This window comes from Ischnura elegans, chromosome 2 (assembly GCF_921293095.1).
Source record: "Ischnura elegans chromosome 2, ioIscEleg1.1, whole genome shotgun sequence".
Classification (NCBI taxonomy): domain Eukaryota; kingdom Metazoa; phylum Arthropoda; class Insecta; order Odonata; family Coenagrionidae; genus Ischnura; species Ischnura elegans.
The window spans coordinates 54493731-54565819 of record NC_060247.1 but is presented as its reverse complement, the minus strand read 5'-3'; the positions used below and the strand labels follow the sequence as shown (position 1 = coordinate 54565819).

Genomic DNA, 72089 nt, shown 5'->3' with positions numbered 1-72089 from the left:
AATTTTCGATATTTTTATTCGTTCCTTTGGTGGAGAGCTCATTAATTGAAATTGGACAAAATAGCAGGAATAGCAGCGCCACAAATCGCCGCTTACTTTTAGGAGTGATTCTCCTCGGTGATCGCAATCACAGTTAAAAATCACCGTTACTGATGAGAAGCAGTCACCGGTAACGAAGTGATTGGAAAATCATAGTTCCACTCCCCACCAGTGCCTAGCAGTCGCCGAATATTTCGAAAGCCGCAAGCTACCGGGCCTGTTCCAAGGCTTGGTTTACACGTGCATTTGACATTCACAGTCATCAACTGCTCGTAAGTATGGACATTGATTGAAAAGCACTGATAAAGGAAGTAGTACTTAGCTGTCTCCGAATATTTCGAAAGTCTCAGGCTTGCTCCAAAGTTTTTTTTACACGTTCAGGTTGACATAAGCTCTTAAGTGTGGACATTGACACCGAAAAACTACATAAGGAGTAGTCCTTAGCTGTGTCGAGAGCACGGGGTGAGCGCGATAGTTGGATTCCATAGCATTTGACTAGTACGTTTAAACCCGCTTTAACAGATCTTTCATTTTCTATTCCGATAGCTAATATAACTAGGGTATGATTTGGCACTTGGAGGAGACCACCAACAGCATTGAACGACATTTGCCCTATTTGGAGGGGTGGAGAGAAATCTGACGTCATCAATAGTCTACTCTTAATGAAAGGCGCCAAAGGGACAACGGCCGAACATCTCATTCGACAGACTCAAGTATTATTGTGGTTGAAGTTCCCTCCACATAGCACTCAAGCTGGGATCGGACGTTGTATGAAAAATTTTTTGCATCGCCGGCATTTGAACCCGGACTTAGTGTAGGAACCCAACATTAGCCACCACACCAACCCCATCCCACAATAATAATCCATGGACTGCGATACTGATGAAGGGTATCAGAAAATCGAGCATTTGAGGTGTAAGTCGATGGTATTCGATTATCTATGGTCGGCGATTTTTGTTAATGATTAACAGGCTATATTTTAAGCCAGGCTTAAAGCTACGCTTATAAGTTGAAGTTTATTGCTGTAGTAGTATGAAGTTTTCAACTATCACGCTCGACTCGCGCTCGTGAAAAGTGGCATTGCAAGGAGAGAGCAAATCAATAGTGGATTTGAGCGATCTCAATTTGGTCTGTAAGAGAAATTGAAGTAAGTCAACCTCGATCGCACCCGCAATAGTCAAAAATTATAGTCGTCTTCTCTCATGGTCTACTAGGATGTTTACTCCAGGTTTATCTTTCACACTGTATTTTGATAGCTATCGATCTATCGACTGCGATATTAAAGAAGTGCATAAGAAAATCGAGCACTTGAATAGTCAATGGATCGTTAACCGTTTACGCCTCAAAACGTTAAAACGTAGCCTTCCATCGACCTCGGGAGTCGCATCGTAGATGACCAAAACAATGGATTGATCAATAACACAGGCCAACAATGAAAAAACTTTTTTACTGAAAATACCTCATTCTTATGTTTTTAAAGTTGCTGAATCCAAATATGATGGTTCTAAAGTTGTATCACCCACCATTTATTCACATTTTACAGTTAAATTTATGAAATCAAGCAATATTTTAAGAATTTAACAGCTTTTTTATAGTTATAATAAAATTGAAAAAGTAGGTCTAATGAACGAAGATAATGGGATTACTGTTGGTACTTCACCGAGAAGTTCAGCAAGCGATTCATCGCAGAAAAAGCTGCACAAGAAGCTTCAAGGAAAAAAGGGAAAGAAAATGTAGTCCAAATCAGTTGACAAGTGAACCCTGCATTATCACGCTGTTGTACATACAAACAATTTTATCACGATGTAGTGAACAGTAAATACAAACAATTTTATGATGTAACACAGTGTTTCATTGATTTCCCTATATACCGTATAGGGATATTAGACTAAATATTAAATACATATTGCTTGGAAACTATGGGTGATACAAAAATATAAGTCCAGGTTTGGATTTGGCACATAAATATCGATAATGATCAGCTATTAAAATAAAAAAGTTTTAAAACAATTTTTTTTGTTGGCCTGTGTAATCAATTGAAGCTTTAGCGCAGCATTGATTATTAATAATCATGTTTTTGGTTGATAGATCCTTTCACGGACCATTGATTATTAGTAAACTGTAATTGTTCCGCGCATTTTTGTGTTACTTACCCGCGGAAAACACCCAGAAACGAAGTTTATTTATAATCGATTGATCGAAAGATCGCACAATCGTTTGCGAGGTTGTTGGTAAACTCCCGCGCTCCCTCAAGCACAACACGCGGAACCCTCGAACCCGCCGAATTGTACACACGCAAGCCTTGAGAGCCGTGCGTTCGTTTGGTGCACGCATTATTATTATTTTCCTCTCCACCCCCACACACCACCGCTTCATATTTCTCAACTCTCCTCCCTAAAAAAAAAGGAAAATAAAAAATATATGTACGTGCGTCATTTTTTTCTTCCGTTCTTTTCATTTCATTCGCTTATCTCGTCGGGATATTTTTTTTCCCCTCCCTTTATATTTTTTTCATTCTCTCCCACCACCCGGCTTGTGTTCTCGTTGCAACCTTTCTTCCAAACCTCCCCTCCCCTTCACGTAACCCCAAACCACCAGCATTGTGCCTCCTTCCCCCACTCATCCATACCCTACCCCAACCCTGACTGCGAATAAAAAAAACAATTCACCCTTTTTTTTCTTCTCTCTTCCCCTCCTTTCTTTTCAATGCATTCGCTTTTCGCGTCGCATATTTTTTTCAAATTATTATTTTTCTCTCTTTCTCCACCCCCTCTCATTTCTCCACCCCTGTCTTCAGCGCCCCTTTCCCCCCCTGTCCCCCACCCCCTTACAACCAAGCCCTCCCCTCTCGGTGCACTCGCTCGGCCTGGTCCAAACCCTTCCCCAGCATCCATCGTCCACATTTTCCCTTCTCTTTTATTTTTTTTCCAATTCTCCGCATCTCTCCTTTCTCTCCGGTCCTCGCACTCAACAGCCGACTCCTGCCTCAACCTTCCCGACGTTCTCCTTTCCCGGTCAAATCGTTTCCACGCCATCCCTGGTCTTTCTCAACCCTTATATCGTTGGTCCTCTGATTCCTCCATCTGCGCTCGAATTTTTTTTGGTCGTGCGATAAGAAATTTTGGTGCTGCGGAAGATTGATGAGGATCAAATGGATCGACCAAGTAAGTAATGAGGAGAAAAGTGTAGGAAGAAAGAGAAGCCTCATGGAAAAGTTGAGAGCGAGAAGTGAAGTATCAGCAGGATATCCCAAGCAAAGAGAGCATTCCACCAAAGGAGAGACCTGCTCAAAGCGGGAAACTTATATACAAAAGTAAAGGAGCAAGTTTTAAGAACAAAATATTCTACAGTTGAAGTATGCTACTATACAGAAGTGAGGCATGGGCAATGTCAATAGTGGAGAAAGCAAGGAAAGAGGCCTTCGGAATGTGGATCTACAGAAGAATTGTGAGGAATAAATGTATCGACCTATGTAATGAGGAAGTCCTAAAGGCCACTATACACGGTGACTGATGATGCTGAATGATTATGCGAAAGAAATCATTCGCACTGCCATCATTCGTGGAATCATGTGAGAAAAAATTGAACATGTTCTAATTATCATTGAATGATCATGCGCCTGACGGTTTATTCACGAATTTTTCCGTTATACCTACTTGGCGAATGATTCCATTCGCATGATCATTCACCTTGCATAGGGGTCTTAAGAAGATTAGGAGAGAAGATAAGCCTGATAAATACTTGGCAAGAAGACGAAACAGCCTTATGGTCATATCTTGAGACATGATGTCCTGATGAAGACAATCGTCGAGGGACAAGTGGATGGTAAGAGCAGAAAAGGAAGACCTCGAATGAAATAAATGTATAGTAGGCTATAAAGAGAAGAAATGCATTGTTTTGAAAAGATTATCCGATCGGAGAATTGAGTGGAGAGCTGCGTCAAACCAATCTTAGGGTTGTTGATCAGTAATGATGATACTAATATGTTAGTGGAAGTGAGGAAGGGAAAACGACTACACAGAGGAAGCTCTGGTGCCGACATCCCCTTGAAGTCTTAATTATGTAACGCAACTCTAAAATCCGCAATTAATTCAATATTGAATGACCTGGTTTCGGCAGTACAGTGTTATTATCAAATTGTAAGTAGAAAATGGAGAACTATAAATAAGCACTAAGCTGTCATAATCCAGAACGGTAAACTCATGGAATATCGGATGATAAAAAAATTTGAATAACGCAGGAAGATTGATGAACTACACCAGATTTGCTGATAGCGTGGCTGTCTAAGTTACGATGAGTCCACAAGAAATAGTACAAGAATAGACGAAATGCAATAGTAGGGAAAGAGAATTAATGTTCGTACATCGCAGACAACCAAAAAATATGAAAAGAGCTAGCAAATGGAAAAAAGAATACCTAATTGATGATATTCGCAGGAGAGGAGAAAATTAGGTTAGGAACTTGCATAGGGTAAGAGAGGAATGACAGCAGCTCCTGAAAGATCATTGGAGGTTGAGATGATAAAGGAAAGAAATATAACGCAATTGATGGACGAGGTGTAGAGAGAGGAGACCAAGGAGTAGGCGAAGGAAAGAAATGAGCGGTGACAGAGACTAATAAGCTTACGGATAAGTTATATAATATCCGTTATATCGTGCCTGTCTTAAGATTTTTTAATGAGCAATATATTATTAAAGTAGGTGGTCAACTGATAACCAACGGAAAACCTCTTGTCTATAAAATATTCCTAGCTTGAGCATAAAATAATTAAGTAAAATATTCTCAGGTTTGGTAGTCGACCTAAGGCTGTTCGCGATGAGGGAGGGGTTACTCATTAATTCGCTGATCATAAAAATTATCACCCGCGTCCATAGCCAAGACGATTTTACTCACTTGTCCATAATTATTGGATTGTTAATTGCCAACCGTTTATCGATCCATAATGATTTTCGATGTGGATGAATTTTGACGACTGTGTTACGAACTGCATTCATACTTTGCGTTCGGAAGCACGTGTCGTGCATTGCCATGAGACCGTATCTTCTTCCTTAAGCTCAATCGTATGACACTCAGGTGATCATTCGTTACTCTTACTTAAATAGGAAAATGGAATGGATAAATTTAGAGAGTGGATAACTTAAATGGAATTTACAAATACCAAATGCTCCGAGAAAGCCAAAGATAATTCACGATTTAAGTGCTGCCATGAACTTTTTAAGACAAAAAAATTGATACAAGTGGAATCACATTGTCTCTAATCATGAAAAATTCGGTGAAGGCAACTTTAAAGTAAAATCAAATCCTTGACGATGCCTTGGATGCATCGCGATTTCTGGCAGTCAAAGCATTCGAAATCATGATTTGTCCAGAGGAGCCGGCAATAGGCCAAACTCACGGCCAATCAGAGCCATTAGCTCAAAGTTTCTGTAGTTTAAAAATGGTGCGTTTTTGACGTAAACATCATGAGTAATTTTGGTTCAGACTGGCATCACCTCGTTAGGGTTAAAATTTCATGGCACAATTTTCTCCACCCTGTATATCGCTTCCATTCCATCACGTCTACTTTGTTCTCCCTATTATATCAACCAACCTTAGCCACCATCTAATTCCCTCATGTAGCACCAGTGAGGTAACTTTGGGGGGATGAGGGGATAGATCCCCCCTAGAGCCTCAGAGAAATGAAAATAATATTTAAAACTATTGTCTAGTTTTAACATATAATAACTGTAGCTGCTTAAAGTTAATTTTTTTGTGCCAAACTGCTGTAAAATATATTTCTAGGCATGTCATTTTTCAAAAATTATCCCCGACCCCCGTTGTCTACAGGGGAAAGAAAGGGGTGGCCACCCGAGGCCATCCCATCCCCCCCAAAGTATATTCCTAGTTACGCCAATGTTTAGCACCATGATTCTTGGAATTGTCTAGCGTAGTGGTCTGCGCAATGACCCGGAAATCCAAAGGTCCGTAGTTCGATTCCCGGTACGGGGAAATTTTTTCTCACGGCAATTTCATATACATCTAATTCCCTGTTTTTCAACCATGTCTTGAGACGATGCTTACTTACCTTACGAGCCTGCTTTGCTATCTGTGTACTAACGTGTTTTGTAGTATCACGAACCGAACAAATCTATCCGGGATGCGTGCTTATTCGTCTAACGGGGGTGGGATGTGGTGCGGGAGGAAGAGTAGAAGAGACAAGCAAGGACGGATTGGGAGAAGGGAGAGGAGCGGGGAGGGTTTCGAACGATAGGGAGAAGTCGTGGCCGGGGAGTGGGGGGGGATTGGAGGGGTAAAAGGTGAAAAAAGGGATTCTCTGCCGCGGCGGTGCAGGGAGGGAAACTGCGGGTGGCGAGGGGAGAGGGGGCGGGCGGAGATGGAAGGATGGCGGATGGCAGGGGGTAAATGAATGGGAGTTTGTGGCGGTGGGGAAGGAGGCTGGGGAACGTTGGAGAAGGTTTGTCCGTTGCCGCTTGGAAGAAAAGGATTGAGGCAGGACGGAGTTCTCGAAAGAGTGTGCGTCACGAATGAAGGGGTTGTATGGGGGGTGGGGGAGGGAGGTTAGGGGAACTCGGGGGAGGGGGGGAGTGAGGAAGGAGAAGGGTCTTTATTTTGCAGGGGGGAGGAAAGGGTGAGAGGTGGGAGGGGCAGGTGACTTTGGGGGGATGGGGAAAGAGAGGGAGGGCTGGAACTAGGGATAGGCGAGGGGGAACGTTACGTGGTTACGAGAATCAGAAGGGTTGGAAAATGGGGTACGGATAGAGGGAGAGAGATTTCTAAGATCGGGGAGGGGGAAGGAGAAAATAGGGGTTTTGAGACGGAGGAAGGTAGGGGAGGGGCAAGTAGGTAAAGGATAATGGGAAATGCCTTTTGGAGCAGGGTTTGGAGTAATGGGATGGATATTTCGATTTGGAAGAGGAAAAAAGCTGAGATTGGAGAATTTTGGACATAAGGCCTAGGAAGTAATAGTTGAGGGTTATAATGGAAACTACGGATATATTGAACCCTTATTTAATACAGGAAAGGTGGTGTTTCAACTGACAAACTGACCCTGGAGGTATTTTAAATGATAAACTACCACTCACTATTGTGAGTTGCCTAAAATCCGGTCGGTATTTGTATAAAATGAGTGTGTAGAATTACTAGAGTTGGTTTCATCGGGACAGTTAAATTCTTCCCCAAAGCGACGGCCCTTACTATTTATTACAATATTTGCGGAGAATGTAATGGAGTATGGTTGAGTTTTTATCGCTAAAGTAAAAGTTTCGGTGTCATTAAAGGCAAACCAACGCTGAGTCTCGGCAACCCATATTTTTTTAAATTATTACGTCGTTGCGTCTCGTCGAGAGCTCGGCCAACTCTTTAAAACTTCCAAAATTTCTTCCTGAGGGCCGGGGAATACTTGTTTGAAACGCGCAGTGACCCCATGTTTTTGACTAAATCAACATTTCTGGTCTTATCCATGAACTCTCTCATATTTTTAGTTGTTATATATCTAAATAGATTAAGTTCCCGTGTGCTTGTCCATCGCACGCATCCATGAAAGTTTTGCATAAAAAAATTACACCATTACTCCAATTCAAACTTTAAAAAAATATTCTTTGTATTTTCAGCTGTAGCCTACGAAAATTAAGAGGCCATATCCTATTGTATTATTTATGTTTGTATTAATTATGATTGATTTATATATTTCAATTTAATCAATTCAGAGAAATATTTTCTCGTATTAAAGGGATTTGTATTTAATAGGTCCAATTCACTAAACAGCTTGACCTAAATTTATCCTCAATACCTCTATATAACTACTTATCCCCGAGTAAGGCAGTTGAATGATGGATAAGAATGACTTGGTGAAGCCCCATCTGTGATTTGGTGTTTAAATTTTGTGATATTCTAGCAGTCGATATGCTAAGGCACTGTGAGAGAGCACGGAGGCTTGAATCTGGAGACGAATCAAATCAGCCACATCGTAGTAGTGTTAACAATATAATATATGGAAAATTTATATCATGGTATTATTTAAGGTTGCTCTCCAATGAGAGTTTTCATTTCACCAGCTGAAGGAACATTGTTCAAAAAATATTTATGAACACATAAAATTCACTTGTCAACGCGTAGAAGACCTCCGACGTATTTTCACTGGAAGATATTACATGCTAACAAGGCGCAGCGGAAAGTAATGAACTGTCTCCCCGCCCCCAAAACATCGACCTTAATCCACCAATGCCTCGGAGTTTGCCAGGCCGGCGCCTAAACTACTTTGGCCAGCTTCTATAATTGTTTCGACTAAGGGATCGGCATTTGCCATCACATTTCGCGCTTCACCACCTCGTGCAATCACATCCCGAGCCTCGAGCGCCGAGCCAGGAGTCAACAAAGGAACCCCATTCCATTGGATTGCATTCGAATGTCGGAGTTATGGAATCGACCCGAGTGATTTTGATTCCAACTCCGGACGGCCGACACTGGTGGAGTGCTAGCAGTCGTTCAAAGGCTGGAAGAGGATTTCTTTTAGCCTCGCACCACGACAATACTCAAACGAAAAAAAAAACTTTCCTATAGCAAAGAAAGATCGCAAGTGAGAAAGCATCTTCTCAAGGAATGGTTTAGAGGCAGGTAAATATATTATGGCGGAGATTGAAGTCATTGGAAAGGCTAAGTAGAAGCTGGAATGGAAGGGTGATGCATTGGAGAAAATATAATAATAAAATAACAGGGTATTAATGAATCTGCAAGAAAACATGATGGAGTCTGTTAGTTCCAGAATATAAAAAATTTGGATGCCAGAGGAGGTATTTCATAAAAGAAAAAATGCAGTGGCGGAAAAATGTGTGCATATGAATTTGATAATTACTTGTTATAAATACTATGCAAAATGTAAATAGAAGCACACACCAATAGCAACATAATCATATTTGAGAGGGTGAAAAGTCTAGTGGTACTAGTGATTTTTTTATAAACTTTCCAGGACAAAAATTTGGTATTGATAACAAACGAGTTAAACTTGGCATTTATCAGTGTATTTCATTTTCCACTCGATGTCAACACAGAGCAGTAAATCACTCGTATCCCTTGGCCACCGAGTTTTTGTATACTTCTTTTATAAATAGTTTCTCACTGCCTCATATCTTTCTTACATCATTGCAGGTTACACGTAGCTACACTTTTTCAGCTATGAAAGTTATTTTTTAACTTTGCCACTGTGTTCCCTCCTACTTGGCCACCCATTAAAAGGTTTAAAGTATCGGAAAAGGATATTTTAATGACAAAAAATTAAGAAAGCCCGCGTACATAGGCATAGCAAATGCTACATAGCAGGACCTAGCTGCAACAAAGTAAGAGTGAAGAATTGAGTGATAATTTCTCTTCTACCAGTGATATGGAATATTTATGAGGAAAGCTAACAATGAAATCAAAGAGATGGCTTCAAGACTCAATGGAGTGTCCAAGCGAAAAAAAAATATTACGATCAATGATGACAATGAAATCGTTGCAGAGAGTGAGGAGGTTATAGAAATGTATGATCTTAGGTTTTCCCGGCGTATCAGTTGCAGAAAAGTTTCTCGGGTTTTCCACCGGTTGATGTTGTCCATGTCTCCCGACGTTTCGATCCGCGACTTTCTGATCATCCTCAGGGGATCTTCCGAATGATCGGAGATTCGGTAGATCCCCTGAGGATGATCAGAAAGTCGCGGATCGAAACGTCGGGAGACATGGACGACATCAACCGGTGGAAAACCCGAGAAACTTTTCTGCAGGTTATAGAAAAATTGAGAAAATGTGGAGAAATGAAGAGATATGAGTGGGAAAGAAAAATAATTATAATAATGCATTGAAATACATCGTTACTTAGTAGGAAAAACAAACAATTAAGTAAAACAAAAAAAGATGAACGCGGGGTAAGTTTCATCGGGAACATCGTATAGCATAAAGGTCTGATGAAAAAAAATTCAAAAGGGCAATTTTTCAGGAAGAAGAGTGTAGAAAGCTAAGGAATTATGTACCTATGGCAAGTTATCAAGAATATGATGGAGATGATATAGTTGATTATGAAATGATCAGGTGATTGGGTAGCTCAGACAAGAGCTGGGTGATACCAACCTTGGGATTGTGATTTTGATTGGGATTGGTATAGTGAAAATGATTGGTTACTTTGGAAAAACTTTGCATTTTTAGGCTCGTAAAAAATAGCTTCTCTTTACGAATTCTTATGGTATGGTATGGTATGGTATTTGGAGGAGGCGACCGACAGCTGAGGTCATTTGCGCCATGAGGGAAGGGTTTGGAAGGAAGGGTGGAGAGAAACCCGGCGTCGTCATTAGCCTACTCTTAACGAAAGGCGCCAAGGGGACCACGGCTTAGCGTCCCATCCGACGGACGAAGTGCTGCGCTTGAAATGTCCTCCACACAACATTCAAGCAGGGATCGGGCAGTCTATGAAAATTCTCTGCCGCTGCCGGGATTTGAACCCGAGCCCACCGGGTGGGAAGCCAACACTCTAGCCACCAAACCAACCCGATCCCCCACGAATTTTTATGATCACCTTCGATCGAAAAGTCAAGGAGAAGGAAGTGTTAAGCAAAATAAATGGCAAAATATTTTCGCCGTGCGTAATTATTACGAAAATATAGAATACATCTCTTGGAATACAAACAAATATGTTAGCTTCCCTTCACAGCTTAGCTTTTCTCCATCTTCATGATCGATGAAAAGACGAGATAGGTAATACAGATCTATGATAAAACCTAGTGCGAGCTTTCAATGTGAAAGAACAAGTGTGGGAACTTTAATATGACAGTATTCCTGTTACCCGAAGCTACTGATGAATTCCATAAATTGATAATCAGAAATAGTTAGATCCAAGTAGCAAGCATGAGTGGTAGACAAGAATGCAGGGTAAAGAAAGAGAGAAAAATAATAATGACTTCGATAAATAGATTAAACAATTTACTCTGATTTCCTTCTCATTTCTCTCGATACCTTAAGCTTCACCACTCCAATATATTAAAAAAGTGATTAGTATCCCCGTATTGTCATAGAAATATGTCTCGACTAAGTTATAGTTACATATTACCATGAATACACTGATATACATTCTCTCTTCTTTAAAAAAAATTACCCGAATACCTAAAAATATGATAAACGTGGGCGAATTTCTGGTTTTCGTTTGAATTTGAGGACTGAAGCTACGAAAACCTTCACGGTAAAACTGTCTCATGGCAAGAATTGAAGTGACTCTTCTTCCTGTTCTAGCGTGGGTAATATGCATACATTTTCATCGCTCGTGGCTTCGGAATCTCATGGCGTCCGATATCATGCATGGAAAAAAATTTAATTTAAACCATCGAACTAAATTGATAGGGAGTTTTTTTCTTGAATGTGCTTATACTGCGATGGTAATAACTAAGCACTTTTTTTATTTATTCAAACGCTATTTATATATTTTATCGAATATTTTGATATTTCATAATTTGGTCAATTGTACAAAAGAGCTTGGTAAAAATAACTGAAGAAATTCGATAGGCTTCAGAGTTTGATTTATTTTACGAAAGCGCTTGCTTGTTTGGTAACAATTATCAAACTATATGGTTTGATTTGATAGAATTTACTAATCGTTGTTCGTAATCGTTGTCGAACGGACTGTCGTTCCTGTTTTGTTAGTAACAATAAACAGAATACATAGTTGCTGTCGAAAGATCCTTAAACAGGCCTTTCTTAAATCATAAGTGGGTAGAAATGATTTTATTTTTACTATTTGTAATGGCGAGGACATTTCAATTTTACTTACGTTCATTTTTATATTTATTTCTGTTTTAATGTGCAATGTTATCCGTAATCTGGTGCTTCAAAGGCACTGAGTACTAGAGTACGTATAGGATAAGTGAAATTATAAGTTTTTCATTTTCAATTGTTTGTACTACGAAACCGCGTTTCTATGAGTACTAAGTTATTTAGCTTTTAACGCCTTCAGTATCATAATTTTTGTAATATCTTGTTTATCAAAGGTTTGCTATCTTGTTTATCAAAGGTGTCATTTGCTACTCACATGAGATTATTATAGCGTATTCTCATGGATATTAAAACTGTAAGCAGATGTTTCAGCACTCCGACAAATCAAAACTTTAATTAGCGGTATTCCTGAGGTACAATCATTCGCGAGCATGTTGAATAATCATGTGATAGAAGTCATACTAGGCCCAGCTTATGCTAAGGATCTCACCTAGCACATTATAGTCAACATACATCGATGTAAAAAGTCGGCAAATAAAATTTTATTGCAAATCTGCACTAGACATTGATATTGAGTAACTACGTAATGAAACTGTGTGTATTAAGTATTCCTTTTAAGCTTACAAAGGGAAACTTTAGTGACACCTTATTCAAATTTCAAAACAAAGGTTGATTATTTAAAATAATATTAAATTACGGCGTTTGTGTATTTAAAATTAATACTGCAACCGATTTAAACTATTTTTTAGTGTCCATTGCTACCACGCGGGGGTCCAACGCTCAACGCTTCCTGAAGTCGTATTTTTCTTCATTTTTTGTTATTATTTTGCGGAAACTTACGTTAAACACCTAATTTTATGATTTTCAATCAGAACAATGTTTTTCTGGGTTAAAAATCTTGCATATTCGCACGCTACATCGGTTTTATTATCCTTTAAATTTTAGTATATTTCAACGAATTTTTGTGGCCAGTTTGATAGAATTTACCAAACTGCATTTATCAAACTGGTTTTTGTAATTGCTACCGAAATATTCAACGTTCCATGTAAACCGAAAAGTTTGATAAATTTCACCAGAATTTGCTAGTTCTAATACCATAGGCATATCTTTTTACTACTCAATGGTATTTATATTTCCAAATGTTGCGTTAGACTTTTTGTATTTCCATTAACTTTTTTTATATTCTTCGTGACCACTACTATACTGATTCTCTATATATTTTTATTTATTATCCACATATTTCAAGCTTTAGTTCCGCAAAAAAATCACAATACTTTTGGTACACCTATTTCTGAATTTGCGTTAGGATTTTCCCTTTGTCATTGAAATTCTTGGGTTTATTCTAAAGCCGTTTAGTACGGAAAAGTTCTACTCTTCTGAAACTATCCCTCTCTCAATGTGGAAATTTGTGCAACTTAATCTCCAGGTAATCGGCTTGATTATAATAAGTGTATTGGAGAGGTCAATCTTAAGGGTATGAACGAGTCATATTTTATAAGCATTGAACAAGCAAAGTTGAAGATGAATTCCATAATTTGATAATTAAAATAGTATGGTCCAAAGCAGCGAGGATGGACAGTAGTCAGGAATGCAAGGGAAAGGAATGAGATGTATAAATAAATGAGCTTAATTTATTTAATTTAATTAATAGATTATAACATGTTGCCCGGGTACCACTATTTTCCTGGTCATTTTTCTCGATAGCTTGTTGTCATAGAGAAATTGTCTCGTTGAGAACCTAATTTGCGGGAAATACGTTTCAGCATATTTCGCTTAAATCTCGTTCAAACTCGCGACTTGGATTCCTCGTGCAAAGGTGGAGTAGGTGTTGGAGACGAATTGGGAGGGAGGGAGGGTAGGGAGGCTTCGAAATTGGCGCCGGACTGTGCAAAGGGTTGGGCGGGGAAAGCGTGAGAGGGGTGAGGGAAGTAGGAGAGGGAGAGACGTGCCCGCAGGGTTACCGGAATCGATTGTATCTCGCGCCATTATACGCCAATCAGTGACGACCAATGGGGAACCTGACGCAATAAGCGACATTTGCGGGGAAAGTGGAAAGAAATCCGATCGTATTTTATTTTTATTCAACCTTCTCTCTCTATTGCTCTAGCTCTCTCCTTTTCTATCAACCTTTTAACTCACGTGACGAGGGAGAATTAATAGCGGGCAGGGGCGGATTTTGGGGGGGGGGGGGTTAACCCCAAATTTTATCAATTTTTTTATTATTATTAGTTTATAGTTTATATATTCACTCGCAAAGGAGTAAGGCTAGTCTAATTTGTGACATTAGACAATTTTTTCTTCCCAATACCTCTTTATTCTTTTCAAATTACAATTTTTTTTCTCGTCTCTATCCTTCACGCTCTATTTGATGGCTTCCCTCTCAAGCAATCACATCTATTCTCCCTCAACAATTCATTAGCAGTATACAATCAATATTCATTAAACATAAACATCAAATTAAACATAAAAATCAAATCAATAGCAGAATTCATTGAACATAAACATAAATATATAACGTTACAATACGAAAATGCACGGCTACAAGTCCCTAATGTGAGGGAAGTTTGAGTTGTATTTATCGTAGACAGTAGAACACACTAGTGTTAAAACACCCCTCCCTCTCGGGGGGTATTCCAAACTCCCCGGATCCAGATCATGACATCCCCCCCCCAAATTTGATGCTGAATATCCGCCCCCGATAGCGAGAACCTGTATCTGGGTGGCAAGGAGAGGTGTATAGTTCGTTAAGTATGTGGAGGGAAAGAAAATATAAAAGTTACGTAAAAAATGTCGCGAGAGCAGTTAGGCGAAATGGGTCAAAAATGGCGGCGGCGGCGGAATCCAAAGAGGGAACGGAACGTTGGAAGCCGTGAGGTGGGAGAGAGGAAGGCGAGGAAGCCCGGGGCAGCAGAGTGCGATAGAGATAGCTATCGGAATGAGGCGCTGCAATTGCGAATTTCGGGGAGAGATAAGGCTGGTTGCATGCACGGCGCGGCGCGGCGTGGCGAATAAAACGACGTGATTCCGGCGCCGAAACGGCTGGATAAATCCATTCCAAGTGGACGACAGTGCTAGAGGTCCCAGACCGTGCAACCTTTTTTTTCCCAAACACGTATCAATTTAAATGAAAGAACATTCCCATTTTCTAACTTTCTCTGCCCGTTTCCCAGGAGAATAAATAAATTATACCCGTGAATGTATTTCGGGCTTCCCACCGGGTTAAGCCATCCATTTCTACCATTCATTTCAGGGATGAACCGATTCCACTTTTTTTTGATTACGATTCCAATTCCGATTCTTTCAAATCGATTCCCAATTATTGATTCGGATTCCGTAGAATCTTACTATTTTGTCGGTGAATGTCTTTCGGGCTTCCAAACGGGTTATGCCATCCATTTCTGCTGGGGATGAGTCGTTTCCAGTTTTTTTCGATTCCAATTACGATTCTCGATTCGGTTTCCATTGTTTGTTATTATTATGGCCGTTAATGTCCTTCGGGCTTCCTACCGGATTAGGCTATCCATTTCTACGGGGATGGATGAGTCGATTCCACTTTTTTTCAATTCCGAATCCAATTCCTATTCTTTCAAATCGATTCCCGTTTCTTGATTCGGATTCCATTGGCTCTAATTCATACAGTCAATTGGGATATAGATTTGTCAGTAACATTGCTGTTATTAAAATTTAGGAATGGAATGGAATAAACTATTAAAGACAATTAAGTGGCCCCAAAGTATATTTAAAACAATATAAAATTAGTATTTTAGTAATGTTTCCTCATTTTTAATAAACATTAAATACTTTAACTGTTTCAGGCATAAATTGTTAACTTAATGATTTTCAGTGCATATTGAGTCAGGTGTTTGTCGTTATTAATTACCCAAGCCTATAGTCTATTTTCTAAATATTTATCTTTTTGGAATCGATGGAATCGGAATCGACTTTAGGCGATCGATTCTCGATTCCGATTCCGTGCCCGAGATCGGTGGAATAGATAATATATCGACTCATCCCTAATTTCTGCCCAAGTTTCGATAAAAATACTGTATCATCGTCTAAAGGGCTAGGTGATGTTTAATGGTTGATGATGTTTCTGGTTGATGAAAAACTCAACAAAGACGATGAAAAAGTATTTCAGCGAAATATCGGCAAAAATGGAGTACCTAACCTGGCGAGCAGCCCGAGTGACATTCACGGCTACAATTCGCTCGGAAAGAATCAAATCTCTCTTCTAAAACATCATGGATTCCGAAACGGCTTTCTGGTTGTCTTGCGTTCAACTTCGGCTTTACTTCATTTCCTTTCTAACACACTCAATGATTCAACCCGATGCACAGTGGGCGGAAATCGGAAAAAGCCGGACAAAATTACAAAATGGCTTTTTTTGAGTTATAAACTTGAAACTTCGCAGGTATACTCAAAAATGATTGAAATTTATTAATATGTACTTAATTTGACATAGATCCTACCCGTTACTGAGATACAGAGGCTCAAACGTGAGCAAATTTCCATAAAAACGCCCGTCTTCAATTTTCTCTGAAAATCTTCCAAAGTAAGTGAATGGTGAAGTTATGGGTGGATTCTTGCCGAATAAAAAACCACATAATCTGTTAGCATGGTGTTTTTTCTTTAATTTTCCGTAATCTTAAAGAATACAGCCCATAAATTCTTACCGTGCAGTAACAAAATGGCGGATACTGTTTTTAGACAAAGTTTTACATTTAGGTAGAGTTTCAAATAGGTTTTCGGCAAGGTCGCGCAGAGTAACTTATATGAGAGCATTGCTTGAAGATTTTTTGAGGTCTTTATGCAGTTTTCTATGAAATAAGTTTGCGTCGCCGGAAATTACATTGATTTTTCGATCGCGCGGCAGGGTTCTTCTCCGCGCGTCGGGAGTTGGATTAGCCGCGCCGCGGTAAGGTTATTGAAGCCGTATGGGTTTTAACACTCAAAATTCACCGTTTTTACGTTTTGCTTCAAGACACCGATTCTCAAATGGTCTATGGTGAAGACAGTGGAGGTTGTTCATGCGATGTACTTGCACGTTTCATCGAAGTTCATTTCGTTATCTTTGGATACGATCGAAGACCATGCTTCTATTAAAAGCGTTCAAACCTCGACAAAGTGAGTTGTTTTCCTGGGACTCATACAAAAAGACCTACCAGAAAGATACCAGCTGAGACCCTTATACCTTCTTCAATCACCGATCCCTGACCCTCAGGATTCTAATTTCGAAAACGGTCGTTTTATGACACCCTGGAGCGGAGCCCTGGACAGTAAGCACTAGAAAGTTGTTGAAGCAGATACGATGAAGACAGGGTAGTTTAGGTAGACAATTCCACGGGAACTTCTAGATTTTTTAAAACGTGTATCATACCCTCAGTTCTACTTGGACTGTGGTGAAGGAAAGTTAAGTTCTCTTGAGTGCGCAGAATTTGTTAAAGTGATTTTAATTTGCTTGTGGAGCGTAGAAATTTCAAACTTCCACTTGCCTGTAAGTACGTTTTTGAATAAATCCCCGAACATCTTTTTCGAAATAGTTAATTTAATATATATTATCAATTTTAGCTGAAACTTTTCTTAGCATTCCTTTCCTAACTAAAATAAATCAAAATTATCAAATGCTACTGTTTAAATTCCAATCGATACGACATATCCAATATGCATTCAGAAAATCATATGTGGCAGTGCAGCGTACACAAACCAACAGAACACTTATCGATATCAGGTGAACGATATTTTACATCTCCTAAGTTATTCATACCCGACGCTATTGCACCGCAGATTTAGAACCCCATGATTCAGCTGTCCTTCAGTGTGTTGCAAACTAAAAACTATCGTTTTTCTTAATTTCGAAATGACTATACTTCCCTGTAGGATAATAAATTATATGGGTTTTAAGATTAAGAAAAAATTAGGAAAATAAGGTAAGCAATGTAAGCATTACTTTTCCGTTGATCATGGTCAGAAGTAAACAGAACTTGATCGTGTAAAATCCAGAGTTGAAATCATTAAGGCCATTCACCTGCCTTTCGATATAGGTAATGTCTTTCTGATTTTGTAACTTCTTTTGTCTCTTTTTTTCACCTAAAGCGGATGGGATGACAAAATCGTGTCGACGTCGGCAGTGGATTTTCCCAGATAGTATCATCTTAAATTGTAGAGCCTATATGTGAGAAGTGCCTCCGATGCAATTTAAATTCTTTATCAAAAGTTTAGAGATAAATGTAATTAACCAAGAGAAAGTGGAAACTTCAGTCGTTACCTGTAGCGCCTTTGTTACCTGCTGCTTTTTAATCAAACTAAGAGATACAAGGGAACTCATGAATAGGAATTTATCTAAAGCATCCACTTGTTGCCACATTTGCTTATATTGAGAGTGGCCCGAACTGCCATCAAAACCGTACTTAGAGATTAATGTGTAGTTCACCACACATTTTAATTCTTGAGAGGTGGAAGTGGTGGCTAAGTAGGCTATTGTTCCCAATATGGTGTGGTTCAGTGGTGCTTGAAGGTTTACTTCGCACATGGTCTCAGTTATTTTAACTCCTTCGTTATAAGCTGCCTTTTTTTGCTATCGCTATTCTATCATAACTGGAATACAATTCGTGTCCATGGCTCATTGTCAGAGCTGTCCTACGAAAAGACCGATGTTGACGCTTGGTCAAATCAGAGGCAATCATCAATGACAGTGCCTCTTCCACTGTCATCTCAGGGTGGACCTTTTCACTCGTCCTCCACTTAGAAAGAACTCTCTTAGCCCGAGTAGGGGTCGTAGTTGTTATTTCTACAATTAGGTGAGCTGCTGCAGTGTCTCCCCTCTCTCTCAAACTCACAGATGCCGCGAGAGCAAGCTCAGCAGTAGTAGCAGTAGTTTTAAAAGTTTGAATTTTCTTCTGCGTGATCTAACACATTAGGTGCGACATTTTTTTGGTCGCCCTGGAATGCCTGGCAAATATAATATGAATTTTGTAGCATGAAGCTACGGGGGGGATTTTATTTAGTCAATCAATTTGAGAGGAATAGATGTTTACAAAAATACAATACTCAACCGGCTGTCGTTGAAGTATCGGGAAAGTGATGCATAACAAATTCTGGAAATGTTATAGAGTCAGCGAGCCAACTTTTGTATCGACACAAAAATCATTCATTATTTCGAGAACTCGACCCATTTCTTAAGGTATGGCCATAGGATGCGTTTTGTCAGGAAGTCATTGAGAAATTTCAGAGCATCAGGGCCTTGTCTTAAATTCAGCCTCCGCAATAAATAATGGAGCAAATATTTTTTACCCAGTGAATGATTTTTTTACCAATTCCAATATTATTTTGTAGATATCAAGTCATGTAATAATGTGAGGTGGCAATTTCTATGGAATGGCGGATGGAGCCTATGTAAAATTTAGAAATAATAAATTTGTCGAACCTATGGTGTTCCAATGCCCTAATGCGTACACGGGGAGGAACGTATGGTAAACGTGTAAAGACATGGTAATCTGTATGTCAAAGTAAAACTGAGGGTGTGATGCACATTTTAAAAAAGCTAGAAGTTCCCATCCCAGAATACCTCCGTTAAGACGGCCAAGGGCTCCGCTTCAGGGTGTCATAAAACGACCGTTTTCGAAATTAGAATCCTGAGGGTCAGGGATCGGTGATTGAAGAAGGTATAAGGGTCTCAGCTGGTATCTTTCTGGTAGGTCTTTTTGTATGAGTCCCAGGAAAACAACTCACTTTGTCGAGGTTTGAACGCTTTTAATAGAAGCATGGTCTTCGATCGTATCCAAAGATAACGAAATGAACTTCGATGAAACGTGCAAGTACATCGCATGAACAACCTCCACTGTCTTCACCATAGACCATTTGAGAATCGGTGTCTTGAAGCAAAACGTAAAAACGGTGAATTTTGAGTGTTAAAACCCATACGGCTTCAATAACCTTACCGCGGCGCGGCTAATCCAACTCCCGACGCGCGGAGAAGAACCCTGCCGCGCGATCGGAAAATCAATGTAATTTCCGGCGACGCAAACTTATTTCATAGAAAACTGCATAAAGACCTCAAAAAATCTTCAAGCAATGCTCTCATATAAGTTACTCTGCGCGACCTTGCCGAAAACCTATTTGAAACTCTACCTAAATGTAAAACTTTGTCTAAAAACAGTATCCGCCATTTTGTTACTGCACGGTAAGAATTTATGGGCTGTATTCTTTAAGATTACGGAAAATTAAAGAAAAAACACCATGCTAACAGATTATGTGGTTTTTTATTCGGCAAGAATCCACCCATAACTTCACCATTCACTTACTTTGGAAGATTTTCAGAGAAAATTGAAGACGGGCGTTTTTATGGAAATTTGCTCACGTTTGAGCCTCTGTATCTCAGTAACGGGTAGGATCTATGTCAAATTAAGTACATATTAATAAATTTCAATCATTTTTGAGTATACCTGCGAAGTTTCAAGTTTATAACTCAAAAAAAGCCATTTTGTAATTTTGTCCGGCTTTTTCCGATTTCCGCCCACTGTGCGATGGATTAAACGAGGGTAGAACTCTACCCAGGTTAAGTCATAGACGTGCAATTATCAAAATTCACAACCCATTACTTTCCCTGAACCACTGCGCAATTCGTTGGGGGGAGGCGGAAGGCTTCACTCTGGATTTGAATCCGAAACGCTTCGATCCATTGACCAGAGCTGTAAACCTTGATTACTATGCCACTCTCATGCCAATACTAATCATTATAAAAATAATTGATCAATATAACATGAATTGGGAATAACAATCCATCTGATAAAAACATTTTTGGGGTATGATTTTGCTTGAAAATGTTATCTTCGCCGCAGCAACTGACGCGGTAGTAACCGGCAATAATGAACTTGCATGATTACAGATAATGCGATACCCACTTGTATCAACCTTTAATTCAGGTTCATTTTTTTCCATCGTCAATTTCATAGGCATGTATACGTTGCATGGTAGTTAGATATTAAGCATTGTTGAATCAAGTGACTAATAGATTGACGTTCGAAACTTTAGAATGTGGGACGGTTAGAAATCTTTTCAATTCGGCAGTTTCCAAATGGGATTTTTCACAAACAAGTCGAGGTTTTCTTCAAAATCTTTTGAAATGAAGGAATAAGTTATACCAGCTAGAATTACATTGCAAGGTGATAGACTGTAATTCATAATGTTCACATCCATACACCGATGATGGGAGACAACATAGTTTATTAAATAGTATTTACATTAAGATTGAAAGTCATTTCACACATAACGCATCGCTAACTGGGTGCAACCAATTTTCTAGGTAAGTTTCAACCATTAAGGTTGCAATTATATAATGAAAACAGGTATTAAATTATGAAAGAGATGCATGGTCCTCGAAATGCATCAATTTAAGTACCTCATATGATAGGTAATACAGATTTTGGTAAAAATGTAAGGTTAGACTGTTGCTATAACGAGGAAAACTTCAAGGTTATCTTTATATTTTCTCAATGGTTTAACGCTAGACTTACGACCAGGAGAATGATTTTAGTTTCTCAATTTCTTTAAACGTTAAACGTAAAATAAGGAGTGTTTTAATCCCTGAGAGATTTTCTAATGCAATTTTTAGCTGAGAAGTAATGGTGATCATTGAGTGAAAATGTAATCTCTGTCCAACCCTTAGGGACCATAGAATCGTATCGATTTTTAAGGTGCTTAAAATTAGTATTATAACTTTTTGACAGGATAAGAAATTACCTACTGTATACGAGTTTAATAGCACTTCCTGGATAATGAAATTGGCTTAAATTGATGAAAAAAATCACAAATGTCCTTAAAGCTTCAGTTAAATGTAGAAATAATGTCGGCTTGCTAGTAAATTTTGGATAATTATTTTTATTTCATCTTTCCCATTCACGTCAAATTTAAAAAAAATTCCGATATTTTTTCCTATTTTTTTAAGATGAGAACAAAATGGTAGGGATTAGAGTTATTTGATAAATGAAAAATATCATATCATGTAATTTTTAATTAAAGTGGTAAGGAATCCAGGGGCGGTCTGGCCAGGTCGGCTGGTCGGCAGTCGCTGAGGACCCCGAGCTTAGGAGGCCTCCACTACGTTTGCGTCTATCTTGAAGCATATATGAAAAGTATAAGAAAGAGAGACTAAGATTAATTGAATCAAAGTTTTTTTTGCAATAATAAAATTAAAAGTTTTCATTAGTTTGCTTTATTTACAACATACTCAGGGTAAAAAGACCATATAAAAATAAAATAAAATTAAGGAGTCAGAAGAATAAAGGGAACCTGATTCTTTTTTGAGAGAGTTATTAGAAAAGCTTATTCTAGCGATTTTTTTAAGGATTTGTATTATTAAATTTTACACGATTTGAAATTCTTACTTTTAAAGTATTTTTTCTCACGAAATCGCTATTTTTGATAACTTTTATCTTGTTTTCAAGTGCCAAAATAGCTCATCGAAGGGAAATCGAGCTCTACGGCCTCTTAAGCAATACAGAACAAAAAGAGATTATCCAATGGCCGTAAAATTCGCCACCGTTCCATGGCCAGATCGAGTAGTAGTTTAATTTGACGAGTGGTGCCAAATTTTACGACAATTGGAGACCCTCCTTTTGTTTTGTGTAGCCAGAATAGCGTCAAACTCTATTTCCGGGCATGAAATTTCCTAAAATTTCCCGGGGGAAGGTCCCCATCATGAGCTCCAGTCGAGGGCCAGCATTCACCCAACTCCAAACCTGGTGTAATCCCACCATTTTCCTTTCTAGAGATCTCTAGACAAATTCTTAATGCGGTATCTGTCTGCATGTTACTGACTCTCTCACTCAGGCAGCCATTGTCAAGCAAAGCATTTACTAAAGTATTTCACAGTTTCATACCGGCTAGACAAAAAAAAATTCAATAATATCCCGTAAATAAACGCTTAGGTAAAAGTCGGCCCAAGAAAAACGAGTCCATGCGGTTAAATTTCCTTTTGATCGAACAAAAATGTGTGCGTAACGATTCAAGTCATCCAGGTAAGAGTCATACAGGCCCTGCGTATTCTATTTTATCTATTCTATAAATAATCTGCACAAATTCTGTTGTATCCCCTAAATAAGCGTTAAGGTGAACATTGGCTCAATATAGAGGATTCCTTTAGCTTGGCTTTTTAGTCCAAGAAAAATGTGTGCGTAATGGCTCAAGTCGGTGGAGGTATAGGTAGGAGTCATCTAGGCCCTGCATATTCGATTATATCTATTCTATAATTATCTGCGCAAATTACATTATATCCCTTAAATAAGCTTTTAGATGAACATTGGCTCAATAAAAAGTATGCTTTAAGCTTTTATTATTTTTTTAGTACAAGAAAAATGTGTGCGTAATGGTTCTAGTCGGTGGAATTATAGGTAGGAGCCATCCAGGCACTGCGCTAATCGGTAGATTGGAATGGGGTGGAAATAACAGTCGGGAACGAAGAGGCAAAACAAAGGGAGGGAGGGGATCTGTGACGATGACAGGAGAGTGAGACATTAGAAGAGGAGTGGTTGAGAGGTGAGAAAAGGACTCTTGGGCGATGGAAGTGTGAGACGAGTGGAGGGACAGCGGGAGACGATGTCGCGGCAGTTAACACACGCCTGAGGTCAGGGGTAAAGAGAGTGATGAAGGGGAGGAGGTGATTGCAGTCGAGAGAGGGAATGGAAGGAATGAGGTCCAGCGGCGTAATGATGGAGGCTGCGATGGAGATAGGTGCGCAACAAGGAGAGAGGGGAAAAGAGGGAGGAAATGCGGTCAGAAGACAATCACATGGAGATATTATTATAAACGTTATGGAGACACCGACATGCTAGCATTAAAAATAGCTAAAACATTAAAAATTTCACTTCAATGCAGAAAGAGTTCTCGGGTTTTTCACTATGTCTGCTAAATACCCGATTGAAAACTCGAGAATCCTTTCTTCACTTGATAAGCCAGGAAAATATAAGCTCTTAATTCACTACAGAGAAAAATTAGGTTCACGTGTCGAAGTTGATTACTATGTGGGCGTGTTCTTAAGTGCCAATAATCAAGTTGACGATGTGGTTCTATGTTCCTGTGAAATTGCCAGAAAGTACGTACATTTTCACTCAATGATTACCAATAGTTCTCCCCTGAAACTTGATTTTGATTATTTCACTTGATGGCGAAGAACAGCGATTTCTTTTGAAGGGCAGTATATGAACTACATCCAACGGAGGCGACATGTAACAGTCATCGCCTAGTTTAATAAAAATGAACATCGAGTAGTACCCGTAGTACTGAATGGCCGCTAGTCGTCTTCTCCATGGGAAGTAGCTCGTAAATTGTCATATGAGTTCTTTGTCCTATGTCATCAAGTGTATTGATATTTTTCGCCACGAGCATTACAAAAGAGGATCCTCAAGTCGGCCCCATGATGCATTGCCACCCACCGTGCATTTTAATGGGTTTACAAAAGTCACGACTCGCATTGCTGACGGGGAGAGAGATTCGATTTTCACGGAGAAATAAGCCATAATCAAAATTAGCCAAAATTTATTTCCTGACGATGTAATCTTTCAAATGCATAATTTTTTGTGTAATTACTCGTAGTGGCAAATGCTTGCTTTTCTGAAAAATATTTGAAAAAAAAAGATCGTCCTGCAATCATCGCAGCACTACATTTGTGAAAACGGTGATCGAAATGGCAACAGATATGAACCAACTATGGAATGGCATGGGGCACTTGTATTCATTAATTTATTCATCCCTTTGGATTTATACATAGCGAGAGACAATGGCTCAAATCTTTTTTATAAACATGCTCTCACTACGGAAGTTATATTCCAGGACTTGTAATCTAGAGGATTTTCCTCCCTGATCCATTCCACGAAATGTGTATCACTGGCTTACATTTCCTTTTCACGAAGGTTTGAGGTCTCTTCTGGAACTATGTCTCCTATCCGTGAATAGAAATACATGTTATCCACTCTGACTGCACTTGATGCACATCTTATTTCTTGAAATTACCCTATGTGGACCCCATTCTCCAGTACTATAATCCCCGAGCCTGTCATGCTTCAAAGATGCGTCATACTTCATCGATTATAGGCAAAATACTTGAGTATATCATTGTTAGCAACATCATGACTTTCTTGGACAGTCGTAACTTCTTCCATGGCTGTCAGCAAGGCTTCCGAAAAGGTAGATAATGCGAAACATAGCTCGTGCTCTTACTTCACGACGTTCTTAAATATGGTGAATCGAAAAGACAAGTTGACGCATTATTTCTAGATTTTAAGAAAGCTTCTAACACGGTACCTCACAACAAAATTCAGCCATGCGGATTAAATGCGGATATTCAAATTACAGTCATGCGGATTAAACGAAACAGTGGTAAACTGGATACGCGACCTCCTGAATCATCGTAAACAAAAAGTAATACTTGAAGGAATTAGCTCTGATGTAGTTAGAGTGACATCAGGTGTTCCACAAGGAAGCGTAAGTGGTCCCCCTTTGCTCATTATATACATTAATGACCTCTGCTTTCGAATTAGCAGTAAAATGCGTTTATTTGCTGACGACGCTGTCATCTATCGCGAAATTAGTGATTATTCGGACTGTAAAATTCTATCATAGGATTTAAACAATGTTCATTTGTGGAGCAAAGAGTGGGGACTCGAACTTAATCTGAGAAAGTGCATGTCGGTACATTTTTTTGCAGAGTTCGTCCAACTATATCCATGTTTAAGCTATGGATGGTATAAAAATAAAGGCAACAGACGAAGTGAAGTACCTGGGAGTTACTATAACCTCGAACCTCTCGTGGGGAACACCTATAAGAAATATTTACGGCTTAGCCCTGAAGAAATTAGGATTCGTCAAGCGTATTGTGGGAAGATTTTCGGATGAGAAAGTGTAAGAAAGGTGCTATGTCGCACTCGTCCGACCGCACCGTGAATATGCAGCGAAAGTATGTGACCCGGTGCAGAAAGACTTGCTGAATAAAATACCAAGGGAGTTGCAAGCTTCTTCATAAACTGCTACGAGTGTACAGACAGCATTGTACAGACCCAGATGTTAAGGGAATTAGGCTGGGATCCGCTGGAGACTCGGAGGCTGCGCGCTAGGCTTAGATTGCTTGAACAATTGACAATAGATATCTTTAAGAGCGATACGGAGAACATATTATTAGAGCCCCACTATATTTCTAGGTCCGACAGAAGCGATACATTAAAAGATATTTTTATGTGTAAACGGTTGGTGTCCTAACACTCCCTGCCACACGCCTCTTAAGCGGCTTGCGGGGTAGTATGTAGATGTAGATGTAGTAGTCGAAAGTTCCACGAAAAACAAAGTACTTGCCATTCCCATTGTAATTCCAAAATATGCCCTTGTTTTTATAGAGAGCAAATTGTTGTTAAGGAAATGAATTTTCCGAGCAGTTCTTTAATATATTGGAGTTGTTAATCCGACAATGTAAACCTACAGGCTTTTATGAAAATACCCGTTTGTATGCATATGAATAGTTGTCCACAGTTAGAATATCTACATATTTTGACAGGCAACTACCATGAATTTTTCTATTGTATTGCTACCGAGGCATTTTAATAATTAGCATATTTTAATAATTATTTACAAAGATATGAACAGCGGTATGTCTTTTTTAAAGGGCAACCTATATTTTTTATTCGGCATTCATTTCGGATTCATTTCCTCTCCTAAAGATTTGTTAAAAAATGTAGAACAGTGGGCCATTAACATAAACTCAGTGTTATGAAAAATGACTGACTCTCTAGCGCTTAGTGCAGGTACGCGGGTATTGGAACTACTTCACTTGCTGACGTTAACGGTGAACAAATGAAAACATAGTAAAATGCGCACCAGTCATAAGAAACTCGTCCACTTCCACAGTAAGTGGACGAGTTTCTTATGTTTTTATAACGTTGAGTTTATATTAATGGTCCACTGTGCCACATTTTTGAATAAGTCTTTGGGAGAGGAAATAAATTACCGAATAAAAAATATAGGGTGCCCTTTAAAAAAGGCATACCGCTGTTCATATATTTGCAAATAACAAAGCTACAAGGAAGGCAATCATGCTGATTAATGTCCCCCTGACGGCTAATGAACATTTGCTTGACCCATTTTTGAATTTCCATCTGGACAAAAAGTTATTTCGGGTGGTCAAGATAAATGGGACACCCTGTATAAATGAAAAAAGAACGTTCATTAAATGAATATTTTGCTCATATCGGCTCCGTTTTAACGTCCATTATTTGATTTTTCAGCACGCTGTGCCTTCTAATATTATCTATATGATATATATTGAAATTCTGCATAATAAAGATGGAGTATATCAATTAAAGTAGCTTTAAACGACGCTACGAATAGTTGGAAATAAGCTCTTTTCTAAATTAAGCCTCTGCAGCGGAATCCGTGAAGGGTTATTTTAAGTGGTTACAGTGCAGCCAAAATCAAGACGATGACAAATTTATATGTTGATTATGGATATGATATAGTTCATTTCAAAGACCAATCGAATGTCGAAGGTTGTCAAATGAAATTGGGTGGGAGTGGTCAACTCAATCTCAACCATCGATTTAATGATTCCGAAGACGATTAAGGCATTTAGCAAATTTCTGCGGACTGAAAAATCGAAGCTTTCGTCTTCTCATTCTGAGGGCTTCCTATTCGAATCCCGCCGCCTCCACTCCTCCCCGGCGGGCGGGCCTCCTCCCCGCCGGACCCCCACCGTGCCGACCGCCGGGTAAGTCTATTCCGCGAACGCGGGCTTATCAACCTGCGAGTTAGAGCCACAGAAAAAAGAATCCAAAACGCATCCCCCGCTGTTCTTTTCTTGACCTTGCCAATTTCACATCACAAACATGCTCCTTCTTTCATCACAAATCATTTGAAACGCTAACTGGAGAAAGAAATCATGTCCAAGTTCGATGATTTTCCTTTTTTCTTCTTTAAGTTGTTGCTAGGTGCAAGACTCAACGTTCCCTACTAAAAGGAAACGTGTTATGGAAACATATGCTCGGTTTTATTGACATGTCTCCACGATTTGGCATGACATGTCTCCTTTTAGTACTAAATATTTAGTCTTGCACCTTGCAACGACTCAAATAAAAAAAGATAAATCGTGCAACTTGGGCATGACGCCTTAATGCAAGTAGCGATTATTTGCTACCGAATTATTCATTGAAATTTAAAATGTTTTGAGGTACTACGGTAAAGGGGATGAAAATTGAATGAATGGCCGCATTTTCATTTATTTTCCGGTATTAAATCAATGATGATAATAGGAATGATGTCTTGGGTCACGATTTGGTATATCCAGCATGTTTATTCATATTCCCGTTCGACCGCACGATGATTTCAAGGAGATTTTGGCCACTCGTTTCTTGATGTCTATAGAGCGTTCCACATTCAGTTGACTGCATGGGCACTTATGGAGATTCGTTTCCCATGTTAATCTCCATAAGACAGGGAGCGCGGTTCTGTCAAGAGCGGCATAAAAATTAATATTGCACTATGCACAGTTTAACAGTGTACTCTAATGTATAAAGAGACGCTGCATTCATTGACGTCAATAGTTTTTACGTAAAAACTATAGCAAAGGCTATAAAAAACATTTCCAAAAATTTATGTTACAAACGCGTATTTTTTTACTTTATCTTCTTCTCGCAATTGTCGTCTAACCGTAAATTATATTGAATTGTATCCTCTGCATTAAATTCTTCATACTACTTTCTCTTTGAAGGTTTTCACCAATTTTACAGTAATCGAGAAAAATGTAGTTATGCCGATGTAACACCCTTAAGGACAACGAAATTTGGATTTTTGTAAGGTAAAAAGTAGTCACCTACTAACTTACATCATAACTAACATGAGTAGGGAAATAATTAGATTAACGTGAAACGATACTGCGTATGTTTTGAGATTAACAGGTACTGATGTAAAATGGAAAAGCATGTTTCCTCGCTGTGGAGTGAAAAAATCATCGCGAACAAAGCCTCCATTAAGTGCGCTATTTCAGCAGGATAAAAGGCCTGAATCACGAGGATGACTATCCACGTACAAGGATAGTGGCAATGATGAGGCTCAATATCTCTTTTACAATTATTTGCTATGTCGCGTTATCCATAGGTTAATACGTACGTGAAATCCTCAGAGTCAATGGATGCATTACAGCAAATGCGTATTTTAACGATTCAATCGTTCCTGGCTCAACTTTTTGAATAGCGTCGTGTGAATGAGAGTGATAAGGATTTCCAACAACTTTATGTGGAAGATAACAAAGTCGTTATTACTTCGATTAAGAAATGTGTATTGTGTTTCCACTTGTGAATGGCAATAGTAACGACTTTCGACGCTAAGTACGAAATTGATAAGCCCACTCACGACAAAAATAACCATACCACATGGAAAATGATTTCCTAATCATCCATTTTTGCAACCATTACGTAGAGGAGTGCTTATTTTATGCTTAACTTATTTTATCGCAAACTATACGTTGACAGGAAGGTAGTTTGTACAGGTAGACAATGTACATGTAGGTAGGTAGACAATGTACATGCTATGAATGTACAAACTGTGAAAGGATTCAATCTCAAGAAGTTAATAAATTTTAATCCAATAATTAACAGTTGCCCCATAAAAGAACTAAAGGTAACAAAGTCTTTAGGTATTTGAATTGACTCTAATCTTTCATGCGAGGAACATATTAATAAATTAACACAAAAACTGGCACAAATCTGTTATGCATTCCGTCTATTCAAGGAAATCGCCTGCATTCAGGTATTGAGAACTATATATTTTGGCTATGTGCAGTCACTTCTCAATTATGGTATTCCCTTTTGGGGCTCCTCTATCTTCCTTCCAAAATTATTTACAATGCAAAAAAGGATTATTCGCATTATAACTAATTCTAATAATAGAGCTCCCAGAAAACCTCTTTTTAAAAAACTAGAAATTTTACCTCTTCCTTGTATATACATTCTTGAAACAGTGTCTCTTATTAACAAAAATCAAGACATATTTATTAAAAATTGTGAACTTCATAGTCATAATACGAAAAACCAAAATGCATTCCATGTAAGTCAGCACATAGGATAAGTAAATCGATTAAAGGGATAGATCATCAGGGAATACTTACGTACAATAAACTGCCTACTTATATTAAAAATAGCAAAAGTTCCTTCAACTTCAAGTGTGCCGTGAAAAAACTATTTTTATGTAAATTATTCTATATTGTTGATGATTTTCTAATGCAAATTAATTTAAATGTATCATTGACATTTGTTAATCCCAAAAAATTGTAAATTGTATGAATTTGTATTTTTCATATTGTTTTGATATTGTGCATAATTTTATTTATTTATATGAAGTGTAAACATGTAATATTATTGACAAAGCCATGCATAGTTCAAATGCTTATGGCAACTGAATAAATTGAAATTGATGTAATGAGGAGAACGAGTGAGAAATTTGTATTTTTACTCGATTCAAATGATAATAATAATACGCTTGAACTTCATCCTTGAATAAAAACATGGTGACAACGTATCTCCAAATTGAATAAAGCCCTCAGTCAACCACGTAGTTTTCATGTCCCGTCATTTGAGTTCCACGGATTCTACTAAGTGAAAATAAACTTTAGCTCTTAGAAATTTGAAATACATGGCAGGCAATTTCCGGAGGAAAAAATTACACTAATTTCTCAGTGAATAAATGTAACATCAAGTAGTGCATTGAAATTTAAATTCTTTTGACAGAATAATGAATAGGGGATGGAGGATGACTGTTTGGCCGTATTTTCATCTACTATCCCGTACGAAAGCAACGGTAATAAAAGGAGCAATGCCTTAGGTCATGGTTGGGTATATTCACCCACGGTTGATCAGTACTGTTATAGAGCAAGGTATCGTCTCCCTCAAAGAAAACTTTGGTTGGACAGAAGAACAAAAAATTCATTATTTTGCTCAGCAATTTGACGGGGAGAAAAATATTACCATTGATGTCTCCTTTTGGTTCTCTCATTGTCCTGAAATGATCCTTAAGTCTCTCAGTCAGACCGTTCAGGGCAAGAGGAAAGATGTGTCCGGAAGCACAAGGCTGCTTAAGCGAAAACAATCCAACGATTGTTGGTGACAGGAAAAGAAAAAAATGAGGGTAGCAGAGAAGAGTTATAGGCATTCATCAGCAAATATACCCTTGGCATGCGGGAAAGAGAAATGTGACACGACACGACCACAGAACCCAGTCCTCTCTAGTCCTTCAGCTAGCGGTTCACGCACAGCCCTCACACATTCAATACCGTCAGCTGCTCCCGGAGGGATATATAATCAGGAACTTCCACACAAACTCGAAAACGGAGCAAATTTTCCCCTAAAAAAATAAAAATAGTGATAAAAACAAAAAAAAAGATGGTGAGATGAAATGGTGAGATGGGCATGGAAAAGAATGTTGGGATAGATAACGGAGTGAGGAAAAAAATATGTCTTGGAAAAATAAAGAATATCCGAGATGTGTAGGTAAAGGGGTGGGCTCAGGGGAAGTGGGGGAACTTGACGGAGGTAGGGGGCTGTGCTTGAAAGAGTTAATCGACATTGGGATGCGAAAGGGAAGGAAAAGCAGGAAGCTCTTTGTGATTTGGGATTATGCGAGGGGATAAGTCACCCTGGAAAGAGGGCTTTGAGACGGAGAAAAGGGGTAAAGGGTTTTTTTTCGTCAGAGGGCACAGAATAGGGAGAGCAGTACAGGGAGGGGATTTGAAAGAGAGGGTTTGTAGGGTGGCAGAGTGTACGAAGGGTTTGCTAGGGTTCAGGGTTTGAGATGGCAGAGGTGGGGATAGAGGTGGTTGAACTCCTGACTCACGATACCCAAGCAGCAATCAATGTTCCTGCAACATCGGCGTTAACATATGACATACGTGCAATTTCCATGTTAATCCAATTAATGTTGCATGGATATCCAGCAAACATCCAAAGGACCCGCCAAACAACGTTGCAGCGATGTTCAACAGCGGACATGGAGGTCCAGAATACAATATTTCTTACAAGTACATATCTTCACAACATCTTATGAGTAGTGGGTGTGCTTATTATGGTTTTTGATAAACCTCAGACTTACAAATAAAACATTTTTGCTCTTCAAATCTATACAGAACATATGCTACCTATTAATAATGCTTAGAAAAACAGTTTTTTATCCCTTAGTGTTCCGGAGAACGCTATCAAGCTCATCCAATCTCTCGCCAAAAGTGCCCCTCTTGCATCTACACCTACATAATACCCCGCCAGGCGCCTAAAAGGCGTGTGGCATGAGTGTCAGGACACCGGCCATTGACACATAAAAATGAACTTCTCTAACGAAGCTAGGATTGGCATTTATTAAAGTCCTTAATGGTTCGGGGGAAAAATGAATTCCCATATCTACCCGTTCGGCAAAATATACCTCATAAATCATAGCTCCTGTCGGACCTGGAAATATAGTGGGGTTCTCATATTATTCTTCTCATAAAGATTTCCATTCTCAATTGCTCAAGCAATCTAAGCCTAGCGCGCAGCCTCCGAGTCTCCAGCGGCTCCCAACCTAAGTCGTTTAACATCAGGGTAACGCTGTCTGTACGCCAGTAGTAGTTTTTGACGGACCGCGCAGATGCTGATAGTTCACTAATTATTCAATAGTCAATATTCATTTTATTTTAACGTTTACTATTTTCTTTAAATTATAAAAAAATAACTCGTATTGCCAAAAATTCGTCAAATGATACATTAAAAAGGTGAAACCACATATAATAAAGATTTCCTAAAGTTTTAGAATATGTACCTTTAGTTGTTTGTGAGACCTAATTTTTTTTCATAACCTACTGCAAAATCGGCAAAAATGCATCGTCACTTTTAGCATAGTAACTAGAATAACGGTTGGCACTCAAATGGTTAATATCACAGATTTTACGACTTGGATATCTATGTAACATTATTTTTACATCTCTTCGTGGAAATTACAAATAGGATATATGTAACGTTGTCAAAATATCCATTGCGTAATAACAACGTGTTTTGGATATTCAACCTTATTTAGATATTGTCTTTTGATGGATATCGTCCGCTGCTTGGGTATGGGTCTCAGCCTCCTACATCTTACGAGGAAGAAGGGAGATGTACAACGGTGTACCCTGGAAGGATTAGGGAACGAGAGATCTGAATTCAGGTGTTCCGATGATACACTTCCGCGCTCCTTATTTACGTTAGATTAAAGATTTGTGGAATATGATTTGATGATTTCTCGGCGAATTATGTGGGTGAACTGTTCTCGGGATTCCCACCGGGTTAATTCTTTCATAATGGCCAAAGTTACAAGGGCTGAATGTTGATTTATTGAAGTAATTTTAAAGAAATTAACATTCAGCACTGATGATGAGCGCCGAGACGGAGCTTAAAACGTTGGCCATTATGAAAGACTTAACCCGGTGGGAATCCCGATAACATTTTACCCACAGATTAAAGATTTTAGACCAAAATATCCCACGGAAATTAGTGTTTTTTTCCAAATCGCGGGCGGTAAAGTGATAGATGGAGGCTTTATTTTTTCTTCATCCGAGGGCAATGGGTGGCAATTTGGTAACTAATATCCCCACCCTCGTATCAAGTCCCACCCTCTCGCTTCATGCAAATGTGCGCTTCCTCCCCTCCCTGAACGTTCCAGCTCTTTTTCTCCTTATCGTGAATCAATGACTTTATGAAATTAATTTTTTTTCCAACCGGATTGGCTGAGAAAAAAAGGTATGGGAGAGTGGGGGGAGTTTAAATCATCCAAAAAGGAATCAGAGAGAGGAGATATTATTAATGGGACTCGTCGAAAATTATTTTCCATAACTCGAGTGCCTACTGTACACTTTGGTGATTCGAGAAACGGGTTGATTTGCGGTTGGCTTTAGGGTTCGGTTCGGCATTTTGATGCTTCACGACGATACACTCTTCAATCTTCATCCCTCTCATTTTTCTGTCAACCCTCTCCAACCCCCGTCTCGATGCGTTCCGCTTAATTCACCTCGCAAAATGACGCGGGCACCCATCCGTGATCCGGACCCTCAATCCCCTCCTGGGCGCGCGACTCATGCCGGATGGCTTTTCATTGGGGGCCTCAACTACCTGGTGCGCCGGCATCAAGTGCCATCGTCAAATGAAAAAGAGAGGAGGAAACTCAATCAATGTTCCGTGGCGTTTATTGGCCCTTCTGCAACCCTTCCTGCCACTCTGAGGAACGGATTAGTAGATTTTTTTTCAAACGCATCGCCCGTGCGCGACGAATTGATGTCACTCTGAAAATCCCTCTAATTGTGTCTAAAAAAAAGTCAGAACCGTATATTGATGAACGAATGATTGCTGTCCATAATTTTTTGTAGATCATCATCGAGGCTATGGCTTAATGTTTTCAAAGGGCACTAGTCAAGTATTTAGCCTATTTGAGCATTTGGTGAGCGTAGGTAGATCGCTATCAATAAACAAGTGACTCACGATATGTCGATTGTCAGGGATAGATGAACAAAAACTACGATCATCGTTTTCATTGCATATTTCCATAGGTCGTTAAAGGATGCAATGCTCGATAAGTGAAGGAAGGGTGTAAAGAAATGTGATAGCGTATTTATACGTTGTTCTGCGTATCACCCCTCTTACGCTGCGTCACTACGGAGGAAAGGTTGCAAATCCGATGACTCAGGGATGACCTGAATGACAAACCAATTCCTACAATAGGTTCAACCGATTCAGGCGTTATATAGTGGAAGTTTGATATATTGAAATGAAAGGTGGTTGCACTTTTCCACGGTGATTTAATTCGCACGACGCGTTTCGGCTGTTAAAAGACCAGATTATGGCTCCGTGAGCCGAAACGCATCATAAGAATTAAATCATTTTGCAAAAGTGCAACCATCTTTCATTTCAATATTCTACAGTAGGAAAACGAATAGAAATGACATTATTTAGAGGATAAATTTTTGTTAATATTTGCTCCATCTTCACATACTCACCATATAAATTAATAACTGTTTTTCTTCATCACAACACCTCTCTTAACACTCGACATTTAGCATGACGTTTAGAAAAATATCAATTTTTGCTGTTCCAGATATATTTGAGTGATGTGGCACATTAGATGAAAATCAACGAATGGGAAACTCAACTTCTTATATCTCAAGTCATATTCTCTTCATCTTCGCTGCAACCTAATATTATTGCTCGCTGCTAATCGATTTTCATCTGATGGATAGCCATTTTATATATTTACCGGAATCTTTTTCAAATCCTCCTCTTTACCTGCTATAACCGACCGTTATATTACCGGTTAATCTCAGAATTATAATTCTTGGCTGTGGATATTATTTACTTCTGCAGTCTTCTTTACATAATCCGTGGGATATTTTGGTCAAAAATCTTTAATCTGACGTAAATAAGGGGTAAAGAAGTGTATCATCGGAACACCTGAATTCGGGTAACTCGTTCCCTAATCCTCCCAGAGTACTACAACGTAGTACTTATCCCTTCTTCCTCGTAAGATGTAGAAGACTGAGACCCATACACAAACAGCAGCCGATATCCATCAAAAGACAATATCTAAATAAGGTTGATATAACCAAAACACGTTATTATAACACAATGGATATTTTGACAACGTTACATATATCCTATTTGTAATTTCCACGGCGAGATGTAAAAATAATGTTACATAGATATCCAAGTCGTAAAATCTGTGATATTAACCATTTGAGTGCCAACCGTTTTTCTAGTTACTATGCTAAAAGCGCCGAGGCATTTTTGCTGATTTTGCAGTAGGTTATGAAAAAAATTAGGCCTCACAAACAACTAAAGGTACATGTTCAAAAACTTTAGGATATCTTTACTTCATGTGGTTTCACCTTTTTAATGTATTATTTGACGAATTTTTGAAGGAAGCAAAAGAGCTGAAACAAAATGATATTAAAATTGCTTTTAAAATGATAAAGATCTACATACATATACGTGATTCAAAACATAGCTTTGGATTTCTGATAAAATAGTTTCAACGCTCTTTCTTTCATACTTTCCTCAGAAATTCTTGGTCTAAACGTGCGAAAATGTAGCAATTTATCAATTCAGAGTTACTTAGTCGCACTTGGATCAATAACTAATGTATCGTAGAAGCAATGGCATCCTTTATGTGTCAGGGACTGCAGCCCAGTATTTGATTTACGAGAAATATGTATTTACAATTATACACGAGGTATTCAAAACTATATGTTGAAAGAATGGCATTAAAAGGAAATTACTAGGTTGATTGATTTCGTTATAATCGAGGGCCTTTTCTAGGGTTAACTATTTGAATGTTCCACCTAGCAAAGGGGTGGAAAAAATAGAAAAGGGATTGTAAAATAGACTTGGAACCTATCGATGAATCTTGGTCTAGGATCAAAGGGTATGACTACGTAGGGGGAAGATTGCAGGATAGCATGAATGAAATAGTGTGCGTTTCATGGCGAAGGAATGGCCACAGGAGGGATTGCGAGGCATAAGAGCATTGCGTTTTAAATGAAGGAGGAAAGATGGGGAAACAGGGTGAGTGACAGAGAAACAACATGAAAGGATCAAGCTTTCAACACTTTTTATGATTTTACAATGGTGTTCACGAGTCCAGTACCGGTGCGATTTGCAGGAGTAATACTAGTCGTAGAAGTAGGAGAGATTTTGTGCAAAATTAAAACCCCAAAGCAGGTTATGGGAAACACAAACTTGAAGAGAATGGGAGTAAACGTGGCGTTTAGGAAATGTAATCATCATAGTGGATAGGAAAAGGGTTTGAGGGCATAGGGTGCACGTATAAACGAGAAGAAATTCAGATGCTATTGAATTATATAGAAAGAGAAGCGTTCAATTGCGTTCAAAGGAAGCTCAATGGAAAATAGTTTTCCATGAAATATTTGTGAAGCAAAATGTCAATTATTGAGAAAAAACAGGAATGGGAAGCGCACAGGAAAACCTCCACAATGAAAGCTTTTGATTCCTCTAGAGAAGGGTAATACAAAGCATAGAAAGGTATAGGTAAGAGACGAGAGGAGCTTAAAAAGATGACAATGAATTCCCTTCTCTAGAAATGAGAATGCTGAACTGCCAAATCTCATGAGAGATGAAATATTGTGGTTAGAACTGTTTCCTTCTCGCTAACCGGGTTATGGTATTTCGAGGAGGCAACAGACAACTAAGGTCATTTGCGCCATGAGGGAAGGGTAAGGAAGGGAGGGTAGAGAGAAACCCGGCGCCGGCATTAGGCTGTTCTTAACGAATTCTTCTTATTCTGCGGGTTGTGAACATAATAAAAAATTGGATCCGTAAATCCATTTCCGCCCAGAAAAATTTGTTCTGCCTGCGGTTGTGAAGATATTTAGGCAAGTTGCTCCCATGGTCGTCGATAGTAATCTGTCGGCGCAAAAAAAAATAGAACGCAGAACTTTAAGCATTTGTATGGAATTCTGCCGAAGCTCCATAGGGTTGAATAATATATCGTTTTACTCATTGCTTATTTTACTACGACAATAAAGAATCAAACATTGTTTAAACGTAAATTTTTAACTTCTATGGTCGAAAAAGTGAAGAAGAACACGAGAAAAACGATGAGAACGGCGAAACGGTCGTCTATATTTTGGTAATACATGAGCTTGGTTCTACAGTATGGCCCGCAGCCAAATCGCTACACTGGGTGGAAAGGAGGTCAGAATCTAATGTTGTTCAATTTCTACGAGTGACCATGATAAAAATGATGAATATTCTGGCCAACTCTGTTTTTGAAATAAGGAAAATTAAAATTATCTACGAGGGCGGTTTTTTTTTCAACCTCCGATCGCTCATCAAAATCACCATACAAGCGACAGGCGGGTACTGAGCGGATATGGCAACTGCGCGTCCTCCGAACCACACGCTCAAGTGATTTCTGATCGTAAGTTTTAAGTTTAATGTTAGTAGCAATCTCAATAAATACACTGCCTCAATTGATTCTCCACCAGGTGTGCACTGCAGAGCGACAGCCAGAAAACTCGCCGAATGGCTTCGGCAATTCCATGTCTTGACCTTTATGCCGATAAAAAAAAGATTTTTTTAATGCATTGTGGCTAGAATGTGAAACATTACGCCCATTCCCATTCAAAACATAAGAGGAGACATGCTGACCTCTGAATGCTGGCGTGTCTATATTATGGAATTTTTCATAAAACAAAAAAATAAATTAGGTTATAGAATAAAATTTCCTTAAAATGACGCATGATTCAGTATTAAAGCATGTACTGAAGCGAAGATATAAAATTTGCAAAGTACAGCGGCACATCGTTTTGACGCTGACATTAGGGGGGCCAACAACGCTCGTGTGTATCGTTAAGGGCATATGAAGGGTATAATACAAAAAACTCATATAATTTGAACCTAAGATTCTTTGCAATCATAGAAATCTGCGTTTCCGTTAGTTGCTTAATTTAGAACATAATGTAAAAATATTACATAAAAAATAAATATAGGTTTCAGAAGATAAAAGGGAACCCAATGTTTTTTTTTTAAATGGTTATTCGAAACGAGTTTTCAAAGAAGTTTTTTTGATTGCAGAGCAGTTTCAAAGAACATATTCTCTAATTACTCAAAAGAAATATTTTTTTACATTCTATAGGCTGTGAAATTCTCACTTTTCATAGTATTATTCTAACGAAATGCTATTTTTAAATAACTTCCATCGAGTTATTAAGGGCCATAATAGCCTCAGAATCCATTTCCGGGCATGCAATATCAGAAAAAAATTTCAGGATGAGGACTCCATCATGGGCCCTAGCTGAGGGCCCCCAATCACTCCAGACCGTCCCTGGGCCAAAATCTATACCCACTGGGCCACCACGCTTCTCTCTTTCTAAATGGATATAAAATTAATCCTCAACTTGATCAAGCCACACTCAGGCCCAAATATATTGTTACAGGCCCACTTATACAACACCTATCAAAGGTAAGATTTTACTAACTCCTGAAAACTTCTTCTGACATTACCGAATGCAGGCAACAATATATTCTAATACCGTAAGTTCTAAGCCTATATAAGACAAAAAATATCGAGGTTTAGGTACCTTAGGTTACCCAGTGGCAAGTAAAGCATTTATCTCAAAACTTAAAAGATAGCTAATTGAAGCATTAAACGGTCGTGCATTCATACCAGTGAAGATTTAGAGGTGATTCCATTAAATTACCCAGATATCAGCCCACGATGAGAGGGATGATTGATTTCAAGCCTTTTCGTACACGTTAAAAAAACGTATCAGATCCCCAGCTTAACTGTAAAAAAATTTGTTTGACGTCTATTACAAAGTACGAAGCTGAGTTTTCGAGTTGCTTGAAGATATCGTGCCATGATACCACACATTTTGATTGAACGAGAGCGGGAAGAAAATTAGCTGAACTGAAATTCATTATCATCGACTTTAATGACCGACGAAGTCAAAAATATGATTGAATATGCCGGCCTTGCTATTTCGCCGAGTCATCGCAAGCAGCGCCGAGTGCAATGCTGAACAGCTGAAGCTGAAAATCGCCACCCGCTGAGCATGCAGCAATCCGATTCGAATCACGCATTGCACGGGGATGTTGAGCACCGTTAACCCTTGCTGTGACAAAAAAATTACGCATCGCTAACACATGAAAAACCTTCCGCGGCTGTTACATAATTAATGGAGCACCGTCATTGCCTTTCATAAGCCATGCCGTTGTTCTTAATGGCTAATGCTTCGATAAGGGGTCCAAACCCTGGGCTCATGAGGGCTAATGGAAATTCGTTCGGCTGAAAGCGTTTCCGACAACACGTTCGGAATGTAATGGTGCGAATTGTAATCGCGTTTCTGCATTACGCAGCAATATGCCCACTTACTGATAGGATTTCGCAGTAAAACTCAACCGCTAATCTACCTTTCCGGACATCTGTTCGACCAAACGTTTCGATCAATAATATATAAACCAAAATAGGTCCAGGCTAACGGGTGACGATGGTTTGGGACACCGTGTGACAAATGAGCCTGGAATTAAAACCAGTGCACGTCACATTATATTACGCTATTATAATAATGTCAACACCGTCGTATGATTTGCAAAAGAGAATATATGCCCCCTATATCAGCTCAAGGCAGACGTTTTATTAATTTATTTAGCATATAAAATGTAATGAACAATATCAAAGTAAAATTGGTATGTGCAGTTGCAATCAAAACATAAATATTGGTCATTTGCATTATGAAGATTATCCTAAAGGTTAGGCCTTAGGCTACGTAGAGGCAATATTACATTTATCTCAAAACTTTAGCAATAGCTTATCGATGTATTAAACGGTCTTACATTCATTTCAATGGAAAATTAGAGCTTATTCCATTTATTATCCAGAGATCTGCTTAAAATATGAACTAATTGTAAGATTAAAACACATGTACTATATAGACAGTTATACATATCAATAAATATGAGGAAGCAACCAGGATTCAAATGACAATGAATATCACTGGACAGTTTTCCCAGGGATAAACAGACGTCAAAAAAAGAATCACTTGCCAAAAATGTTTCAACAAATCAGCCCTGAATCCGTTTCAATTGCAATATCTACTTAATGGAATAAAATTAAATCATGCGTTTTACTCAATGCTTCACTTACTAATTGAATAAGTGCCCACTTACCAACTGCATTTTAGCATCTGTGTAGTCAGTTAAAGCGGGAACACTTGCTAAAGGCTGATGGACGTATTTCACTAGTGCATGGAAATTGGGGGTGGGCCCTAAGGGAAGCAAATTTAGCATTAATGAATCGGCATGTATAATATTGCACGAATAAACCTTAAAGAAAAAAAATTAGAAGAATTTTATTATACTTTTTTTCCATATTATTCAAATCACAAATAATAGAAATCAAATACTACTTTTTTAAAACAATATGAATTTTAATGACGATCAGAAATTTTACGTATTTATCAATGAACCATAGTCTTGCAAAGAAATTGTGTGAGTATGAATGTAAAAATTACAAGAAGAGGGGGAAAATTGGAGGTAAGAGTGGGCGCCAAACCTAGGCCCAAGAACCCTAGATATTTATCCAAATATTACCCTTCTCCTGTTCCCCAAGTAGTAGGTAGAGTCTAAAACGTTAACCAGGTTCCAATGGACTCAATTCTCTATCTTCTGATTACGTCTCAGACCCTCTTCCGATGAAATTTGGGCTTTCGCTGTTCTCTATCCATTATTAGCCATTAGGAAAATGTCGTGCATCACTAGGTTCATTAGAGTATTAGGGAAATAATCGCCAAATATTACTTTTTGAACTTCTTATTCAAGTATTATAATAATTCATTACAGTTAGTTATGTGCAATTTATTCCATTTGCGTTGAATAACCTGCTATTTGATTTAAGTGCATATAAGGATTAATTTCGGTGTATATGAACCGAAATGACCTTGAGCTTGGCAAAGCATTTGCACCAAAGGTATTAATGTGACACATAAATCTTTCAGGGGTTCTTATATTCCACTTCCACGTGTAGAATTACGTTACCATGATATTATTGTATTAGGCATGGTAAAAATTATGTTATTATTATTACTAAAATATCCTCTTTTTATATGTCTTTCTATACTATTTTTTGGGTAAATTTAGGAAACAATCGTGGCCCTGTCAGCTGAATCTTTATAGCAGTTGTTCTTCACCTTCCTTATTCCGTGACATTTGAAACCAAAATCAGTTTCAGATAGACTGTTCTCCGCGAAGCATGAAATATGATAGTGAATATAAATTTTAATAAATTGTTACAATGAATTATTTATCTCCTTGGTTCTTGATACGATTGATAATACCTACGTAATTAATGCTATGGCCTTACTTTATCATTGATGAACGTCATAGCTATTTCTATAGGTGTCTAGATTTAAGATTTTATAACCTATGCTTTTTCGGAGTCGATCCCAAGCGTATCGTTTTTTTAAGGAAAAGATTTTTTTTAAGTTTTAAGATTTTGTCATGTTAAGCCATAGTAGCATCATACAATGAATACATTTTTTTCAAAGCAACGCTTAGAGAAGTCGTCATAAGGTGTAGCACTTAGCAAACTATGCAGTCATACACTTAAGTTTCCCAACGCGCACATAAGCAGCATCACAAGATCCAGCTGCAATTTACAGTTGTGGAAATTTCAGCATATAGAGCTCTATTTTGAGATAGGCAGGGTAAGTATTTAGAGGAGAATCGACATCTCAGGCCATTCGTTCCATAAAGGAAGGATGGAGAGAAATCTGGCGTCGGCATTAGCCTGCTCTTAGCGAAAGGCGCCGAGGGCACCACGGTTTAACGTCCCAACCGACGGACGGAGTGTTTAATTCAAATTGTCCTCCAATAACCACTCAAGCATGTTAGTTAAAAAAACCTTTTGGACTATGTCGCAAAAAACGACAGAGGCCTAAAGTTATGTTTTTTTCACTAGCATGACGAGTACTCACGAAAGTTTTAACGACGAACGCTAGAGCAGTCTCTAAAAATTCTCTCCCAGCGCCGGGATATTAACCCCAACCCACGAGGAGGGAAGCCAAAACTCTAGCCACCACACAACCCGATCCCCATCCTAGCTACCTGAAGAAAACCTTACCAATAACAGTTAGTATGAATGTTCTGCGGGTTGTGGTGAAAATAAAAATTAGATGCGTAAACCTATTTCCGTTCAGAAAACATTATGCTTGCGATTGTGAAGATATTTAAGCAATTTTCTCCCATGGTCGACTTTAGTAGTCCACTTGGTGAAATATTTTGGTAATACATTAGCTTGTTTCTTCAGAATAGCTCGTAACCAAATAGCTGCATGGGTGGTAAGGAGGTCTGAATCACTAAAGCAGTCTCTGGAAATTCTCTGCCACTGCCGGGATTTGAACCCAAGTCCACGGGGAGGGAAGCCAACACTCCTGCCACCACACCACGATTCTCCCTTGATGTTTTAAAAGCCAACGCCCACCTGATTTTTATGCAATGGTTCCTCCCGCGTCCCTTTCACTCCACACGCCACCATAAACCCAACTCTCCCCGTGAGGCGCTCTCTTTATGCCATCTCTCCTCCCTGCGTCCTCGCTGGCCCGGTGTATGATGCACGGACGGGTGCACGGCCTGCACGCGGAGGTGAGAATGTGGGGGAGGGGGATGCGAGGGTATCCACATACTGCGCATTCATGGCATCCAGGGTCGCCAACGTTGCAGCGGGGTGGGCGATGGAGAAATGGGAGAAGGAGAACATAGGGAATCTCACGTTCCCATATCAACACTAGCAGCACAGCGTTATCAAGACGTTACCCATGACCACGAATATCACGATAGTGGCATGGTCGAAGTTTAGAGTCATATTTTGGGGTTAGCAAGCGGAATTTTAGGGCCTATGGAGCACAGCTAGGAATTAAAGCTAGGGGGGTTTTAGGCGCAACTAATACTTACGGGTGTGGTGGTATTGCATACCCACCAGGGTAAGCAGGAGTTGCGGGGGCCCTCCTTCCGAAAAATTTTAAGAATAATGGTTCAAAATGGCTAGTTTTACGGCTTTGTGAGGGATATTTGATAAATCCTAACACTATTCTATAAGTAATACTGATCCAAATAAGTAAAATGGATTAAACTTAAAAATTTCTCTGAGCTCTGGGGGGATTTTATCCCCCAAAACCTCCCCATCGCAGCGCCACTGCCCCCAAGTGAAAAAAACCACAGGGTGTTCTTGGAAATTTTGTTTCAATTAGCCTCTGAGAACATCATTTAAAGTACAAGTGCCTACTAATTTGGACTTAAATTTATTTGAACCTAATACGTTTTTGTTTTCCTGTTGACGAATGTTCAGGTTTCGTCATTTTTTTGAAAAGATTATTGAAGATACGTCTCTTTCGGGTAAAACACCGCGTGGGTCCATTGTTCTCGGACGACAGTTTCGCCGGCGTTACAGTCGGCTTCTTCAGGTCAGTGAAGTAATGATGCAGTGAATTGGCTGCCTTATATATCTGTCCGTAGAGGCTAGGTCATCTGTGATTGGCTGTCGCTGCTGTGTCTTTTTCCACGCAAAACTCGTTTCCAGGCATGCGGAAGGGGATAGCCGTCTTCCCTATTGAAATTATCTTGAGTCTTGCTTATTTCGATGGCTTCCCGTATCAGGCGTGGAAAATATCTCCTTTCTTCGGAAATAAGCTTCGCTTCGTCAAAATTGATGTTATGGGTAGGGCCTGTCCATATGTGCTCTGCTATGGCAGAAAGTCGAAATTGTCTGTTTTTAGTTGCCCTTTGATGCTCCATTAGGCGGCACTTGAGGGTTCTGGAGGTCTGGCCTATGTAGCTACTCCCACAGCTGCACTTGACTTCATACACTCCGCTCTTCGACTGCGTAGGAACTCGGTCTTTTACTTTGACGAGAAGGTTTCTGGTCTTGGAGACGCAATTGAACCTTGTGATTACATTGCGTTTGCCGAGAACGCGTGAAATCCTCTCTGTGGTTAATGCAACATAGGGGATCATTGCGAAAGCGGCAGGTTTCGATTTTTCTTCTGCAGGTTGGTCACCGGTCTTTAAAAGGGCCATATTCGCTTTCCTTTCTTCCCTCCGGATGATGTCTCGGTGGTATCCATTTTTCTCCATTACTTTCCTCAGGTGTTGTTTCTCCTTATCTAGGGAATTGTCGTCACAAATAGTTAGGGCTCGGTGGAATAGGGTCCTGATTACAGAGCTCTTCTGCAGTGGATGGTGGTGTGAAGAATATTGTAGGTACCGCTCCGTGTGGGTCTTTTTCCTGTACACCTCATGGCCTAGTCTCCCGTCGGTCTTCTTCTTCACGAGGACGTCTAAGAATGGTAGGCATTTTTCTTTTTCTATCTCCATCGTAAACTTGATGGAGTCGTCTTGCTGGTTTAAATGCTGTAGGAATAGATACAGCTCTTTCTCTCCGTGCTGCCAAATGACGAAAGTGTCGTCTACGTATCTTAGGAAGAGTTTAGGTACAACCCTATAGGTACTCAGCGCCTGCTCCTCGAACTTTTCCATATAAAGGTTGGCGATGACTGGCGAGAGAGGAGATCCCATGGCCGTACCTTTCTTTTGTTCATAAAATTTCCCATTCCAAAGGAAATATGAGTTCTTTAAACAAAACTCCACCATCTTCGGGATGTCGTGCGGTAATCCTTCCGATACGAGTGCTCGCACAGCCTGCACCGCCTTTTACACTGGTATGCTTGTAAAAAGGGACTCCACGTCGAAACTCACTAGGAGATCAGTCTCTGTGGTCTCCGTGTCCTTGCAAATCTGCACGAAATGCGATGAGTTCCTTACGAAGGTCGACGTCGTACCGGTGAAGGGTTTCAGGAGACTCGCGAGGTATCTTGCCAATTTGTGCGTGGGTGAGTCCACGGCACTAACAATGGGGCGAAGAGGGACGCCCGCCTTGTGGATCTTGGGGAGTCCGTACAGCCGAGGTGGTTTGGGAGCCGGTTCAATGAGTCTTTTCCTCCCTTCCACTGGGATTTGATGATTGGTACATGATATCTTTCGTTTTTCGCTGTATACTTGACGTCGGGTCAGACTTCAATGCTCCATAGACTTCTGTATTCAAGAGGGCGAGTATCTTGCTCTGGTATTCTCTCTTGTCCAATGCGACGGTTGCGTTTCCTTTGTCTGCGGGCAGTATTATCAAGTCGTCGTTTTCTCTCAGTTCCTTGATTGCGATTCTCTCATCCTTGGGAATATTCGACTTGGGTGGCCTTGACTGGAGTAAGATGCGTCCCACTTCATCTCGGATGTCGTCAGCTTCTTGTTTATTTAGTTTGCGGACGGCATCTTCTACTCCTGTAATGATGTCTTCCGTGGGTATTCTGCTAGGCGTAATGGCGAAATTGAGCCCTTTGGACAGCACGGAGATCGCCGCTTTCGATAACTCATGGCCGCTCAGATTGATGACGTCGCGGTCCTTTTCAGGGCCGTCTCCTTCTGGCCCTTGGTGTTGCTTGTTGCTTGTTGCAGGAACCACAGAGAGGATTTCACGCGTTCTCGGCAAACGCAATGTAATCACAAGGTTCAATTGCGTCTCCAAGACCAGAAACCTTCTCGTCAAAGTAAAAGACCGAGTTCCTACGCAGTCGAAGAGCGGAGTGTATGAAGTCAAGCGCAGCTGTGGGAGTAGCTACACAGGCCAGACCTCCAGAACCCTCAAGTGCCGCCTAATGGAGCATCAAAGGGCAACTAAAAACAGACAATTTCGACTTTCTGCCATAGCAGAGCACATATGGACAGGCCCTACCCATAACATCAATTTTGACGAAGCGAAGCTTATTTCCGAAGAAAGGAGATATTTTCCACGCCTGATACGGGAAGCCATCGAAATAAGCAAGACTCAAGATAATTTCAATAGGGAAGACGGCTATCCCCTTCCGCATGCCTGGAAACGAGTTTTGCGTGGAAAAAGACACAGCAGCGACAGCCAATCACAGATGACCTAGCCTCTACGGACAGATATTTAAGGCGGCCAATTCACTGCATCATTACTTCACTGACCTGAAGAAGCCGACTGTAACGCCGGCGAAACTGTCGTCCGAGAACAATGGACCCACGCGGTGTTTTACCCGAAAGAGACGTATCTTCATACTCATCGACCCGCGGAAGCCTGCATAATGAAAAAATTATTATTTAACTTTTGGAGGAGGGTGCCCCTGTCCCCATAAAACTCCGCCTATTGCTAGAGGGTTCTTCAGTCGGCCTGTGAAGCTCCAGAGCTGGAATTCTTACTAGCGGGCTCTCATTTAACTGGAAGTGATTCACATATGTATTTGGTCTTGAAGAAGAAGACTTCTAATATCGCTGAACTTTAGATGACGCGTCACTGGGGTTTGGCCGTTTGTATTTCCCGACGAACTCCTTGTTTAAAAATTACGTTATGGTGTCGAAATATTAAGAACATATTCCCTGTACTTGACATTGTCATGTATCTAGAATATGAAAACAATACCCGGTTTTTTTTTCAGATTAAAAAATTTTACGATTTTGATCGGGCAAATGGAGAAAAGCCTTCTTTCCGCACCTGAAAATTTCAGACGGTAACGCAAAATTTAAACGAGTAAAGCGTGGAAAAAAAGGTGGCAAAAAGCGACAAGTGGAGAGGGAGTGATGGATTCTCTGAAGTAATTAAATAGCATAGAAGTTGTCACAATTGGATTTTACTCTGATAACTTTTACAAAGACTCACAGTAGGAAATGAGGTTTTCATGGTGTCGACCAAAATGACTGAACATATGAAATAAATATTTATTCATCTTCTTAATCGCTGGTTGGCCGGTGAGTCTTGGCGCTGACCAATGTTTGACAGCTTGTGGAACACGGAGATCTGAGAATAGATAAAGAAAATAAATTTAAATCAACCAATATTTGGCTGTGGTGATAAATAAAGAGCACAAAATATTGAGAAAAAAACTTAAATAAACCAATACGTTTCCTTCAGGTGAATCGCATTTAGCAAAAGAAAATGAATCAAAGCGAGAGAGAGAAGAAATGTACTGTAAGAAATTCTTTATGTAGTACTTTGTACTCCTTATATCCACACTGCCACAAAACTCATTGCGAATTTTAATCAAGTTTTAATCACCTGATATGCCACGTGATAAGCAACAAATAGCCTCGATAAATAGGATAGAATTTGAGTTAACTTAATGTCGATTTTATCGAAATCTAAGGTTTATTTAGAGCAAATATTTGATGCGATAGCTCTTAAGGATTTTATTGCTACATAAAAAAAGTCTAAGCCTAAGAAAATGCACCTACAACTAAATTACCATGAACATAAAATCCATTGGTCTCGTTAATCATTGAAGCAGCTCTTAACTTGATGAACTTTACCAGAAGCCATTATGGCCTCTTCAAAATGTTATAGTTTGTAAGCATATCAAAGTAATCGTTACAGGGTAGATATTGTTCCTTAACATGCGGGCCAGCTAATTGCTGTCAAATAGATCAACGTTTGCATATCATTCCATTTGGCTGAAATTTAATACTGTCAAAGCAATCCAATATTATGGATGTACTAGTAGCAAGAATTCGCGTTAAGTCATACGCTCAATATTGCCTTAGTTAAGGTTTTCATACTTGGGTTTGCACTATACCAGATGAGCGCTCTGCTTCCATGCCGGTAAAAAAACATTAGGAACTATAACCGAAGGAAGATACTTTTAATATGGGAAAATATATTTTCCCTTCAGCGTAACATTGTGGAACTCAGGCATTTTAGATTCATCTCGATGGATCAACTCCACGATCTAGGGCATAAATATGTATTGCGATGCTCCTGGATACAGACAGGGAGAGAATGCTGTGAGAAATGGATGCGGGGGATGATAAGATGCGGATGGGTGATGCTAAAAGCTACTCGAGTCTGCAAGATCGGCTCAGAGTGGGTTGGAAAACCTGGGTGACCTAGGAGAGGGGGCGGGGGTGGGAGGGAGGGATTGTAGACATGCATCGCAATCGGGAGACCTGGGGACCACGGCGAGGGAGAAATCTCTCGCAGACAGAAAAAAAAGAGAGACGAAAAAGTACCGTCGGCATGCATCCGCTGTGTTCGCCCGCGCGAGAATGCAGAGCATTGATATTGTCTCATCGTGGAGACGGGCAAAGATGCACCTCTTACGAAGATGCTGCACTCCACAACCGCGAAAGTGACAGGTAAAGCCACCTTAATACGAGAAAAATAATGTATAACATATTATGATAATGCTACTTCATTAATTCACACAACTCCTTAAGCATAAACATTCAAATAAATTCAGGGGTAAGGAAAGAAAGGGATAGGAACATATAATAGAAAAAGGACGAGGACAACGGTGCTGTGGTAGATGGAAAAAGCCAGAAATCAGGGGGTAAAAATGGCTACCTGACTGGGACACGAACCCAGAACCTCCCGGTTGCCGGCCGGGTGCTCTATTTTCCATCTTCCACAGCACCGTTATCCTCGTCCTTTTTCTATTATATGTTCCTATCCCTTTCTTTCCTTACCCCTGAATTTATTTGAATGTTATGATAATACATTTAATTAGGGTGAATCTGTTAGTTTCACGCTGAACTCAAAGCTGGAACAAGTTTACCAAAAATAAATTGCAGCTGTGGTTGTAAAGCTAATCACTAAGTTAACTTATTTAATTTTTAATAATTATTCAGTCACCATAAACAGTCCATTAACATTATGTTGACAGTTTTTCTTACCAATCTTTTTAATGTACCCATTTTTTAATATTACACAGTCAAATAAATATTTCAAGGTTCGACACGGGTAAAATTGCAATATGCATAGATAATAAGAAATATAATCGTTACAGAGAATAGCACGATTTGGGCATGGGATCGAAATATAGACACATATGGGTGGAAGCCAGTTAAGGAGAAGGAAATGCATAAGTCCTTCAATTCACCAGGTGCTTTTGGTTTGCGAATAATTTTGTATGATAATTAACATCATGAATGCGTGGAAGGATTAAAAAATAATGAGCCAACAGAAGTGTGATGCACTGAAAATAGACCAATGACCAACAAAATATAAAGCTCTGCAGAATTATGGAGTTATAATGTTGAGACGAATAAGATAGGTTTATCACGGCTTTATTGTTCTCGTACACTACCTATTGCTTTACCTACCCTTTGTTGCTACAGTTGACCAGATCAAAATTGCCTTCCTCAACTCATTTCTATGCTTATCACGTATCTCCTCATGGTTTTTCTAGCGCATCTGAAGTACGGCGACCAATATTGGCTGTATGCGAGTTGGTGCAATGGATATAGGAGACAATTTCGATATTTTTTGACCGAAGCATGCGATAAAGGAAAAAGCACTCGCTAGAGCAGATATTTTTTGAGGTCATAAACTCCATTTTAATAATACAAATTTTTTTATATACCATTTATTTACTAGCTTACATAAATTAGTTAGAATTCCATCTAACAAGAGTAAATAATACATTGACATATGATACGCTAAAAAATTGCAAAATAATGATGATGATTAACTTTTTACAATTGATAAGACGAGAATTTTCAAGAGTTCAAGACCATCCCTTTATCATAAGCCATTTCTCGATTTTCCTTCCGTAAGGAATTTTTAGCCATCCCTTGCGTGCGATATTGTTTCGTCGATATTTCATAACATACATTCATAAAATTGATCGTTTCCCAAAAATACCGTTTTTTGTGATGTAAGAGGGTTATTTTATGCCATTGACGATGTGCTATTGAAATTACGACATGAAACTCAAAGGTGAGCTCAGGATGCATACCCATTTGCAGACAAGACTGCAAATTTATGCAACAAAAGAGTAAGAATACACGTTCATATCTGTTACTTATTGTGGAAATGTTTCCTCCGTTCGTTTATTTAATAAAATAAAGGGCCGCAAGTTTGTTTTATGGAGGAGGGCATTACTCTTTAACTTCGTAAGCAACTTCACATTTCACTTTAGTTTCTCATCTCACTTTCTTAACACCTTCCCGTGAAATATTCGAAGATTATGAATACATTGAATGGAGCTTTTACCAACATGTAATGCAATAACGTTACCCAATGCCAGAAAAGCTTAAATATTAGGTTGTAACTTAGCTTAATAACTGTAAGAGAAATGTTTTTCGATTGAAGATATAATATAAAATTACGCACGTGGAGTCGAGTCTACAGTTAAATACACAAGATGAACCTTTTTCTCGACAAAGGAGCCTCAATATAGATGTAACAATATAGAATTTCATATTCTTGCTTAGACTAGGATTGCCTATCCCCTTCTTCTACGCCTATCGTCTATTTCCTGACAGCTTGCTTGACGTACTAACGTGACGAGCGGCGGGCGGTATTGATGGCATGCGAACAGGTACAAAGGAAATGGGAGACTAGGTCGAAATTTTACGTGAAGTTCGTGGCAAGCGACATTGGGAAACGCACTCCGCCATTCAGGCACGCTACACAATCGCCACTATGGAGAATACATTGAGAAGCCAACGCCACCGAATGCCGCGCCGCCGCCGGCGTCGATTTGAACTAAAGCCACGTTTGTTGGAAAGGTTTGAATGAATAATGCATTGCATTGCGTGCCTGATTGACGAGACGGGGGTTCAAACCCGCGGTCGGTCGGTCGCCCAGCACGAATTTTCCGTATTTTTTTTCCTTTCCCTTCGCCAGATTTTCTTCCTTCTGTCCACCATGCTGACACTGAATAGGTGACACTGCAAAGCATCGATTGCTTTGAGAGACAACTTCTCTGACGCATTACTCTGCGTGCTGCCTCATTGACGAGGGGCATAAGAAGTAGTTAGGATGTCCATCACGTACGATCTTTGACGTCCTGCCTACTCCTAAATTGGATTGTATGCAGTGGCGCCGACTCAATGGGGCCTGAGGGGGCCCGAGCCCCCCAAAAAATTCGTTACAGATGTGAGGAAAAAATGTGTCAGGCTTGTCGATTTTCCCCGGAGTGTCCAGATATCGAGATTCGAGTGATCAGGGTTCTAATGTTGATCATACGACTCTTCTAAAATGTTTAAAAAACTTAAAATTCACTACTTATAAAATTTACCGGGGCAAGGTCTCCGGTTTGGGCCCCCCAATATTTTTTGTAAGTCGGCACCCCAGATTTTATGGATGGATGGATGATGACTGATAGAAATTAATATTTAATCTAGGCATATTTTGAATGCATTGTATTCATATATTTTAATTTCCTTTAGTATGAATACATTTTTATATTAATAAACGACTCGAAGGAGTAGCTGAAAGAGTATTTTTTTAGTTTCATTTTTCAACTAAGCTCTGAAATGTATTCCTGAAGCATTAGAAAGTGTTTTACGCACTTAGGATTGTGAGACTGCCCTCTCTACCCACCTATTCCCAGGATTGTAATAACGATGTTAAGTATTTTGCTGTCCTTTCAAAGTGAGAATATAAGACAAATATCCCATATTGCACTCCTCAGAGCATTTATCTATATGGGTGACTTGATAGAGATTGTTTTTGGAAAGTGTAGCTTTTCGTACGGATTTTTAAACCAAATGTATACCCTTGAAAACAAGGCAATTTAAAATGTGTATATGATTCTCGGAAGTGTATTTTAATCCCTTACACATTTTGGGTTCCAGAGTTCTCAGTATATAGTTCTATAATAACATACATTTCACGTCCAATAATTCATCAAACTATTGGAAAAAAATACTTTCTTAATGTTTTCTTTACTGATAAATGCAAAAAACAATGGAAATACGAAATTTAAAATTATTTTTCGTGGTGTTGACCATTATTGACGAAGGATAAAATTGTGAAAGGCAGACAGATAGCTATACGACCCGTGACAAAAATTAGCTGGCCACGTGATTATTTTTAGATGGAGAACATACCACTCTAACTTCATAAGCAAGAAGTTTTTTACACTTATTTTTTCATAAATCTCTCGTGCATTTATTTGAAGTTTGTAAGAGAATGAATTTTTTTTAAAATCAAGTGATGCAAAATCGTTACCGAAGGACAGAAGAAATGAGAGATCGGACCACAATTAATTTTTTCAATCTTAGGTAAAAAGAATTCCGCTAAAAAATTAAAATCTAAAATAGCATATTAATCTTTAGTACGTCTGAAAAAGGAGACAAGTATGATATTCTTTGAGGCGTTGGACGGGTCGCATCGTGGGCGTACCCAGAATCAAAACTGGGGGGGCGGCAAAACTAGCTGCGATCGTTCAAGTTGTAACTTTTTTGCACAGAAATGGCTAATGAAACCAAAATTTTAAGGATAATATGACAGTAATTTATTAGTTTTTATAATTATTTGCTTGAAAAAATAATGATTTTTATTTTAGTTCTATTTATATTTTAGTTCTAGTCTTTAATTCTAATAATAATAATATCATTTATCTTCAAAAGGAAAATTTGTTCTTTTGAAGAAAAATGAAAGAAAAAACTTTTGTTTGAAAAACTTTTCCTATGGACTAAATTTGTTTTCGCTCCTAGGAGGGGCAGTTGCCCCCCGCTGGGTACGCCCATGGGTCGCATTCATAGAGTTATTAATGGACTATAACTGAACTATATACTGATTGAACTACATACTCTAAGGTCGCATTACTCTCTGTATCGTTTACAGCCCAACGTCCCCGTCTGTGAACAGATTTATAATAATTCATGAAAGTTATATTTCGTATCTGTGATTACTTTTGTAGCTTTTGTTATTTAAATAAAGTATAGAAGTATCTTTTAAGTGAATCGCTTGACTTGTGCGTACATTGGTCGTTCATTATGCCTTTTCAAAATTGGTTATTTTCATCACCTCTGTAGTGAGCATGCGGTTTATTCGATATTTTCCCTACACTCGCTTTCCAGGAACAAATGCTGATTTATTCAAAAGATCAGTATATATTACGCTGTTAAAACTTACTTTTTTGGTTAAGCGTATTTTCAAGCAATATCAAAATTTTGTGGCGTGTCCCCATTGGGGAACATGGTTGAATACGCATTTTAAAATTTTTATTCGGGTTTTCTTTCATGATATCTCTTAATTAGTTGTAAAACAAATAGGATTTGCAAAAAATAATAAAAATCAATTGGTAAGTTAGTTCGGTCTTTTAAGGTTTAAATATTGGGTCACAAGTAATTGCTTGTGACTCTAAACTGTGCTAATACAAGCTTAAAAAATTAATTCCATTTACACGCAACAAAAGTTTTTACACGAAAGATTTAATTAATTAATTTTCAAAATTATTCATCATTGCAACGAATGTAGAATATCGCGGGTTCGCGGAAATCTTCCGCACTTCTTCGATGGATCTTCTCAGTGCTTCCCCACGATAACAGCGTCGCTAGGGCAAGAGCGGGTTAATGCCGAACTATGTGAATTGCCGCGGAAAAGTTGTGCCGTCGCCTGCCGCATTAAAATTTGAATCTACGAACTCAGGCTATTCGTAGTGTAGATATTCTTCCCTCCAATGAGGGTTTACATTAAAAACTGTTATTGCGAAAGAGTTTTTGGTCGAATTGGATGAATACCTGGTAGAGAAAAGCGACTTCATATTAATATTAGACCTAGTTAATGCACGATCGCGCTCGTATTGCTTATGAAAGAGCTGTAATATCTTAGAAAAATTTGTATGAAGAATTTTTGAAGAAATTTCTGTGCATTAAAGAAAATAGCAACGCCAAATGGCAATATTCATACCTATCGTCCTGTAGTATGTGAAGAGTTTGCCATCACAGTTCTAACTGTTGGTCTAACCATGATTCTCAATGCATACGTTGTAGATTAGATTGATAAAGTTTACGTATAATGTTTATGCTATTAAAGCACCTCTTGCAATACAAGAAGAACAGAAAAGACAAAAAGCTTTATGAGAATTATTGAAATCCCAAACTTATCCTGAGATATACAGAAACCAAGCAAGGCTTACGGCATGCTATAAATTTTTAAGCCTCCAGAGCATTATTAACCCTTGACCGGTGACGTGCGGTCTGAGAGACCTCTGTGTTTTTAAAATTATGAATATTTTCAAATTGGCTGTTTTTAAGTATCTAAAATCATCGTTAGCTTCAAATTTTTATATAATAAGGGTACAGCACTATTAAAATTAAACTTTTTAATTATAACTCTGTAAATTTACAAATTAATTCGATTAGCGGTCTGAGAGACCTCACGTCACGCCTGCAGAATGCGCCAAGAAAAGGAATAAACGAGATAAATTCAATTGTTTCCAATTAGTTAGCCATCGTTATTTGACTTTTAAGGCGTTATTTTGAATAATGGCGTAATATTGAAGCTCAAAAATGATAACAATAATTCAAGTGTGTTTGATATCAGTTTTTGGATCCTTTTTTAAATTACCTTTTTTATACCGAAAAATTGATTTGTATTGGTGACGCATAAAATATCAAGTTTGGAATAGCTTAGAAGATAAAGAAACAAACTTAAACAGTAGAAATGTCATCGCAACATTTTATGAATTTTCGTTTTATTGCGGTCTCCCAGACCGCACGCCACTGGTAGTGTAACAAATATTTCACGTCACTGGTTAAGGGTTAAGATTTGAATTTATTCAATAATTTAACCGGGGTAAGAATCATGAGAGCAATGAGAAATACGAATTATGGCAAGAAGGTTATTATAATAAATTGTTTCTAATCTAATATCAACGAAAGAGGTCAAAACGAACAAATGGCATGAATCTTGGTGACGTGACATCCTCATGTCGAAGGAGGATTTGAGATACTGCAGCAATACTATGAATGCACTTGATATCATCTGATTGTGCTGCAGTGAACTCAGCTCGCAGCGACATCTGCTCTGCGTTCTTCTTTTGGTATACTCCATCTTCGCGTTGAAAGTTATCATAGTATTGACCCTTGCGATGGGACTTCTGAGATAACTTCAAATTACGTTATCAAACATTAATAATCCCCCTATGAATATGGTGACCCAGTTACGTGATAGAAAATGAAACCTACGCAGAATTACGGTCTAGCCATGGATCGATTATGCTGGTTCATGGTCGTAATACTAAAAATTCAATACATTTAAATGCATATTTTGCGATGAAAAGTTGCTCATTTATCTAAAACTAAACCCTCATCAATACTCAATGTTCAATTTAAACAAAAAATATGTCATTTTATCCTTAAAAATTTGTAGATGGCATCTATCACTTAAAAACTTTTTAAACTAAGGATTAGAGAGTTTGTGTAAGTTGAACAAGCATTGCAATGTCTTCAGTATACATTATCAATCTCACGGAGAATTATTTTTCTACCTACCTACAATTTTTCACAATATACCAGGGGCCCCAGACATTGCTAAAAGGTAAAGTAGTATCATGCTTAAAATAAAAAAGGAATACTGCGCCTTGAAGCAATCCTACCAAAGAAACCAGTTTTCAATTAATATCACTTTAAATATAAAATAACTCTGAGAAACAATAGCTGTGATAATATTTTTATTTGCACAAAAATTGGGTCGAAATTTGTATTTTTCCCTCTCTTTACAATTCTAAGTTTATGTTCCCCCTATAACGTACCGTAAATCACCTTCATACTTCGAGAGATGCAGTCTTTTTGAGACCGTTAACATGCAAAGGATCCTGGGATTCAGGAAATGGGTTGAAAGGAGTAAATATCGTTGAAAGTCATCCTGCAACCAATTATTTCAGCGAGATTAACTCCTTTCAACCCATTGAATCTATCCCAGGCTCCATTGCACTCATCTTTTAACCACCTCAAAAACTGTTCCATCCTTTTCCTGAGCATCAAAAGTTCACGAGTCATACAGCGGTGTGCTCCATTTAACCCTTCATTGGCCATCTCTTTCTAATCTTGATAAGGACCGCTATTATCAGTTCTCTTCCATTGGTGAACGCCGTAATGATAAGTACTCCTATTCTCAAATCATGTGAACTGCTATTGCAAAAAAATTTTATCGAGTAATCCGTAAATAATAATCAGGAAATTATTGTATGCTCCAGGAATACTAACTTGATCAAATTTTTTAACAAGAATGCTCTATCCTTATTATTTCCATAATTTTTGATTATATAATAACTTAGTCGCAAGAAATATTACGAGTACTACGCACCGTAAAATTACCCTTATTTTATACTCATAAGTTCAGCATTTACTTGTGGAGCAAATATATAAGCCAAGCAATACTTAGAAGTGGCAAAAAGACAGTCTCTCCTATGTCAATCCACAAAATAATGCAAAATAAAATTATTTTCTCAGGAATATAGATCCTTATAAAAAATTAATGATAAAGCTATTTGGTTAAAAATGAAGTTAACAAGGCATGTAAATTCAACTTTGTTCATGCCAATTCAAAACAGAGAGTAACAGTAATAAATGGCGTAAATTGAATTTGAAATAATTACAAAATGAAGTTACTGAATAGATGTGGCAAGTCGGCGGCATTGAAAAATCGGTAATGTATTCAGAACATTTAAATATTAGGAGAGCTGCCATTATCACTCACGTAGTGTATTTGAATCTAGATCACGGGGAGAATACAGTTCGATTTTCGAAATATTGAAAAAAAGTTCGAAAAATTAAAGCACAGATGTGAGTGACGTCAATTTCACGGTACACCTTTCGACACCTTATTGTGCACTGTCCGTAGGTGCTGCCAATGATTACAATCAATGACTTTTCGTAGACTTGCAGTAACTTTTTGTCATTTCCTGGATTAGAGAATTTTTGAGCGACCGCGTCCAAAGAGTAGTATTAGACGGTGCAGTCTCCAATGAGGTTAGAGTGACTTCTGGCGTTCCTCAGGGTAGTGTCATTGGCCCACTCCTATTCCTTCTTTATATAAACGACATTGGCGAAGTAGTGCAGAGTAAGTTACGATTATTTGCAGACGACGCTGTAGTTTACAGAGAAATTCGTTCCAGCAAAGATATAGATGAACTAACGAATGACCTTGCTGCTATCCAAGCTTGGTGCGATGCTTGGCAGTTAGAATTAAATTTGAAAAAAATGCGTCGTAATGAATTTCTGGAAGAAGAATAACTCCCTACAGCGTAACTATGTCATTCGGGGCGCGCAGTTAAAGGCAGTTGAATCTGTGAAATATCTAGGGGTTAGACTCAATAATGATCTATCGTGGAATAAACATATTCGAGAAATAACCGGTCAAGCTAATCGTAAAATGGGTTTTGTTAAAAGAATATTAGGAAAGTGCGACGACAAAGTGAGAGAAATTAGCTACTTTTCCCTCGTTAGACCACATTTGGAATACGCTGCCAGTGTTTGGGACCCTCATGAAAAAGGCTTAATAACAGAGTTAGAACGCGTGCAAAGAAGAGCTGCCAGGTATGTGAAAGGTCGTTACGATAGTCTTGTTAGTGTAACTGACCTCTTACATAAACTCGGATGGGAATCTCTGTCGGACCGTAGATTGAAAAATAGACTAAACCTTTTAGATAAATTCAAGAGCAGTGTCTTTTCTGACGAAGTTAACCATATCTTGCGGACGCCAACGTACTACGGAAGATCAGATCATATAAATAAAATAAGAGAGATAGATTGCAGAACAGACAGATTCCGAATGTCATTTTTTCCACTATCAATAAGAGATTATAACGGCAGCAATAGAACGCGTAAATAGATTGCATAACTTGTAGTGTAGCCTACTAACCTATGTAAAACTTACTGCATGTTTCTGAATTTCTATTCTATATTCTATTTCTAACAGCATATAGTAGTATAGTTTGTTATTATACGGGACGTTTCTTGGACGGTGTGGTGTGCATGTGGGAGTCCAAATGCATGCTGCATGCTGGTGATTGATCACCCCCTGCCAAACACCCTAGAGGTGGCTCGCAGGGTAATTTGTAGATGTAGATGTAGATGTAACTAATTGAACCAATACATTTTCGCCTAAGAATTACTAAGTATCAACATTCCTCTCTAAAACCTAATCTCAAGGAAATATACTTCCAATAATGGCCATTTCTACTTCCAATTACCTTTTTGATTGACTCTAGACTCTCTCATTGATAATGAGCAGAGTAATTGACTGGTCCAGGTCTTCATCCTTGAAAAAATATTTATTTTATCTTCTATTGTTAGCTAATGTGAGCCTCTATATGATACTTTAATATTTCAACTTCATGCAGTATATTCTTAAAAATAACTGACATGGTCCTCTACAAATATTGTCGACTAACATAAAAAACAGCCCTATTTTTCCACCTCTTCAGATGCCATAAAATCTCTTTCTCATTCCAGTTTCCTTGTAATCCCGAGTAAAATAGGTGATGTAAGATTTCTCGTTCATATACTGGTATACTAGTTTACTAGTTCATATACTAGAAAGCTAATCACATCCAGGGCATATGATGTGTTAGCGCATAGCGAAAGCCAGGCTGTACAGTTATATTACCTCTAAAATTTGAAAAAAATGTCTCTCTAGGTGAGGAATTACTACTATTCCGTCTATAAAGAAATGATATATTATAACATTCTGCGAAATGTATGTGCCAATCCGACTGGGATAAAAATTTAGATCGAGCGAAAATTAAAAATATTTCGTAAAATTTTCGGAGGCGGGGCAAGTGAAAAGAAATGTTAGTGAATTAGATAAAATAAGGTGATAAATATAAAAAAATACCGTTGAGTAAGCCGCGTGGCAAAAATAGCTATTTCTATGAGAAAAAAGTGAAGACCATATGTATCGCGTGAATCCGAACCTCATTCGTTATTCCGCCAAAACTAGTAACTAGCGAATATGTCACCCTTCGTTTTCCCTACTTAGATCCCTCTTACCCCTCATCAAATTGCATCCCAAATAAATTCAGATTTCCGCCTCTTTAGACGTCTTGAATCTCATCACGACTCAGCGTCTTGATAACAGCCGCTCCCCTGACTCTGCACCCTTGGCTGCATCCCGCACCCGAAAAAATAAACACACCCGCGCCACCGACGACGTCAACACCTTCACGCCCAGCGGAGCGATTAGCCCGCTCCCGGCGAAGAGATGCATGTGAATCAAAATTTCTCAAGAGATGTTCCTCCCCTTCTTTTTCCCAACCCTCCTCACCCCAATTGGAATAACTCATTTTTCACCCCCACCTCCTTCGTTCCCGATTCGGAGTGGAAAAATGGAGGAGAACGAGATAGGCAAACAGGGAATTTCGCGTTCAATTCGTCTGAAAAAAATAATCATTTCCCTCGCCACCCTATTTCTCCTTCCCATATCTCCACTCCGTCAATCGAAGGGTATAAGCTAAGGCTGCGAATTATTTTGTTATAAAAATGTTCTTATGACCTACTTTGATCCCCTATTGCAAGTTGGATGGAGTAATATTTGGGCAAATTTAATTCAGTCATGATGAAAACTGATATTCAGTCATATTCATGTCCTAAAATGCATTTCTATCGGTTGGGTGATTTTATTGGCCATTTATGTATTTCGTGGGAATCCCGCTGCGTTTATGAGATTTAACGATATTTTTGACTGAGACTATGAGGGTTCTAGGTGAACCCTCTTAGGGATACAACACACCGGGGCCGGGACCCAAGCCCGGATATTTTTGACTGTGGAATATACGTTATTAATTAATACTCAATATGTTTCTCGTTCGAAAAAAATATTTAAAAATAATGACATGATCTTCAATGCACGCCATCGACTAAAATCCAAAACCTTCTCATAGTGCCACCTCTTTAGATGCCATAAAATCTCTTCCATATTCCAGGTTTCCAGTCAACCCGAATAATATAAGTCAAGATATCTTGAGTTAAGTTCATGTGGTGGCCATAATCACATCAAGGACATATGAAGTGTACGTGTTTAACAAAAGCCAGGCTGTAAAGTCTTGCCGTGAGCGTTCACTTCAGAGAAGGGAGAAATAGAAAAAAAGAAGAGCAAAATTTATTCACATTTGCATGTTTATACAAATTTAGATAGGGAAATGACGCATGATGCTGCTTGTATACCTGCACAGACGCTATCAAAAAGTCAAAAATACCCGTGGGTTGTATGACTTCGCAACTATTTCGCCAAGGTAAATATATACTTGGGGTTTTCGAAAACGGCCAATTCGCACACCAAGGAGAAAGACGAAAGAAATTCTCACTTTTTTAAATTATTGTTATTTTTTAAATTTATTTTTTAACCACACCACGATCCCTCCTTTTTAATTGCGCGCGCGAGCATCATCGACTCGCGCTCGGCTGCACTGCGCGCCTCCTTTCGGATCGGGGAGGAAATATAAAAAAAATTGAAGGCGCGAAAGCCGCAAAGCAATAATGCGTGGTGCGGCTTCATTATGGCGATTCGCCAAAAAAAAGCAATAGTATGGGTGAGAATAATTTTGGTGGTTTTCCGTATAATATCTAGTACAGTACACACTGGGCATATTCAACCGCGCGTACATTATATCTACCGACTTTTTTTACATGGGAGTCTGAATATGTGCGCGCACGATCATTTTTACCTTCCGGCAGGGCGGTTTGCCCCAGTCGCCGTTAATTTGGGAGGCCGCTGAGGCGTGTAGATGATAATTGGATGGCTGTTGCATTCACTACGTCCCCGGAGATGTGTCCTGTTGAGTGGAAAAGGGCCTGTGATTCCTTAGCTCCTCCAAAGGTTCGGTCGGATTTCGACAAAAAAATAAACGACAAGTGTTACGTTTTTTTAACGTTGAGCGTCCAAAACCGCGGGGGAAAAATAAATTGCAAGAATTTCTTTGATCAACTTAATCCTTACAAACTCTCAAATCGTGCCTTTATTTAAAAGTTGGCCTTCATATCCTACTCAGCCGCTTGTTACCCTTATGTTGTCGCAGGTGTGACTGAGCATTCATCAATATTTTGTTTCCTCTCTTATTTAAGCGCATAGACCACATTTAATGACAGCATTACCACCTTAAAAATGATGAGAGAGATTTTAGAGTGGTTAAAACTCAAAACAAATTCATGGAATTGAGTTTATGGGTTTTTAAAGTTAATGCTAAATCAACCAAACATTATTTTAATTAAAAAAGGAGTTTTATAGATGCTTTACTGCAGTGTAATTCGTTGGAAATTACTGTAATGTATTGAGTGTAATTTATTGGAACTCAAATCTCTGGAGTTTACTCGACTGCTTTGAATGTAATAGTGTTGTAGAAATTGTAGGAATATAAACTCCGACTCTCAGCTGCTTTCACCATTTAAATTTCCTCATTGTATGAGTAATTTGATGACAGAGACTGGTAAATAGGTATTTGCCTATGATATGAAATTTTATAAAAAATCAAAGGAAAACTAAAGCGATCTAAGTAATTTGCATTTTTTTGAGTGCTATATATGTTTACATCTAAACGAATGCTTGAAGCGATGGGCTATGCATGACTAAATGAATGCAATAAAACGATAAAAAAGTTGGAAGTGCCAAGCGTTAGTTCCGTATTCGGAGGCAAAATATCTCATAGTCAGCTAAAATTGATTGTTTGAGGCGTAACTTTATGAAAGCGATATTCATGTGAAAGCACAAAGTTCTTCTTTTTAATTTTAATCTCAGCTAAAAATATTAAAAATATTCCAGTCTCTATTCAGTAGCAGAAACTATGAAAGTAAAACCAGCTGGAAAAATTTCATGAAAACATGCCTAAAACACTCTGGCTTAGAAAATGCTTCAGAGCAGACACAAAATTATGAAAAGTACGAAAAATAAAACCTGGATGTGTAGATAAATTTTTCACATTGCCAAAGGTTACGGAAATAATAAAGTAATAATACGTGTGATTCTTTCCCTAAAAACAAGCAAACTAACTATTCTGAAATATTGGTTGATTTTTCTCATTTGGTTATCTGATTTCGGTATTATAGTCACATTGCTTTACCAAAAAATCCTTCCAGTTTTTTTAACAGATAATTTGAAAAGTTGGTAACTTATTTTAATAAAAAGTAAATCTACGACTTTTTTCATTGGCTCAATAAAATTTAGCAATAAAAACGTGACTGTTGAACCAGCCCATGCTGGATTCAGTGACGCTGTTCATCGACCTCCGGTTACGTTTTATTCGCAAAATGAATGTTTTACTCTTCATTACTTGGTTTGTAGGGATGTTCCATCATCATCACCATGCATCAGCATCACCATGATACGGTAGGTAATACTACGTATCATTCTTAATGCCCTCAAATCTGAAGGACTCTAATTTAAAAACGGAAAACATGGGAAGGCTTAGCGGCTTAGCTTAGAGGAAGGATTATAAATTGACATGGATGAAAAGCACTCCACACAATTAGAAGTCATTACCTAATCATCCATCATATTCCCACTAAATCCTACATTACCGGCTCACCAGATGATAGCAACCTTTAATACTCGTACGTATCTTCTTACCACTCGTTATCATGAAGAAAGTGGCTCAGGTTAATTTTCTATTTCGTCAAATAATGAAAAGTATGGAGAATAATTAACTTATGCATACACACAATTCATCACTACATATGGAGCATGTTTCTCTATAGAAGCGAGGCTCGGACGTTGACGGCAGCAGAGAAGTCAAGAGTGGATGCGTTCGAAATGTGGTGCTACCGAAGAATGATGAAGATAAAATGGATCGATCATGTAAGTATCGAGGAAGTGCTAAGAATATTGGAAGAAAAGAGAACCCTCCTAAAAACCTTAAGCAGAAGATGGGACAATTTAGCTGATCACATTATGAGACATGATGGCCTGATGAAAATAACCGTAGAAGAACAGGTGGAAGGGAAGAAGGACAAGGGATGGCCCTGAATGAGTTACACAGGATAGGTTATAAAGGATGTAAAAGGGAAGAAATACGTCGCTATGAAAAGGTTAGCGGATAGGAGAGAAGAATGGAGAGTTACGTCGAGCCAATCTTAGGATTGTTGACTTATGATGATGATGTTTACGTACATAAAATATATAAATGAAATACACAGTCTCTATCCTCGTATACTTTTTTAACTAAACGAATAAGAAAAGGATAACAATTCCCATCCAGGCATGTGCAGGTAACGATTGGTTCTGGCCATTTTAAATAGTACGAATCCAGTCAGTAAATGCTGTATGTATAATACTGTATGCAGTCAGTGTATGAATGAAAAAAACATAGATCAAAGTCGCGAACGACAGAGTGAAGACACAAGATATGTTGGAATTGAGAATGACATCGAGATTATTTATATGTCTAAAGGACTTTTTATGCGGCAAAGTAATCATGCAATAGGTGCTTTGACGTTTAATTTCTCTGCTTTTGATTTTATTCGCGGAGAATATTAACACTTGCATCTTGATATTTTGAAAAAGTCCTCACTTATTTTATTCCATCTGTCAGATGTATGCCTCTTGCAGGCAAAATGATAATCAGATTCAGAATCACGGAATGGTGGAGCTAATATTCTAAGTATTTTTCTTGACATCTCCAATCAAATTCCATACAATTACATATTAAATGTTCCTTCTTTACCCTTTAATGGTAATTCAGTGCTCATCTCGTGTCGTCTAATTCTGACTCACAGGATTAATACAAACTCACACAATTAATACTGCAGTATTAGTGACATCAGGGGTTCGTGAATAATACCGCTAAGTCAAGAAATAACCGTTACTTCGACTACGAATTTAAACGACCGTTTACAATTTTTTTTGCCCAATTCGTGTTGCGGAATGAAACCAGTTAAGAATTCGTGCCGATGCAAATCGTTCATTTCGAGGGTGAAAACCTGATGATGAAGTTTCACGCCGAAACCTAGATCGCATTTTTATGAGGTCTCAGTCTAAACCACGATAATAGTCCACAACGCTGCCTTGCTGTATCTACGGGTGAATACATACATTAAATTTATATAAAGAGCTTATTTTATAGTAACTTTTTTCGGTAAATTAAAAAAAATCATGAAAGAATTGAGGGGACTTGGTCAAGTCGACAAGGGATGGGAGTTGGATGCCGGTAGACATGAGAGGAGTCGCAAGTATATCGAAGGGAGAGAAGCAAGAACCCGTTAGAATAAATGATATAGGGAAAGTTGAAAGATTAAATAGTGATACTGCAAATTATTTTAGTTATTAATAAAAAATGTTCATACGATCAAATTTTCCGTAAAATTTCTGGAAAATTTCAGTCTCAAGTACGGAGTATCGATTAATTTATACTATTCCTAGCTTTATCCTAATAGCTAATTTTCCGTAATCTTCCAAGTATCGTCATTCACTTGGTTATTCCAATCAAATTCCTTAGCATTCACCTAATGAAATTTTCCTCCTTCATCCTTTCATAGTAATTCAGTCCTCAGCTTGTGACGTCTAATTCTGACTCACAGAATTAATAGTGCAATATCATTGTCCCTAGGAGCCCGTGAATAATACCGGGAAGTCCAGCAATATAATCGCCCTTATTCCGAGTACGAATTTAAACGATCGTGTACAAATTTTTTGCTCCATTCTTGTTGTGGAATGATACCAGTTAAGAGAAAGAGTTTTTCGGTACAGGCAGCACTACCAATGAAGATTACTTGTGCTCGAGAATACTGTAAAATAGCTCATTTAATTTAGAATTATTTAGGTACACATGAATTTATTTATTTATTTATTTCCATTACCCCATAAACAGCATATTTACGGCCTTTACAATGGGGAATTAACAATTAACAATGAAGGACATTCACACACGCCCATGCCCTGGATAAGGGTAACTTACCCAGGCGGGACTCGAACCCGCGACCTTCGGTTTGGCAGTCGAGGACTAAAATGTATCGATTCCTTGCCATTCTTGGACAAATTTCTATACACAACTTTTTTTTTTTTTCTACAGCCCGGTATTAGTCGTAACCTCCTTCAAGATGCATGGTATTCCTATTCTCTCGTGCTCCCTTTACCACCATCATTATCGTATCTTCTTTCTTAATCCTGCGTACACCTTTTTATACGTTTCCCTCTTTTTCTATTCCTATGCATATCTCTATTTAGCAGCTTCTGAGGCATCTTTTCTTTACCCATGCGATTAAGCTAAGTTATCGTGAATAAATTTCATCGTCGTTCTCACCCCTATCACTTAAAAGTAAGCAATTTTTCCAGAAGTACAGAGACAAAATCACGCAATATATTTTCCAGATTTAATTTGAGGAAAAGATATCAGTCTAGGTTCCACTTCTTGTAGTTTATCTGCATCATTATATTTGCCGGCTTCCGCTGGGTCTTCACTAATTTTAATCTTTATGTTTAATAGTATTTTATCACTGACGAGTGTGATTAAGTACCTCTCTTTCACTACTTCATCCGAAAATAATTTCCTCAAAATTTTCTGCGACTGCCACCGGACGAAAATGGAAAAAAATCTTATATCACTTGCTCCTCCTTCCCCCTTCCCGGCTATTTCGTCCCTGGAAAGAACGTTATTTGGCTGATTACGTGATTGACTCACTCAGTGACGCAAACCGATGGCTGTTTTGGATAGGGGATGATAAAGCTCAACCTAGATTAAGCCACAGTCGTCTGAAGTTCACACGCCCGAGGAAGGGGGCCGATTCCTTTCCCTGTACCACCTTTTACGACAGGGATATGCTTTTGGGGATGTGTGATGTCCTCACCCAGTCTTCGAGCACGGAAGCCTTAGATCAGAGCAGCAAAATCCTCTAATCACTAGGCCACTATGCCCCCAAATCCTATGCTGCTAATTAAAATTGAATTTTTTTAATTCCCATTAAGTATTGGATGATGGAGAGTCAACCGACCCTATTTTTTTGGTACAAAGTTTACTGATTTTTTCCTTTCTCCTTGGTGATATGATAGATTGTACGTGCAAAGGACTCGCTTTACGAGTCCTAACTTATTTTGGGCTCTGCCACAAGTAATTCTTATACGTATTCCTCGCAAAGGGAAATAAGTTATCGTGACCCTCATATAATAACTTGACTTCTCCCATTATTACTGGATGATTGAAAGCAATCCGAATAATAATAAAAGCTATTTTTGTGTTTTTAACATACTAAGTTTTGCAATTTCCATTATGATATGAATTGACTCTACGCGCATAGGACTCGCTTTACGAATCCTTACTAATACTAATACCACAAATATTTATTACACTTTTTCCTCACCATGGAAATGAAATAATCGTGAACCCCCCGGATAATTAATTGACTTCATCCGAAGCCTTCTCGCCAACTCGCATTTTACGATCCACAAAAATGCTCCACTTCCATAACCAGCGACTAATCAAAAAATAATAACAATAATAAAATAATTTTTATGCATCTAATTTACTAATTTTTGCATTTTATAATATGTATGTAGTAATATGTATTGATTGTATGCATTTAGGACACCTTTAACGAATTCCAACTTATTTTGTGCCGTACCACAAGTATTTCTTGTACAAAATTCACTAACTCTTGCTTTACTCTGTGGTATTCCATTACAAGTTTTCCTGAATATACACAATTAATTATACCACTTATTTTTTATCAGAGCGCGACACAGGTTTCAATGAATTACCATATTCTTCAGGCGCAAATTATGATTAATCAGGAAAACTTATTTCTTGTACGTTTTTCTCGCGATGGGCAATCGTGACCCCCATATAATTAATTGAATTCACCTGACGCCTTCTCGCAAACATGCATTTTACGATCGACGAAAATGCTACACTTCCATGACGAGCGACCGGGATAGGTTTGGCGGGAGTCGAAAAGGGAGAGATGTGTGGGGAGGCATCGCAGCGGGGGCGGGGGCGCAAACAGTTGAAACGCGGGGCGTCTGAGTGCGGGCGGTGGGGGGGAGGGACGGGAGGAACGAGGTTACGTAGTCGCGGGAGACGGCGGGAACCCTGGCCGTGGGATGAGGGGTTGCAGAGGCCGATGCCCTTGCCCAGACGGCATAGCGCCGCGTGGGCATGTCGGCGGCGGGTGGAGGGGAGGGCCGCGGCGAACGGGGGTGACTGGTATGGGGTGTCTGCTGCGGGAGAGGGTAGGTTTTTGCGAGTCGCGAGCGATAGACGGGGAGGGAAAGTAAAGATGTGGGAGGAAGGGTGGGGAGGTTGGGGGGGGGATGGCTTAAAGCGTGCCTCGCAGGGTGAGGAGGGTGCGATTCGGGTAGACGCAGACGTTAAGATTGGATTGATGGACTCTAATACTCAAGCTGAGATCACGCCTCGCAGTGGTTCCACCCTTATTCGTCTCAATAATATTTCCGATAATGTCCAGTAAAATGCGCAACGTTGAGACATTATCTATGAAAAAATCTTTCACATTTTATAAAAAATATTTTGAGGAAATGGAATAAATTTTGATACAATCTCGCGCAGTTTTCTCTCCCTTTCTACTCTACAACAGATTTAACCATTATAACCCAATGCTGCTTCTAAGTAAGATAAAAAATGTCAGCTCTGTCCAGATAAAATTTTAACTACGTGCTCTTTTGTGCTCTAAAGTTAAGTGGAGAAATATATAGTTGCAACAATAATTATGATCGAGTAGAAACTTTTCACATTTTAAAAATGAGAATGTCTTGCAATTTTATTTCTCTCAGACGCAGCTCTAGGTTAAAAAGGGTTAATGTCTTTCATGCTCTTCTCTATCATATCAAGTGATAATAAATTCGCTCATTATTGGAACAAAATCTTATGATACATTTCCCCCAGACTCTCAGATTTTGTTTTAGAAATGATAGGCGCCTAGATTCAAGTTCACCTAACTTTATTTCTCTTATTATGTTCTTCGGGCAGATACGCTACTCATTAATTCACTCTTTTTCACTCTGCTCATACATCCCTCCCTTTTCATTCACATTGAGGAGAAAAATAAGCCCAGATTTGAGGGAAAATCTTCCAAAATTCTCCCAAGATTCTCTTGGCATTATTCGAAGAGAAGAAACCGGTATGCATTCAACACTGCATTGCAGGAAATATTTCGAAAGTAAAGAATATTGCTCTTCAGTGACGAACAATACGCTGAAAGCCATGTCAAATTTCACATATAATTTCTCACATTTCTCTCTTGCGACATAGAATTATTCTAGGATATAAATTATAGAACCCTTGAATTGAGTTCAAATTGTGACCAACTGATGGGAAGGAAAATATTGGATACGAGGAAGGTTTGCATAGTGACGTAGATCGTGGTTCAAATGAGAAGTGAGGATCACTACTTATCTTACTAGAAAAAATGAAAGCAGAGAACGGAAAGTTTATATACACCTGTATTATCTCCTGGCTAAAACATTAGGGGAAAACTAAAGCGTTTTTTATTTTCTTGAAATAGGAATTTCTCCAAAATATTCAGAAATATTATTTTATCTTTCATAATGGTATACACCAGCAATATCATGGAGCATTATCGTAAGGCAGCTTCCTCTATGCCCCAGTTTGACCACCTTCTCTTACCAGACAGAAAGAAAGCAGAAAACGGTAAGTATTTATAGACCTGTATTCTCTTCCTACCTAAAATATTAGGTTAAAGCTAAAACATATTTTATGTTCTTGAGATTGCTATAATTTTACCCAAAATATTCGGAAGTATTATTTTATTTTTTATAGAGAAATATATCAGGAACAGCAGCGAGCATAATCGGAAGGTAGTTTCCTCCATGCCCACAGTTAGACAACCTTTTCTTACCAGACAGAAGGAAAGCAGAGTTCGTTACGTTGCATTTTTGAAAACGCGGGGATGGTTACGTGCAATGGGGGTGTTTGGGGGGTTGTCGGATAGGGGGAGGAAGGCGGGGTGGAGAGAAAAGGCTTGCAGTGTAAGGAGGGGGTGGACGCAACTTGTGGGATGGGTCCTTAAGGAGGCTGGAGGGATGGAATGATCTGGTGCTTGAGGAGGATTGGGGTGGCTTCCCGCCGAGCGGCCAGCCAGCCGGCGTCCCAGCCCCGCGGACGTTCCGTTGGCAACAAGGAGGTCCGACTCCTCATTGTTTTTGCATCCTCGCTCAGCAGGTTGCCTCATGTCTGCCCGGGCGAGAATAAATGAGAAGGCCCACATTTTAGCTTGTTTTCCAAAACCTAATATATTTCCTGGCGACATGCCTCGGCTACCGGATAGCAAATTCATAGCAATCATTAATCAACTTATGGGTTTTTTTTGCAATATTTCGGGCCTGCCACGTAAACGGTGGTGCAATTCATATGGATTTCATTTGGAAAATATTCTCTTGCATATATTATGTCACAGATCAATACAGATATACAGGCGATTAAAAATATAAATGTGCTATCAAATGTTACACAATTCATTTTGAATTTCACGCTCGTACTCGCATTAAATTTTCCAATTTCGTGTCTCGTGCTAAACGGGCTCGAGGTAGGAGGAAATCCGAAATATTGGAGTTAAGTTTGACGTGATGGGTAGCTAAGTTTTATTGAAAAGTGGATTCGGTAGAAAGCTGTAAAAAACCCATGTTCACATGAATTGCGATGGGAAAAGTTCCTTTGGATCGGGAATGGAATCACGGACCTTTAGATTCCCGGCCAGAGCACAGCTCACAACGCTATCTTTTTTCTTGCTTTTCCATGGTGACTGCACCGAGGCAAATGGCACTTGATGTTACGCCTTCATGGTTCATCAAGGAAGGCAACAAGAGAGAGAAAGAACTATGGGAAATCAGAAGTCAGGATTGTATAATGGTGGTCTGCGCAGTGTCTCGGAAAACTGAAGTTCGTGTTTCAATTCCCGGTCCAAGGGATCTTTTTTCCATCGCAATTCATGTGAAAGTTTTTCTTGAACAGCTTTCTACCTAATCTACTTGCCAATAAAACCTAGCGACCCGTCACGTCAAACTTGATTAAAATATTTCGGATTCCTTCCTACCTCCGTCCCGTTTTGCTCGAGGCCCGTATTTGCACAACCGAGCGTAAGTACGAGCGTGCAAATCAAAATGAATGGTAAAAACATTTGATGACGCATTTACATTGTTAATCACCTGTATTTCTGTATTGATGTGTATCGTGACATAATTACGGTATGATGTGTGCCATTCGAAATATTTGTAAATTTGGATTTCATCTCATTTTGAAATTTCACAAAATATTTTAGCTTACCAGATCACTCTTCATAAGCATTTTATACGGAACTTATGATGCTTACTTATTTTTCGAAAAAGCGACAGGTAATTTATGCACAATTCATGCCAATGTCGTCCCTACTTTATTCGTAAAAATATTACATTGCGCCCTTCTACCCCATTGGAGCTATTTCTCCTGTAATCAGGCTTTCCGTTTTCATCATCATCATCATCACTGGTCAACAATCCTAGGATTGGTTTGACGCAGCTCTCCACTCAGTTCTCCTATCAGCTAATCTTTTCACACCTACGTAATTCTTCTCTTTCATATCTCTCTTTACTTGTTCCATATATTTTGTCCGAGGTCTTCCTTTTCCATTCTTGCCTTCCACTTGCCCTTCGACGATTGTCTTCATCAGGCCATCATGTCTCAAGATGTGGCCTATAAGGTTGTTCCGTCTTCTTATTAAGGTTTTCATGAGGCTTCTCTTCTCTCCTACCCTTCTTAGCACTTCCTCGTTACTAACTCGGTCAATCCATTTGATTTTCAATTCGGTTTAATTCAATATCCATGCATTGCATGAACGCAAGGTTGGGACATAGGATTCTAATTCTAAAATGATCACAAACTCGAATAGGAAAGAAATGACGCCAGAAGATTTGGAATTTTGTTGCAAGGTACACTTTTTTAGTACATACTTTTATTGGCTCAAAGCGGTTAATTTAGGCATGTAGATTCAAATAGCATGATAATCAAATATTTTACTACCATAAATAGATATGTGTTACAGGCGTCAATTCTTTAATTTCATGCGAAAACAATGCGCGTTTGTGGTAAAATTTCCTTCAATTGCAGAATGTAAAGGAATGAATATTTTAATTGTTGAAGTAACAAACAATGCATGCCAATTTTATTTAATTAACTAGTTTAGCATCCTCCATAAACTAGGGCTATTCATTATTTCTTTTCAGTTCTTTTAATGCTCCTTCTAGATGTCAAATGAGATTTGTGCGCTGATTCAAGCGAAAGAAATCATCTTCCGTCAAAATGAGGTAAATTTCACTCAATTACTTTTCCTGCGACGCAGATTAGACTTCAGCAATCCAGCCGAATTCTCTATCTCAAACCTAAGTAAACGAAGCCGACGTTGGCGGTGGTACAACTGAAAGCTGGTTACCAATTTGCCTAATTGTCCTAATTAAGCCGAAGCGTACAGCTTCGATCGTTGGTGCTCATGAAATCTCGCTGCATTCGGTTTCGTATTTCCCGACCTCTTTGAACAATCTGCACCATATTTATGGGCGTTTGAATGATATTGCCAGCTTTTGCAAATGTACATATCAGAGTATATACCTACCTATAATCCTTCTACATTGCCTACCATTGACCTTTCTAAAGAACTTAGCCTTAAGCTTCAACGTTCCATGAACAGATGCATTAGATTCATATTTAACTTACAATTATCGGGCTGTATAACCAATTATATTAATAAACTGTCGTGGCTGAAACTCGACTCTCGACGCCAGCTGAAAACTCTTTCTCTCTTATATCGAATTCTAAACATAAAAACACCCCCTTATCTATCATGCGAGTTCAGGAGTCTTGACACTGTCCATTTGACAAACACAAGAGGGAATCACAATCTTGTTATACCTCATCACCGAACTGTCATTTACAACAAATCATTTACCGTTACTGCATATAGGGAATGGAATAATCTTAACCTTTCAACTAGGAACTCGTCATCATTAGCATCTTTTAAGAGGAGAATACACAAAGCACTTTTCACCTCACAACTAGGCGGTAA

General features: G+C 38.8%; 1 protein-coding gene across 1 annotated transcript; it reads right to left on the bottom strand.

Moving 5' to 3' along the window:
• Positions 1–42818: 42818 nt before the first annotated feature.
• Positions 42819–44873, bottom strand: LOC124174232. The gene is made up of 2 exons (XM_046553325.1): positions 44079–44873; positions 42819–42932 (listed from the first exon to the last, which is right to left on the bottom strand). The coding sequence occupies exons 1-2, from the start codon at positions 44871–44873 to the stop codon at positions 42819–42821; spliced, it is 909 nt and encodes a 302-aa protein (XP_046409281.1).
• Between the last annotated feature and the right edge of the window lie 27216 nt (positions 44874–72089).

Coding starts and splice junctions, on each gene's coding strand:
- LOC124174232 (XM_046553325.1), bottom strand. CDS start 44,873: ATGGGATCTCCTCTCTCGCCAGTCATCGCCAACCTTTATATGGAAAAG. Junction 42,933..44,078: donor GCCTAATGGAGCATCAAAGG/GCAACTAAAAAC, acceptor CTCCGCGTGCAG/GCCGTGCACCCGTCCGTGCA.